This window comes from Zeus faber (genome assembly GCF_960531495.2).
Source record: "Zeus faber genome assembly, chromosome: 19".
NCBI lineage: Eukaryota > Metazoa > Chordata > Actinopteri > Zeiformes > Zeidae > Zeus > Zeus faber.
Genome location: NC_137206.1, coordinates 6,626,067 through 6,698,155, shown reverse-complemented (window position 1 = coordinate 6,698,155; position 72,089 = coordinate 6,626,067). Strand labels below are relative to the sequence as shown.

Below are 72,089 nucleotides of genomic sequence, written 5' to 3'. Positions count from 1 at the left end.
GGCAGAGAGCAATTTACCTAATCTTGTCGTCTGTTGTTTTCACGGATATTAAATGTGCTAATATTTGAGCACAGCACAGAGCAAAGCTTGGCGTTCCTTTCTCCGCCGTAGAGGGTGTTTTACCGCGTTTTTTCCTTATTTGCATCATACGTGCTCGTCTGAATGAAGGGTGTCTCTGCTGCAGGTGCACCGAGCCCTGATGCTGGTAGCAGTGGCCCTCACTGGCGTGGCCTTCATCCTGCCTTTCCTTTACAGAGGAGGATGGAGCAAAGTGAGTACTGGATTCTGGAAAACGTTTACTTTAAGCTTATCAGGTTTTGTGATGTTTTAAGCCAACTGATTTCAAAAGCACGTCCTGTTATGAGCAAATCGGCTGCTCATTTGTTGATGGTGTGTCATTAGAGCACTTCATGCTTTACTAACTTCACTTCTAAATTTCGAAAATTCACTGGGACCCACAGAGAGCTTGGAAAGGTACGCAAAAGCATTTCTATATTTAGAATTAATATAGAAATGCTATGTTAAAATTATGCAATAACTATGGTAAATATATGTTTAGTAATCCATGGGGTGGTTTGGCGGACACAGATTAGGCCTAATTTTAGACTAAATCACACAATCTTAGACCTAATCTGGACTGTTGTTGCTGTTTTTGTCGCGGCTGTTTCGCTTGCTGTTGCTGTTTTTGCTGTTGTTGTTGTTGCTGCTGTTGTTGTTGTTTTCTGTTTCTGTTGTTGCTGTTTTGCTGTTGTTGTTGTTGCTGTTTTTGCTATTGTTTTTGTTGTTGTTGTTTCTGCTGCTGTTGTTTCAGGGGCATTCCTTTGAAATGACCAGCTGACAACTCTGTTCTTTTTTTGATTGTATTTCCTTGTAAAGCGCATCGTGTTGCCCTGGTATGAAATGCGCTTTATAAATTAAGTGTGACTTGACTCGACTAACTGAAATTGGCTTTCTCAGACATGGTTTAAAATGGTCTCAGACTTTCATAAGGCAAGGGCTCACATATATTTTGTGATGCACATCACATCATATGCAACATATATGAAGGGGTGGTGGTGGCAAACCGCTGGTCCGCGGCCCGGTGGACCAGTGGTTGACTCATTTACGCCACTGCTGCACTGCACCTGTTTTTACAAATTATCAGTTTAAGTGAAAGTTCTGTCAAAAAACTAGACTATGTATCCTTGCACCTTTTTAGTGGGTATACGGGAATCCTGGGGCTTTCTCAGTGGGGATACGGCATATGGTATACCTGCGTATCAGGTGGACTACACCACCTGTCCTTCACCTGTCCACTTGTCTGTACAACCTGTCCTTCATTACCGTCTCGGACTTCCTAGTCTGGAACTCTCATCTTTAACGGCTCTGAAAGGCACTTGGAAAATTCTGGATCATCTTAGTCTGGATCTAGATTAAACCCCGTCTGCGAAAACCGCCCTTATGGGTTTGAGTTTATTTATGAGATCTTCCATTGATTGTCTATGGGGGTCGGGGGTCGGCCCCCCTCTGCCATTGCGGATGCATTAGGTATGAAAAAGCAAGGTGTGTGTGTGTGCGCCCGTGTCCGTGCGTGTGCTCTTGCTTGCTGTGTGAGCTGCCTTATTAAAGTGTGCTTTTGTGACCGGTGAGATTACTGTACACGTGTTAACTCCCTTCTGTGTAGCTGGCAACTGGCCTCCCTCTGTCCCTATCCCCCCCAGTGTTCCTCCATCTCACACACACACACACACACACACACACACACACACACACACACACACACACACACACACACACACACACACGGTGTGTCACGGTCTCGTCCCTGTTGTCACATGCTGTCTGGGCCCTGGCTGCTGGCTCCCTCAGGGGTGCGAGTGACACAGTGTTTTGGCTGCACGGCGGCTGTTGAACCTGACTCAATAAGCGGGGTGGGCTGCATCTCAATGAAAAAAACCCCCCAAAAAAACAGGAAGTCAGGAGATAAAACAAAGAAGTTTTCCTTTAAAGCAGGGGTCTTCAACCTTTTTTAGACCAAGGACCCCTTGGCGGATAGACAAACAGGGGCAGGGACCCCCCTGGTTTTTATCATAACATTTTGTGTTGTATTTTCAGCCTTGACTCTGATAACATTTATAATGCTTCATTAACCTTTTTATATACTCAGTTATGATGCTTGTGATTTGTGTTTTTATTTTAGATTTTGATTTATTTACGTTTGTTGCTTATACAGTGAAATCCGCCTTTTCTTTTTTTTCTTTTTTTCACAAATAGAACAAAGGTTTCACAAATCTGACAAAGGCTTTGAAATGCTGTTTAGGCTATTTTATTATTATTCTAATCTAGTCCAGGTTTGACTCCTATAAGTACAGTAGTTTATCTAGACCTCGTCTTAAATTGCCTGGGTGTGAGGGGAAAAAAACTGTGAAATCCACCTTTTCCGTTTTCACAAAAAAACTAAAGTTTGCAGCAATGTGAAATGGATTTTACATGCTGTTTAATATCAATACAGTAGTAGAAACCATTTACCGTGTGTTTTTATTTAAGTTCAGCCGTGCACCTTTTATGCCTGAATATTCCAAGGTTTTGAACGTTACAAAAAGAAATCTGAGGTGTTTTGAACACACCCCAATGTCACCAGCTGTGAATCGGCTGCTGGTGCCAACTTCAGCATCGCTGTCAACTGATTGCTGAAATTGGAAAAAATGCTGCCGTTCTGGTGTTTATGGTTGGAGTTTATTCTCTCTCTCTCTCTCTCTCTCTCTCTCTCTCTCTCTCTCTCTCTCTCTCTCTCTCTCTCTCTCTCTCTCTCTCTCTCTCTCTCTCTCTCTCTCTCTCTCTCTCTCTCTCTCTCTCTCTCTCTCTCTCTCTCTCTCTCTCTCTCTCTCTCTCTCTCTCTCTCTCTCTCTCTCTTTCTCCCTGTACATTTTTTTTTTGTCTAAGATACATTACTTTCTTATTTTGGACAAAAATAATTTTGACAGAAACCTGCAGTACCTCCGGTGACCACCCAGGGGGTCGCAGACCCCCTGTTGAAGACCACTGCTTTAAAGGATAGGTTGGCTATTATTAAAACCAGGATTTAAAAAAAAAAAAAAAAATGGTGGTTCCCATCATTTGTAACTGTTCCTCAGCGTAACCTGTTCGCTGAACGCTTTATTGCTGGAAAACATACAACCCTGTCGCAGCTTCTCGCAGTGAGTTTCCTTTTCAAAAAGGAGATTAAACGTTATGTTTTTTGTTTTTTTTTTGCACACTACATTGAAGCACAGATAGAAGCTGCAGCAGAGCGGAAGGTTCTCAGAACAGCATTTTAAATGTGACCCGGGTGGAAAAATAGCAAAGCCGTTCTTTAGGGAAGTGCCAACAGCGCTTATTCTTGTCCCACTGCTTATAAAGACTCCTAGACTTGAGTGATCCTGCAGCACAGAAGAGCGATGGCGTCTGTTGCTTTTACAGAACGATACAGACAGGCCACCAGCAGTTTTTTGTTTTTTGGGTTTTTTTTAAGCTAAATGATTGATATAATAATGGATTCATCGCCGACGTGTTCGATATGGCTCACGAGTGTCGTCTTCCTCTCAATTCCTTCCGAAAGATAAACCCCATCACGTTTCCCCCCCATGCTTGTTGGACATAGATTTCTACAGTTTTTTTTAATGGATCTTGTTAGTCGTACTAGTAGTAGTAGTAGTAGTAGTAGTAGTAGTAATAATAGTTGTAACTACTAGCACTAGTAGTTAGTAGTACCCAATGGGTTTGTGGAGCTGCAGTACCTTCCAGCAGCCTCCAAGTGGAGTTCCTTCCCCATTGAAGAAAGAAACAGTCTGCAACACACCACACTACAACACATTGCTCCGTCACATCAAGCGAATTTACTCCATGACTTGAATGCAGGTGTGAAATAGGTTTTCCTTTGTGCTTATGTAAGACGAGTGAAAGAGAGGAAAGAAAAGTAACCTTGCTGCATTATTCAATGTTTAGCCATGATGCTCTGGTGGAGTCTCTCTCTCTCTCTCTCTCTCTCTCTCTCTCGCTCGCTCTCTCTCTCTCTCTCGCCCCCCGTCCCTGTCAGATCTCGCTCTCGACCGTGATTATTCACGAACCTCCCGCTGAGTCGCCTCCTGTTGGGACGGCACCTTCTCGAACCCCCCCCCACCCCCCACCCCCCTTTTTTTTTTTTTTTTCAATTACATTTTTTTGATGTAATCGCTCCTCATGCGATAAGGCAGCGCGCGGGAAAGAAAGCTGGATGGAGCCCAAAGAATGCGCTCACGTGATGTGTTTTCCGTTAAAGCGCTGTCCCTGCAGCCTTTTCCTCCCTTCTGCCGTTTCTCAAATTCCCGCCGTCCATTCGCTGCCCGCGGCGGCCGTGGTTTATAATCGTCAAACATCCCGACTTGATTCTGTTCTATATTATAGCATTTTGACGCCCGTGGAAAAATCACAAACGACACGAATGCGTATCCGCTGCTGCCTGTGCCGCAGCTCGACTTCTTGAAATCAGTCGGATTGGAACTGCCCCCCACTGCTTTCAATGCACAATCGCGACACAATATCAGGATTGTGTGCCGTTGATATCAACAATCGGCGTTATTGTTGTCCTTGATGCCAAGAAAAGCGTTTTTGATGTCAACAATACACATTGTTGACATCATAATCGCTCATCCTGCATTCAAGGACGCCATTTCCTGATATCAAGATTTGAAATGTGGTTATCAACTTTAAGAGTGTGTGTGTGTGTGTGTGTGTGTGTGTGTGTGTGTGTGTGTGTGTGTGTGTGTGTGTGTGTGTGTGTGTGTGTGTGTGTGTGTGTGTGTGTGTGTGTGTGTGTGTTTTTATATCAGTGTACATACACATTACAATGTACAACCACTTCAATCAGAATTGCAACTAGTTTTGGAAAAAAAAAAGAATGAACGCTCGAACGGCTTGCCATAATAAAGAGTCCTAGTCATTCCTGTATTCATCCTCTCCTAAATCATGGGTTGTTTGTTTTGTTTTTCTGTGCCGTTAGCGCGCAGGCTACCACCCGTACATCGGCTGCACCGTCATGGCTCTCTCCGTCATTCAGCCCGTCATGGCGGCGCTCAGACCGGCGGCGGCCTCCTCCAGGTGAGACCCGGAGAATTGTCAGGCTCCGTATCAGCCGCCGCCTCCCACCAGCGGGGTTTCTCTTTCTCTCCGCTTGTTTGGCCCCCGTGGGGCCAATGGGGGAGAAACTCCACCACTGTCGTACAGAGTCTTAATTTCTCATCGCTGATGCAGGAGGAACCTCTTCAACTGGGCCCATCGAGGAACAGGCGCCGCTTTGCAGATACTCGCCGGTGAGGAACTGAATATTAACGCGAGCTGGCGGTCGGGTTTTCTGCGCGGCTGTGATGTGGAAAGGAATTTATGATGCAGTCTATATAAAGATGAACGTCATTATGAGTCCCGACAGCTACTCACTCAAAATCCCTTCTTCAGACTGTAGTCGTTGGCACGTTGAATTGCGGAAAACGGTCTTGGTATTAGATCGTATCCTCTATTTTTTTTTTTTTTAACAAAACTCTTAAAACCTGTTACTACATACTTTAAGGCTTAGGTTAAGTGACTGACTGTTTTAAAAGATAACTGCAGAGAAAAACCGTGTGTGTGTGTGTGTGTGTGTGTGTGTGTGTGTGTGTGTGTGTGTGTGTGTGTGTGTGTGTGTGTGTGTGTGTGTGTGTGTGTGTGTGTGTGTGTGTGTGTGTGTGTGTGTGTGTGTGTGTGTGTGTGTGTGTGCTGACTATACCATGGATCGATGGTGAAAGATAATAGGGAATTATGGCTGGTCCTGCATCGAATGTGCCTGTCTCTCGTTGAAATTCTCTCCACATCTATTTCCCAACCTCTCTGTCGTCTCTGTGCTCATCTCCTGTCTTCTCTTCTCCTCTGGCCCCTTCCATCGCCACCTCCACGCCCACCCCCAGTGGTGTGTGTTTTCCTGGGGTTCCAGCAGCACGCCCTGCTGCTACCCGGTCCCTGGTGCCCGGGGCTTCTGAGTGCCTGGCTGCTGTGGGTCCTGCTGACAGACCTGGCGCTCCTGGTGCTCCCACACGTGCTCAGGACCAGAGGTAAACGGGGTCTTGGGGCTTCAATAGAGAAGGGCTCTGGCTTCGATTGTCACAATGAATTTGATGGCTGCGCTCAGTCTTTGAAATAAAGGACCAAAAGCTTGTTTCTGCAGCAACATTTCAAGCTGTCGTCGCCGTGTGCTCTTGTTAACCCTCGCCCTCAAAACACTACATACACTATATACACTATATATACACCAGCCACGCCCCCTTACCGTGAAGTAACACGGGTCCTCGCTTATCGACCAATTCACTTAACGACCTGGTTGTTGGAACGGTACTCGGTCGTTAAGTGACCAGTAACTATAATGTAATTTGTTGCTGATATATGATATGCAATTACCAACCACACCCATTAAGGTTAGGTGTTAGGGTTGCGTTAGGGTTAGTAGGGTTAGGGGGTTAGGGGTAGTAGGGTTAGGGAGTTAGGGGTAGGGTTAAGGGGTTTAGGGGTAGGTTTAGGGGGTTAAAGATAGTAGGGTTAGGGGTAGAGTTAGGTGGTTAGAGGTAGGGTTAGGGGGTTAGAGTTAGTAGGGGTAGGGTTAGGTGGATGGAGCTAGTAGGGTTAGGGGTAGGGTTACGGGGTTAGAGTTAGTAGGGTTAGGGGGTTAGAGTTAGTAGGGTTAGGGGGTTAGAGTTAGTAGGGTTAGGGGGTTAGAGTTAGTAGGGGTAGGGTTAGGGGGTTAGAGTTAGTAGGGGTAGGGTTAGGGGGTTAGAGTTAGTAGGGGTAGGGTTAGGGGGTTAGGGGTGGGGTTAGGGGGTTAGATGTAGTAGGGTTAGGGTTCCCATTTATGGGAGAAATTTAGGGGAAATGGAAGTGAAATAGGCTTGAGGGGGCCTCCAAGAATAAAGCATAATCCCATCGAACAATCTGGAGCCGGCACTTATTTTTGTTGAGTGTTAGGGTTCGGTTTAGGTCAGGCCACCACAAAACCACTTTTCTCTACGGAGGCCTCTTTTAGTTCCTTTGTGCCCAGAGTAAACAAACGTCACAGAGGCAATTATTGATTTGTGTTTCAATTAGCGGTGAGTGTTTTTTTTCCTTTTGCTTCAAGCAAGAAAATCCATTTCTCATCCACCGTTCATATGACTTAAAAACAAAATCTGTGTGTGTGTGTGTGTGTGTGTGTGTGTGTGGGTGGGTGGGTGGGTGGGTGGGGCCGGTTCTGTGGTTGTGGTGGACAAAATTGAATACTGAACATCTTGGAAAGGTCAGGCTTTTTAATCATAGACTTCACGTGAACACCATGTTGAACTTTTCCGGGATAGAACTAATGCAGCACGTTCTTCTGTCGCTAACGTTCTCACAGATGTGATCTGTTTCGGTGTGGTTGGTGTGTCTTTTTTGATTTTGTCCTGTAGATGTCTCCCTTATTTTCCTGAGTGTTTTCCTTGTTTTTCCCTCTCCTTGTTTCACCTGTTTTTGGGTATTTAAGTCTGCACTTTGGATTTCTCTGTGTCTGTTTGTCGTGTCACTTGTTGCTGTCAGTTTGTTCATCACCCTGCCAGCGTCGATTTGCTCACAAGTGTGGAGTTTGATCCAATTCCAGGGCTGCCTGTCCTTCTGTCCTGATCCCTCCCCCTTTGGAATTGAATCCAAGAACTTTTTGTGAACATTTGTTCTCGCATAACCGCTGATTACGGCACACTTAGTGGAGATATGCGAGGGGAAAGCTGCATCCTCGTTAAATTTACACTCAACTAAAAGATTACGTTAACAAACGTCTTCCTTAGGAAAGGACTGCAACGTGGACAAGGAAACCACCCCGTTCGTCCAGCCGGAGCGTTGCAGGCAGGCAGAGGTGAGCCATCAAGACATTAATACACCTGATTACTACTGTACAATGTGATTATTAATCCTTCTCTCTCTCTTCTCCCTCCTCCCCATGTCTCATAGGGTTCCAAATTCAAGCAGATTGCAATGGTGGTGTTCCAAATCGGGAATGTGGGATTCCTGGGTGCCCTGCTAAACACTATAACAAATGTATAATGTAGTTTTGTACTCCTAAAAGTCATTCTAAGATTTAAATGCTGAATTATTATGTATATATAACTATTGTATATTTGGCGATATTTCTGCTCATTCAAATTTGGCTGGGGTGTGACAAACTCGGAACACCTATTTATTGTTGCTTCACAGGGACTTTTAAAGGCTTCCATCAATTTTTGGTTGATGGAAAAATGCGAATAAATATACCTGAAAACCAATCAATCCGCGTGGATTAATTGAAACTCCGCCAGAAATAAACAGATGAATATCCTACGTTATTTACTTGCCGTGTGTGCCATGAACATAAAATCAATCAATAAAAATGGACATCATTCAGCATCTAGCGTCATTACGCAATAAGACTTCTTTTGCAATAAGACTAATAATCACCCGAACCCAATTTTTCGCAGAAAGTAGTTGAAGAATACTAAGGGGTGGAAAGAATGAAAACAGACAACGGGGGAGTTTATCGGACGAGGTATTAAACCAATCATTACCACAATGTTGTCCAATTCATCGAGTTCCGTCTTTGAAGCCACTACGACCTCTTGAGTTTCCAAAAACATTTTGTCGTACAGGGACGTTCTTGTGTAGCCGGGAAGTGCACCAAAGTGATAAAAGTAGGCGGAGTTATGCTTTATGCATAAACGTTTTTTTATTGTTGCATGGATGTCATGAACACTTGCATGATGGATACAAAGAATACAAAATGCCAATATTAATGTCCTAAAAAGCCTCAAAGCCTCTCAAATGCCAGATTATCACACTATTTTTTTTTTAACAAGACTCTAGTCATCTATAAGCCGTACCATAACAATGAAGCATGTACGAAATGCGGTGAGAGGACAAGAACAAGGGCATTAGAATAGCAGGGCGGTGAGAGGTTGTTTCAATGGAGCCCAAACCTTTAGACCGTGGCTAGAAAAACACACCCGTCGCTATCTTCTATTCTTTAAATTCTTTATGATTTGCCAGCTGAAAAAGTGTGACATTTAAAGGGAACCATCAATGCGTTAGATAAAAATATTTTCAGTGCTTTTTAAATTAAACAACAAATTTTCCCTTCACATTAAAAAGTCAAAACCACCAAAGCCAATTTATACATTTTTGCAGGAGTTTTTAAAATGCCATTAAGTAAGTGTTTATTTGATTACTGTGAAACTCGGCCATCTCTGTTTGACCTTGAAATCGAGGACTGTGATAACGTTCCGGACCTCGAACCTTTTATTCTACATCTGCAGCGTTGAACACTCCCTTCAGTGTTCATCACAACCCAAAATACGCCATTGCATTAAGAAGTGAAAACCGTCACCAATATATTTATTATACAGAATCTTTTGATGAATTTTGATCACCATAATTCCATTCTGAAATCAAAATCTGGTTTCCTTGCACGTGACCTCCACCATCCAGTAATTCCCACAAATATCCAAATATACGTTCAACTTTTGGACCGGTAAGTTTTGACAGGTTGGTACGGTTTAATGCGTCTTTGTCCCTCTGTGTGTGAGTGCTTCAAAAAGCATTGTACATCTTTTAAAAATACACACTGGATTGTCCTACTGCACGTCAAAAACATAGAAAAAATGTTAATACTTAAAACAAAGGGCTATCCCCTTAAATTGCTGCTCTGTTGTCTATAATGTGCTCTATTTATGCTAATTGGGTTTGTCTTGAAACATCATTCTCAGCGAATAAAAGCACAGTGCAAAATTACAATAAATATACGTATAGCAACGTAGAATTTTCCTCATCAAGATATAACATCAAAATATCTTTTCTTTGTTTCAATCTAATATACATTTATAATGTCAAGAAAACGTTAGCGAACTGCGGACTCGACAATACATTCATTTAACATTCAGGCATCTCGGCAAACAAACAATTTGAACACATTTCTGCAGATAATTTCCACTGAACGCAAGCAAACGACCAAGCCTGGAATTGTAAGCGTCCTTTTCAGCTGCTGGCGGCCATCCTAGATTGTGCAGTTCTAGGTATAGGCATCTCTTACTGATCTTTGTGGCTTTGTCCGAAATGGAGCACGACCACAAACAGCGTGTCTTTGGACGTTTTTTCATCACAAAAGCAGGTTAGCCTGCAACATAAATTAAAAAATAAAAATAAAAAAAGCATTTGCCACGGCGCATCAAACTCTGAATGAACGGACAGAACTTTGAAAATCAACGGCTTGTCACTGCAAACTGCTTCTTCAGTCGTTCTTGGCAAACTCTCCCGCCTCCCAGCGAAGCGCCATGGCACTCTTGCGTCTTCCTCCGCTGTAGACCTCTGGGAACTGAGAGAAATAAGTTGCTTAATTTACCTGCAATTTCAAAGAACTTCCTCCTCCTCCGCCTCCTTCACCTCCTCCTCCACCCTTTCCATTTCCTCCACCTCCTCTCCCCGGTTTTTAGACTAAATGTGGAATTAAAGACAGGCAAGTCAGTCTTTAATTGAAAACAGTCATTTTTCAAGTTGTTTGGCAAACATTATTCCTGAGTAACTAGCTTTGTTAGACTTAAGACATGAATCCTTTTTGGATAATACATTATCGCACTCGCTGTTTGTGCTGCATTATAAACAGCCAACCTAATGATCTTTCATTGTTTCATCCACAAATATAAATGTTACAAAGGATTGTGTCTTCAATGGAAGGTTTCATTATGTAAATAGAATGTTATGTAAATAATTTTAGGTCTGCAAATCTGTGTGAGTGAACTCTCACCCTGTGGTCGCAGGATAAAACAGAGCGGTCCATCCTGTAAGCCGTTTTCATTGGTGACGATGGAGATGACTTGCACTTCTCAGGTACATCAACTAAATGAAAAAGATCAATGTTCAACATGACTTGGCACAATCCAAACACAGGTCACAACGTGTGAGGTGTGAGTGGTCAGACACCCGTCAACCCACCTGAGTGATTAAACGATAAGCTGTCCATGTGGTTTGACAACCTCCCGCCCGTGCTAAACCTGTCTTTGCCGTATAGATCGGCTCTCTCTTTCCTCAGCTCTTCCTCTCTCTGCTTCACCATCCTGATCTCTTCGTCCACCAGAGACATTGTGCTTCTCGAGCGTAGCTTGAAGAAGGGGTTGTTGAGGAACATCTTCTCCTGGGGCTGATCACAGGCCTTGTTGAGGGAGAACTCTGAGGCACTGCGAATAATCAGATTAGAGGTCTCTAGGATGATTAGGTTGGGGTTGCCTGTATGCTCTCTACCATGAGCCGACGCCCCATCTCTGCTATGTCTCGGGCTGGAGGGGAAATTGTCGCTGGGTTCGAGAATGATGACATTATTGGCAGCAACCTCGTGCTTCAGTGGCCCCTTGGTCGGTGAGGATGTAATGATGAACGAGGGAGTCAATGGGGTGCTGGTTGACCTGGGCAAACTCTGCAAAGTTGGGGTACAGTCTGCCGATTTTCCCATCCTGGAGAATCCCCTCTCCTTCCTGAACTTGTCCTCTCGCTCCGTGGTTGTGCGCATCTCCTTTTCAACCGGAGTATCCGGTTCATCATAAGGGCCAGACCTGTAGCTTAAATCGTCCAGGCCAGAATCCTCAGAACAGGGGCTGAACTGGGTGTGAGGGTAGTCTCCAACCAGGCTTAAATTCTCCAGTTCATGCTCTCGCTTTTGAGGTCTTTCAACGTTGCGCACTGGCGTATACATGAAACTGTGGCTGCCGTGGAAGCTGGGTGTCTTGGCTGTGGGGGACACAATCTGGTTCTTGCTTTGCTCCTCCATCTCAAGCCACTGTTTACGCGCCACCTGGAAGTCCACATGCTCAGTGCTGACATTCTCACTCTTGGTCTCCTGTATCACACAGAAGTCCTTTGGTAGCTTCTTGCCAGCTTCTAAGTTCAGGTGCAGGGAGTTCTGGTAGTGTTGGATGGTGTCGTTATGTCCTTTCCCATTTTCGTTCTCATCTTCTGAAATTTTGGACAAACAGGGAAGGGGTAAAGGGTTGTATGTAACCTCCTGGGGAGGGTCTGGAAAGGAGATATCATCTTCAGGTTGCTCTATCACTTCGTCCTCCAGTGGAACCTGAAGCGGCACTTGTTCAATGTTCATACTGTCGTCGTCCTCCATTGTGTCTCTAACGTTGACACATTTCTGCACAAAGAGTTCCTGAGCACTCAGTTGTAGGCTGTCCAAGTATGAGTCATCGTCCTCTCTGTTAATGGAGGAGGAGAAAATTGTCCGCCATTTCTCATCCGTGTCACTGTCTATAGCGGCCCCAATCTCGACTCTCAAGCACTCGTCCAGGTCATTGGGGTCCAGTTCGTGGCAAGATTCATTGGAAACGTCAGACATGACCTCTTCTCTGATGTACTGTTCCAGTATGCTCTCTTCTGTCTCTCCGATGGGAGGTTCAAATGGGATATTGTGTATCAAGGGGTCCTCTTCTGTGTCAGACCCCATGTTTCTATAGCCATCGCCCTCTGGATTTAACATGTCTTCGTCGGCGGCTGTTTCTGGCTCTGGCTCCAGCTCTGGCTCCAGCTCTGGCTCAAGCTCATGCTCTGGCTCAAGCTCCAGCTCAAGCTCCGGTTCAAGCTCCGGCTCAAGCTCCGGCTCAAGCTCCGGCTCAAGTTCAGGTTCTGGCTCAAGTTCAGGTTCTGGCTCAAGTTCAGGTTCTGGCTCAGGCTCAGGTTCAGGGTTCTGTTCCCTGGTGTCCTGTCTCTTACGATGGGCCTCATTCTCATAGACACTGTCCGCGCTAGAGAGTGTGTCGGAGACAGACGAAGCAGTGGATTCATTTCTGTTGAGCTCCTCATGCCCCAACTCTAATATCAAAGCTTCCTTTGGGTCTCCGTAGGTACCATCATTACAGAGACCATTGGTCATGTCGTCAATCTCCTCAGTTCTTACTGCAGAGGGTAGCAGGTCAGCTACATCTTCAGGCGTTTCCCCAGGGGTAGTAGGCATGTCTGTCTGTTGGCAAACTTGCCCTTGTTCATTATTAGCACTTGAGTTGGCCCCATGTTCAATTGAGTCATCCCGACCAAGTTCCACATTGCAGTCGTCCGTAGTCACAGCAGCCTCTGATTGTTCAAAGGTGGTTTCCATGGTGAGTGTGTCTGCAAAGGTGAACAATCCGTTCACACTTTTATTCTCTGGGCTACTGCAACCTTCAGTCAGTTCTTTTCCATCAGCCTTTGTCTCTCGGGCATTAGCTTTCTGGAGAAAAAAACAGAAAGGAGGGGGTATATTCAACTGGCAGAAAGGGAGAGAGGGAGTTGTTATCTCGCACTGAGGCGGAATACATTATCACAAAGATGGTGAATTCTGTGGAGACAATTCAATAACTCTTTCAGGCCCAAACCCTCACCTTGTCTTAAGCATTCGTCATACCCCAGTTTTTTCACCAATCGAATCTCCTTCCTATTATGCCCTCTTATTTCCTAACTCACAAGTAGAACCAAATTTTCACCTTAGCCTGGCAGTCTGACGCATTGAGGCATTTAATCCAGTATACTGTATTTAAGGAATGTTGATACAGTGTCTTCAGTCAAGAAACCGCAATGGCAATTATTCGTTCTAGAGCATGTTAGAAATATTCAATCCATGTGGCTGCATCACGTACATGACTTGTTCATGTTTCTTTTGTAAAATATGAAAGTTAAAAAAGACAGGAAAAAACATAATCACTATAACCATCCTCCTCGTCATCATTTGCATCAGCACTGAAATGGTAATGAGAAATTGGGGTGTGGTAAATAACACCATGCAATTGTAACACAGTGGCAATCAGTGATGAACTAAAGATGAAAGACAGTAGTCGCCCAGGCGCAAAGAGGAACAAGCATGAAGAAATGGTTTGAAGTCATGGGGAGTCGACGATCCAGCTTGGCTAAATCACACCTTTAAGGGTATTGTTTTCAATTAAATCGCATCAAGCAAAAAACAATACACTCAAATCCTTCAGGTTTGGCATGGGGGGGGGGTGGCATCTTGACAATATCAGCCCTTTACTTCTGCTGTGCAAAAGTGAGTTGAGCACAGAGGGGAAGAAGGCACGTAGAACACACCGCTGAATCCAGTGGCCGTGGCTCTTATGTAAGGCTGCGGGGGCGGGGGGGGAGTGGGGGGTCTGCCGCCCACACATCGTGTTGGATTGTCCCTGCAGATGATTTGCTGTGCCTCCTTCTCTGTGCATGGGCACACGCACGCCTGTGCACACGTATACACACAAACTCCTTAGAACATTTTAACACACTCTATGGGTGGGTGAGGAAATTGTGGGTGGATGGGTGGGTGGAAACTCAAGGACACGCGTGCGCGCGCACACACACACACACACACACACACACACACACACAAAGGTAAACAGTCTGTTATCCACAACCCCTAGATTTCTGTCTTTACTTCCAACAGTGCCACATCTCAAAGAGAAGAGGAATGAATGAGAAGATAAAAGCTGGATAAGATCTGTGCCGTGACTTTGATGTGTTTACAGACACACACCCTGATTATTATCAGTATAATGGACAATTTTTTAGTTAATTACTGTTTCTCTTTCTGTCACTGTTGATCGATAGGGTTTATCCAAACAAAAGTACCTGGTGGTAAGTTTCATGTTTCATGTTTCCTTCAACGCAGAAAGGCACAGCTCAAATGATTAACATTAGCCATTTTTCTTGAGGTATATTAGTATTGGTGGTGTTGCCTCAACCCTATGTTCCCTCAAGCAACCAGTACAGCCATACATTCGACATGAGGCCATGAGGGATCACTTTGTTACATTGATTTATATACAGCAATATGTGCACATTTAAAGAACGGGGTAGTCCCTCACTCATTCACTGAGTCAATATTTTCACTGATATAGGGAATACAATAATAGAAACATGGCTGAGGGAACACAGGGTTGAGTGAACATAGGGTCGAGGGAAAATAGGACTGTGGGGAAAATTGGACCCAGAAGGCTGAGGGAATAGGGAGCCCAAAATTTACATTTAATTTAAATGGAAATATTTTAAGTGACTAAAAAGTCTTCCGAACCTTAAACGCACATTATTTTAAATTTGTTCTGGAATTGTCATATAAAATGTGCCTGTGTTGTGGTTGTACACCACTTGAATGGTCTGGTTGGATCTGGATTGCTGACTGACGCTGAGGTCATGCCAGTGTGTCTGCCAAGTGTCAGGTCAGTGGCCATGTTGCAGCTTAACCGGGGCTTGTGGGCTCTTTTCAATCCAAAGCTCCCAGTATTAAACAGGGTGGCAGTGCTCATCTACTTCCATCTGAGTTCCTAATCCTTTTGCATTCCTCTGTTTTGAATGGTGTCCATAGGCAAATTCCTCTTTGCGCGCTTGCTTCTGCTCAATGTGGCTTCCAGTCTAAAAAGTGTCACCAGTGGCGGCAATTTTCTTTGACTGTGATGGCTGCGTTGAAAGCATCGGAGTGGCTCTTCAATTGATACAATCCTGTTTATCGTGAATCGTCCCAATAATATGAATGACTCTGTGTCAACAGACTGCAGTTCTACCTCAGCTGTCTCTTGGCATTGACTTGACCATGTGAAGAGACCCCCACATTCTGTCCTAAAGTGGCATTGCTATTTATTTCTCTCCTCTTATGTTCAATGTTCATGTCATTTTAAATGATACTGTAAGTCCAAACTCAAACTCTCCGAGACAGAGTCAAAGGCTGAGTCAATGCCGCATCAAGTCTGAGACAGGGCGGCTCCTTCAAAATGTTGATCCAACTCTTCCAAGATCTACCTGGACTTCTCCTCCACTGACCTCTGTGCCTCATAAGGATCTTCAGCCCCCTCCACCTTTCGCTATGTTTGTTTCCTCTAAACCAGCCAACCTTGCAATTGTTTGTGGCAGGTAACCTCCTGTATTCTTTTCAATTTTGAGCTTCTTAGGCCTCGTCCACACCTATGTGGATATTTTTTATCTTATTACATTTTTTTTTACAATTACAGTTTTCACCTTCCGTCCAAACCAGAACGGCGTTTCGGGTCACTAAAAACAAAGCTTTTGGAAAAACTTCCAGGGTGGAGATGTTTTCAAAACCCTCCTTTCTCCATATTCCCGCGGAACGGTGAAATGGAGGCTTGGCCAGACAATGACGTCATGACCTCGACTGTTACACATGTGCAATTGTTGTTTCACACATTGAGCATGAGGCAGATACCTACTGTACATCGATGGCGGACTACCGGTGTGTATATGTATAGCTAGTACTGTTACGTTTAATGTAGAGTGACCTCATTTTTAACCCCCCCACCCAAGTATACCCACGTTCATGCATGTGCACATGTGATAGCTGTCAACCCGAGTTCAAAGTACGCCATGCTGTGTTTCTGTATTCGCCGCTCAAGAAGAGGCCCATCAATGTGCTCCTAATGTTCTTCTGTTGTGTTTGACATCAAGTTTGACCCCCCCTGCCCACTGGCCTGGCCTGCTTGAGTGTTTTCAACCGTTTTTGCTTCTGTTCTGTCTCTTGGACGGAAATATTTTCAATAACAGCACAGGAATGGACAGGAATTTATTTTTTTAAACGGAGGGGACAAAAATATGTTTTTAAAAATACCCATATACATGTGGATGAGACCTTAATGTTTTTCTATTATCAAAATAATTTTTAGTATATTCAAGTAGTGCTTAATAAAACTGACACACTTCTCCTGAAAACTGCGCTTTGCCAAAAAACACAAAGCTGGCATACCCACTAAGTGTGAAATGAAACCATCTCCAAGCTACTTCTGACATCTGATTTATAAACCACATCTGAAATTTCCTCTTTGGAGAAAACAGCCCATGATTGTGCTTCTGCTGATGTCCCTTGTTTTCGTTGAATGCGTTGCTGATGACAACGTTGACGCACAAGCAATTCAACTGTCACTGACAAAGGTACTTGGTGTGAGACACTTTTGATAAAAGTGGCTGCTAAGTGATTCAAAGTTAATGTTACATCTTTCCCGTCTTGTATAATCACCGGTGCATTTGCCAGCTCGGCTTTGATTGCTCCAGGGGGGAAAAACAGAGGGTTCAAAGTTAGGGTAAGCAGCAGTCTCATATCCCATAATTCAACAGCCTTCAAGGACTCCCCATGGTATAACTCATCTGCTGCACGCACAAGCAGTCCATGCGGTTACGCATGGAGGGGGCGATCGGGGCGTAATCTGCACTCAATCTGGTCGCAATCTGGTCTCTTCTGATAATAATGAAAATAGACGAATATCTTAATCTTATTGACAGTTAGAAACAATCAGAAAATCTATCCTATCAATTTCTCCAATATCATTAACAGTACCGGTAAAGTCAGAGCTTATCCATACTATGGTCTTTAATAATTTGGCCCTGGGGCCTGTTTAATACCATGTCTCGCGGTACTCAACCCTAGGAGAAAAACGCGTGTTAAAGGGTTGGACACTCAATATAAATTTTTTCACAAAAATAATTTTGACTTTAAATTATATGGGGGATCCCCCTGCAATAGCTCCGCCGACCCCCGGCAGAAACCACTGCTGTAGAGCAAACCACCTATGTCCAACCAGCTCAAAGTGCATATGTCGCTAGTCGGCCAGTACTGCTGTCTATATTCCTTAATATTGAACCAGCGGTCCCATTGAGATCCAGGATGTCTTTTTATCAGGGAAGCCGAACCAAGACAGCTTTAAAAGTGCTACCGGCGTAGGTACCAGATGTGCTCGGCCTGGCAGATCGGCTCGCCCTCGCAAGTTAGAAGGTGAAACAAACTCTTTGGCACGATGAGAGTGAGGCTGACGTGCGCCGGCTGACGTGCTGGTGCACCACTGGCCCGTCTCGTCCGCGCCGTGGAGGAGGCGGAGCGGCCGCGTTTTGTGTGAGCATTATTACCGGACGTTTTGACCAGCGAGTTTATAATTTATTGGGGTTTTTTTTGTTTTTGTTTTTTTTATAAATTTTACCTGGAAAGAAAAGCCGTAATTATCGGGGCCAAGCATCAAAGTTCCATAGCGTTGCTTAGAGGACACACGAGAAATGTAACACGAGAAGGCGATTAGTTGATCAACCTAAATACAAATCACAAAGCAGTGGTTCTTCCAGTTGACAATGGATGTAAGGCAGAGAGACACAAGGGCAATTTAGAGATAACAGTATCTTATGAGTGAGCCACCCGGGTTAGTCTTTAGTCGATATGTTTAGATACTAGATACTAGTAAAGTAATACTTCAACTACTTTTATTAATAAGCAAAATATATTAGCCACATTTTACCCAGCTCTAGCAAACACTGATTAAAGTTTGTCCATCTGTGTTCCTTCCAAGGTCAGAAGAAATCCACGAGCAGCAATTATATTTTATAGGAATATAATAAGTATTGCATATTCCCTATGCATATTTCACCTCTAGCACTTTAAAATACTGTAATGGTCCGTGGACCGGTGGTTGGGGGCCCGAGTTCAGAGGCAGTAGAATATGGCCTCGTGCCTAAAGCGGAAATCTGGCCAGACTCATAATCCTTGATTTGGAAGGTCTCTCCTTATTTAGCCAAGCCTGTGTGGATTTTTTGTTTTTGGAAGTATCAGCTAGGACTTGGACCAGGTGCCCCCAGTAAGCACTTTGCTTACTGGGGGACACATGGAGACAAAAACTGAACAAAGCGAACAATGCTGCTTCAAACATGTACTAGAGCTACAATGATAAGACCTAGAAAACCTCTTTCCTCCCCAGCAACAGTAGGTTTCACAGTATATGACACAGCAAGTACATGGAAGAGGATATCGATGTTTACAGTACACAGCTGACCAAGGAGTTTTAAGCCAAGAGCCTCCAATTTGCTGAGAATGTTATGTAACTAAGCCATATTTACTGGCAGCCTGCAGCCCAGCGTCCAGACAGAAGTCAGAGGAATCATATCCAAAACAGCTGCCTACAGATAGAATGACGCCCAACGCAAAAGCATCTACGGGTGTCTGACTAACAGAGGAAAGGGCGAGCGTGAAGCCCAGACCGCGTTGGAACCTGCGTCGAGCAAGCAGAGCGGCGTACGTATCGGGGGGGGAAACGTGGTTTTGAAGAGAGGGTGAAAATGACCACGGGGCCCGCCCCGGACGACCGCGCCCGTCCCCGCACGATGGAGCCGTCGATGCGTCTGAAATGACTGAATACGTTGTGAGAAAGTCACCCCAAAACACACTTACCACAAGTGTGCCGCCTCTAAGTGCACTGAAGGAGCCCCGTGCGCCCCAAGAGGGGGCCGGGGGGGTGAGGCGTTACCTAGCAGCCCTCCACCCTCGCACCCCCCCGCCCCTCTCCGGCGCGCTCGTGATGATCGGGGTGAGGTGATGATGGGTCGGGGGCCACGTCGGAGAAGACTAAGCGATTGTTTTTTGTTTTTTTCCAATCCGTCCAATTCTCAGCCCTTGAGAATTGGACTCGGATACCATGTTTTATCCCACAGCGCTTAAAAAAATAAATTGCGTGAATCGCTCAAGGGGAAAAAAAAACAAAAACTTGTTGCGGCTAAATGAACAGAGGAGATGGCCGTCGAATGGGTCTTTTTTCAAAAATGAAAGCTGAAGAGACACGCCATGACCCCCGCATCCTCACACCACCGAATGAGCACGCACCGCGAGCATGGTGTGAGTGCAGATCCCACACTGGAGCCCTCTCTCTACTGATGTGGCAGGTCGTCATCCTCAGCTGCAGGAGGAGAAAAGTCAACTTCCTACTTCCCCCTGCGGTGATCAGTAACGACTCCTTTCACCGTCATTTAACGCGGCAGGTGACAAGAAACTCAGGCCTTCACACAGCGAGACACCTACTGCTGTTTCCTTGCGCTGTCGTCTCTTTATCGGTTGTTTGTGTGTTTGTGTGTTGACGTGTCTGTGACGGTGATGTAAGGCTCCCATTTAAGATGTCTCAAAGTTATATCAAGCCATTTCATCTTTTTTTTTTTTTGACTTTTATCTTGGGAAAACATTGAAATAACACGTCGCATGTTGCATCATTTATTTATTCTGCATTGATCTAGCAGTTCAGTGGTTCCGGCTGTAGATGGCCATGTATTTTCTATTGAAATCCCCCCCCCCCCTTTTTTTTTTTAATACAGATATACACTTGAGTCCGGTGAAGAAAGGTCAACCTTTATGAGAAAATCCAAAATAATTAATTTAACTAAAATTCTTTATCCAATAGAGCAGGGATTTTCAACCTTCTCAGCCCAATTGGTGGATAGAGAAACAGAGCAGGGAACCCTTAGATTTTATTTGTCTAGTTTGTGTTGCATTTTAAGCCCGGCCTGTGTGTATAATGCCTTATTAACCTATTTATATACTCAGTTGTGACGTTTACGGTTTCTGTGTGTTTTTATATTAGACTTAGATTTATTTCTGTTAGTTTAGTTCTGTTGGTAGTGGAAAAGATACAGTGAAATCCATCTTTTCTTTTTCATAAATACAATAAAGTTTTCACAAATCTGAAATAGGGTTTGAAATTATGTTTCGATTTTTCATTATGATCTAGCCCAGTTTTGACTAGTATAAGTACAGTTGGATTTTTTTTTTTTTTTTTTTTTTTTTTAATCTAAGCCACTTTAGGGACCTTGAGGTTTTTGAACGCACCATAACGACAGACGCAGATGTATGAGTCGCAAAGGTTGGAGTTTACCTCATAAAATACATTTAAAAGACATTTTTTTTAATGCAGTTTTTCCACTTTTCACTTAAAAAAAATTGACATAAAAAAATTTGGCATTAAAAAAAAAACAACAAAAAAAGATCAAATCTGTGTTCGGTGCAACAACATCCACGCTCCATGGAGACTTGGGAGAAGCCTTAACGAATAGATCCCAATACTGATCATAATAATAACAGTAATGTCATTAACCAGGCAAAGCCAGGGATGCATCGTAAAAAGAGAGGATATTAAAATGCATGTGACTGCTGGAGAAGTGATGGGTGGTTAATATCCTATTTCTCCCACAATCATCCGACCACGCGTGAGGCTCATCGCATGCGGTCACACGTTGTAATTCATGAAAATCCACATTAACCTGCTTCACATACACAAACCTCAACAAATGAACTGACCGGTTTCAGATCACACCCAAAACGTCCGACTCGAATGCGCTGGAATCGGAGCGTCCGCCGCCGAGGAAAAACAACAACAAAGCAAAACAAAAAAGAAGGTAAACGCACCGGCACCGGCACCGGCACCGGCGAGTCTGTTGTCATGCGGGGGGATCGAAGTCCCCTCCCCGTTGAGAAAGTACGACCGCAGCGCACGGAGCCCTCCATCTCCTCCATTACCACATGTTGTGGATCTTCCAGGTGACACTACACCTCCTACTGCACGTTCTAACAGCCAGGACGGAACGAAACATGCACCGCAACAGCCTGCGGGACATTGCAGCAAATCATGCAGAACATCCGCACAAGTATATATCACAAGTATATATCAAAAGTATATATCACAAGTATATATCACAAGTATATATCACAAGTATATATCTGAAGTATATCTGTTTGTGTGTCTAGAAATTAGTATATACTTTTTTTTCCTCTCTATATATCATATTCATGAACATCCGTGATCACATTTATTTTTTCCATTTACTGTATAAATCTCTCTTTTTTTTTTTTTCTATACATTTCACACACACACACGCACACACACACACACACACACACACACACACACACACACACACACACACACACACACACACACACACACACACACACACACACACACACGCGGACCGGCGCAGATTCCAGACAACGCTCTTAATTCATAATGCCGTCGTGTCTACTGCTCCTCCGCACAGCGACGTCTTTGCAAAAGTTTGCCGCTGCGGATGCGTGCGGCGCGGGTGTGCGCGGAGCGGAACCTACCGGACCTGCGCGACGGCTGATGCGGGAGCGACGCTGCCGCTCAGTGTGTGACTGCGCGCCGCGCACCACACTGCGTCACCGCTGACGGCTGCTGCGTGTGATCGGACGTGAGGGGGCTGGGTTGGACTGGGTGGTGGTGGCTGAGGTATGAGGGGAGGGACGGAGGGAGGGATGGAGGGAGGTAAGGAGGGAGGGATGGAGGGAGGTAAGGAGGGAGGTAAGGAGGGAGGGACAGAGGGAGGGAAGGAGGGAGGTAAGGATGGAGGGATGGAGGGAGGTAAGGAGGGAGGGATGGAGGGGGGTAAGGATGGAGGGACGGGGGAGGTTAGGATGGAGGGATGGAGGGGGGTAAGATGGAGGTAAGGAGGGAGGGACAGAGGGAGGGAAGGAGGGAGGTAAGGATGGAGGGATGGGAGGGAGGTAAGGATGGAGGGATGGAGGGAGGTAAGGATGGAGGGATGGAGGGAGGTAAGGAGGGAGGGGACAGGGGAGGAGGTAAGGAGGAGGATAGAGGGAGGGATGGAGGGGGGTAAGATGGAGGGACGGGGGAGGTAAGGATGGAGGAGGTAAGGATGGAGGGATGGAGGGAGGTAAGGATGGAGGGAGGTAAGGATGGAGGGATGGAGGGAGGTAAGGAGGGAGGGATGGAGGGGGGTAAGGATGGAGGGACGGGGGAGGTTAGGATGGAGGGATGGAGGGGGGTAAGGATGGAGGGATGGAGGGAGGTAAGAATGGAGGGATGGAGGGAGGTAAGGAGGGAGGGACAGGGGGAGGTAAGGAGGGAGGGATAGAGGGAGGGATGGAGGGGGTAAGGAGGGAGGGACGGGGGAGGTAAGGATGGAGGGAGGTAAGGATGGAGGGAGGGAGGGACAGGGGGAGGTAAGGATGGAGGGATGGAGGGAGGTAAGGATGGAGGATGGAGGGAGGTAAGGAGGGAGGGACAGGGGGAGGTAAGGAGGGAGGGATAGAGGGAGGGATGGAGGGGGGTAAGGAGGGAGGGACGGGGAGGTAAGGATGGAGAGAGGTAAGGATGGAGGGATGGAGGGAGGTAAGGATGGAGGGAGGGAGGGACAGGGGGAGGTAAGGATGGAGGTAAGGAGAGAGGGATGGAGGGAGGTAAGGATGGAGGGATGGAGGGAGGTAAGGATGGAGGTAAGGAGGGAGGGATGGAGGGAGGGATGGAGGGAGGTAAGGATGGAGGGAGGGAGAGATGGAGGGAGTTAAGGATGGAGGGAGGGACAGAGGGAGGTAAGGATGGAGGGATGGAGGGAGGTAAGGAGGGAGGGATGGAGGGAGGTAAGAATGGAGGGATGGAGGGAGGTAAGGAGGGAGGGATGGAGGGAGGGATGGAGGGAGGTAAGAATGGAGGGATGGATGGGGGTAAGGAGGGAGGGACGGAGGGAGGGATGGAGGGAGGTAAGGATGGAGGGATGGAGGGAGGGATGGAGGGAGGGAAGGAGGGAGGGAAGGATGGAGGGATGGAGGGAGGGAAGGAGGGAGGGAAGGATGAAGGGATGGAGGGGTGTATTACGAGGAACCAATAGCAGCGCTTTTTTTCTGATACATACAATATGCGGCACACCAAATACACCCCTCCCTCCCTCCCTCCCTCCCTCCCTCCCTCCCTCCATCCCTCCATCCCTCCCTCCCTCCATCCCTCCATCCCTCCCTCCCTCCATCCATCCCTCCCTCCCTCCCTCCCTCCATCCCTCCCTCCATCCCTCCCTCCATCCCTCCCTCCCCTCCCTCCCTCCACATCTCTCTTGATTATGAATATTTTTTTCTATTCCAACATTATGTGGATTCTCACAGGATGAAACCATGACTGAGCGTCATCGTTTGATGCGCGTGGTGATGAAATGTTAAATGACTCTTTATTTTTCTGAGACTCGGTTCTTGACGAGTCACTCGGTGAAAAGAGTGGTTTTGATTTTCCAACTCTTGGATTGTTTTGTCATCCCGTTGCTGTGGCACGCCGGCGGGCGAGGGATGAACGAAGAGTGTTTGGCTCTAAGTGGTGAAGGGAGTTCCCCCAAGAGTCATCACATTCGGTCACAGTGATTTTGTTTGGCAGAGCGCAAAGTGTAGTGATGGGAATATGGCTCTTTGAAGGTAACCGGATGTTGTGGTTCCATTCGCTCTTTGTTTGTGTCTGGGGGAGCGGGGATAGAGTCATAGAGTGCTGCAGGGATGTGTGGTGTGGGGATGGTGTGGTTTGAGCAGCCACACCTGTCCCGGGTCTAGGTAATTGGGGCCTAGGATCAGGGTGGCTGCATACCTGTTGCTCGTTGGTTGGTCTAACGGGCAACAGGTAAAACCCCCATCCCCACACTCACTCAGGAGAGGAGTCCTTGTCATTACATGTGTCCATCTGCTCCGGGGCTTATTGTATCAAGCCCCCTTTCCACAATAACGAGTGTTTTCTCAACCCCATCGTCTGTGCCTCGGTGCCGCAGGGCCCTGAAACTGCCGCAGGATGATGTATTTTTGTAGGCCCACCCGGAAGTTAGTATCACCCTGGTTCCTTCGACAAAAAGCCAATGGGATTCATCCATTGGATTTTGGATCATTGAAGGAGAAAAGCTCTGTGGCAAACAAAAGTTAATCATATCTGTACACGTTTTGTCCAGCAAGATAATCTTCACAAATGAACACCACCTATGATTTTTGAAAGCGTAAATGCAATCAGCAGAAGTAAAAAGCTAACATTAGGCTATAAACCAGCTACACCACTGTCACATGACTTCAAGTTAAGGCTTTATTGAGGCTGAAGGCCCAGACACTCACTCTACATGCCCCTGATCCTTGACAATCATTTTCAGTTTCAACTGCATCCATTTCGCAGCTCACTGCTCTTTTTGTCCAGGAATCGTTGAGACTCGGTGAATGCCTGACTGCAGTTACCCAGCCACGAGCTAAACAAACAAAAGTCAAATTTGGTCAAGTGACTCCCGGAAGAGTCATTTCAGAGATTTGTTCGCTACAAACGAATCGTTTGCGAGTCTTGCCTCACTAAATGTACATACGCTACAGCGGTGGTCAATGTTGATGTCTGGGGACCCCCAGGGGCCCTTCACAGTGTTTCAAAGTAATTTTTTTTCAACTTCTAATTTATTTCAACTACACTGTTATTTCATTTTCAAGATGTTGCCATTAGAGAAGGCACAGTAATGACTGTTTTGATCATAGTTTCCCCAACATTTTGTGAAACAGGTTCCATGGCCTCACGCTTATAGATTTGATGGTTCCTGTCAGGCAGAGAATCACTGCACGACAGTGTGTATTTTCTTTCTAATATCAGCTGCTTTGCAACAGCATTCATTTCTGCACACACACACACACACACACACACACACACACACACACACACACACACACACACACCCATACAAACACACACAAAGACAAGCAACAACGCCCACGTTTCGTCGTTTTGTGTCGACATTTATTTAAACATACTGTACATTTCATCACTCTTTACATGTGCCAATGCGTCGCTGTAGACTGTTAGTTTTATTTAGTATTTTATTTTAAACATAATTAAGATAGATTAAATATTACAGTATCATCCTATTTATTATGAAGGCACTAATACATAATATGGAGTCAAATGTGTGAAATGAAATGATTTAATATCAATACTATCAGCAATACAGAATAAAAAACTATTATTTATTTGTTGAACTGAAAAGCCAATCTGATTTCAAATTATGAAACAAAATTCAAAACAATTTTTTTGATGGCACACGTCCTTTGCATTCCTGTACGAGAGAAATCCAGAGAGAAATTGACAGCAGCATCGGTAACTAATATGCCTCTCTGCTCCACGCCCTTAAAAGATTTGAATCATATCAGGAAAACATATCAGGCAGGAGGGACATGAAAGTACACTATGACGGACTCCCAAACGAGAACTATGTGAGCTGAAGGCTGCCGGGTTTTTTTTATTTCACCCAAATTTCATCTTGCTAAATGGAAATTGTTGTTATGTAACCGCATCTCTGAAGCATTATGTCTGAGATGATTTCTCGGCCCCCTCCTCCGTACTCTGTCCTTAAAACGACAGAGAGCGAGAGCGAGAGAGAGACCCAAGGACAAGCACTTTAATGATTTACAGGGACATAGTGTACTTAATTCTGTTTCCCTTTCTGTTTCTCTCACTCTCTCTCTCTCATACATACATATATAGATCTTGTCATTCTCCCTGATTTATGTAACCTATGAATGGCAAAGAAGGGCGTTTTCATGCATACGTACATGGATTATACATGAGTGTAAATGAGGGCTTTGTATTATTTGTATTTCTACTTGTGGTGTTATGCCACTTCCTCAGTTTTGGTCCCATGGTGAGACAATGGACTGTGATTTTGAAAATGGATACAACACAGCAATCCAGTTAGTCTTAGTCTTTAGTTTATTATTGTTTCGTTCTTTTATCAGTTAGTGATTAAAATCCATACCCTAACATACAATGGTGTTCGGCCATGTAAGATGCTAACAGATTTCCAGTGACTCTAAATCTTTCTTTGATGGAGGGATTTGTTTAATTACATCTGATAGCTGCAGTATAGCAAAGGCACAGAGGGGATAAGCATGCTGCATCATGAAGTCATGGGAGTGTGACGATGTAATTATGCAAGATATTTGCCAGTATGTGGCAGAAAAGCCAACAGCTAGTGATGCTGATTGACCAAGCAAAAATGGTGAGCTACATTTCAAACTTAGGACAAAATGATCAGGAAAAAGGAAAATCAAAAAGCAAATGCCACATAGAAGGCATAGGATGTAACCTGTCAGTATTACGTTTCTAAGTAGCAAGTATGGGTGAGAAGTCACAAAATTGAACTTTGATCTATTAACCAAACATACCCAAAGGTCTGGATGGGACAATCTAGTGAGTGAGGAAGAAAGAAAGAATGGATGGATGGATAGATGGATGGATATAGAGCCCCTTCATCTTCTCCAGGTCAATGCCACCCGCTGCTGTCCATCTAGGCAAGGACTGCGTTTCCCGGGCTTGTGGATGAACGTTGGCTTCAGCGGCAGCAGCAGATCGTCACAATTTGTGTAGGTGTCGTTGATGAGGTCTGCACCCCCAGACACTTTGGCCATGGCCACTTTGGGACGGAAGACCTTGCTCCTGTATCCCTCGGGATGGTACGAAAGCAGACCGTCCACATCATCATCAGCGCCGCCGCTTTTCTCCTCTTCACCATCGCTGTTGCCAATAATTATCAGTTCAGCCTGGATGTCCTCCTCTTCCTCTTCGTCCTCTGCCTTCTTGTAACCCATGAAAATCATGGTGACCGGCTCAGTCTCAACGTCCTCCGGGAGGGCGTTGACAAAGTTGAGCGACTCCTCGCTCTCCGGGTAGAATGGTGAACGTCTGCAGAATTCTGTTGCATCCTCTATCAGTGGGACAGGAGTGGGGCAGTCTCCAGACTTGCGGCTTCTTGATGAAGGACTGGGGCCTTCATCACACCTGTAGACCGACTGAATGGGTGTCGGTATCCCCTCGGACCTGGCTTTGACTGAGACCAGCTCTGCTGCTTTGTTACAAGTTCTTTCCTCGTGGCCATTGGTGAGCCCGGGTGGAATTTTGCCAACAACGCAAGCTGACAAAGACGCAGGAAGTGGCGGTTGGTCAGTGAGTGCCTGCCTTAGAACGTGGAACCTTTGGCCTCTGTCCTTTAGCATTTGGGGAGGACTGGGGCTCTGTGTTTTACTTGGACTTCTAAATCCTTGGAGGTCACTGAGGAGCTGGCTTTCCTCTCCGGGGGTTTGAGCTTCATTTTGGGAAAGGAAAGGGAAGGGGCTCGGGCTGGAGGTAGGGGTCTGCCTAGGTGTCTTATTGGGGGTCTTCGGTGTTGAAGGCCTACTGTTCCCATCGTAGGGTGTAGAGTACACCGGTTGGTGGTACTGAACATCGCTGGGCACCTTTTTGTCTGTTGCTTGACGTAGGAGCTCATCTACCTCTAACGGCGTCAATTCCCCAACTGCTCCCTTAGGCACTTTGCCTGCATCCTGGTGTAGTGCGTACACAGACTTCCGGCCGTCATCGTAGACTTTCACGCCCCTCTCCTTGGCAGTTTCCGGGGTGATCGTGGCTGTGGCCACCACCTGACTCTCGCCTGTGCGGGTGTCGTGCTCCACACTGATCTCCATGGCAAATGTAGCTGACCAGAGAGTGAAGAAGAAAGAAAAGAAACTGATGAATGTCTTAAGACAATAGTTTATAAATAATATTTTAGTGAAACATAGCATTACTGATTCAAAAAGAGATAAATCACGAATTACTTTATACTGTTGGCCATGTGCGTGTCCTCTGCATTTTACCCGTCTTAACTATTAGGATCAATGGGTGTCACAGACCCGGGATCTCCATTTTAAGGCCAGTGGTTTGGTTGAGGGCAATGGCCACAGTATAACTGTGTGTGCATTCCTTTTTGGTGTTGGCGGAAACAACTGGAGGAATCCCAAAGGAACACAATGAGAGCATGCAAACTCTGCACAGAGGCCCTGGTTGGGTTTCAAACCAGGCTACAATCGCAAAGATATAATGATAAGTCTGTCCAAAATGCAACTGCGGTGGAGTTCCCTGAGCAGAAGCTTCTCTCCTCCTGACTGAAAAACAAATTGCTTTACAATTTCCATGGTGCTTTTAAAAACAGGCAAAATGGGAACAAGAGGCTCTTCAGTCATACTGGGCAGTCGCAGGCAGCAGGGGCAGCAATGCTTTGAGAATACAAAATGATTTGTCTTTGTAATGGTTGAGCTGAGACGGAATGCAAAAAAAAGAAAAATGTGGAGGAAAGTAGCTCTCCTTCTCCTTCTCTATAGATTGAAATGAATACAAAATCAGATTGTATACTGTAATTCTTACACGTTTCCGCATCAATCACAATCAAATCCAAATCATAGACGTTGTTTATGAATTTAAATGGCGACGTGGTAGATAATGTAGCTGTTATACCCTTCTTGGGTTCACCGCCACCAGTCTGTCGTTTTGGAGTCTTAGTCCATTGCGTTGGGAGGACACAAGGTGGTGAATCAGGGACTGGTGAGGGAACATGACGCTTCAGATCTGAGAAGACAAAAAATTGTACCCGTCAGATGAAGCGGATATTATAATATTCACCAAACATAACAAAATAAATGAAAAAACCATCAACTGCAATCATGCACTTTATTGAATGTTATAATGTTAAAGGTATAAATTAAAAATATGGTAGTGAAAAAGTCTTTACCTTTTCGGAACTCATCATTTAGCTCCTGTGTGTGAAGATACAGAAGCTTAACATCAGCTCGGTCAGAAAAAGGGCTCTCCAGAGCCACATCGGCGGCATAGCATATCACACTCTGATAGCGTTAGTGTTATCAATGCTATCAATCTGGTTCTTTTGATGCATCTTCTCTTTGCAAAGGTCTCAGGGCTTTTCCCAGCATTCCATGTTACCTGCCATACCATGCCAAGCTCAAACATTAGTTGTTGGTGAAGCACGGGATATGTTGTTGTTAGAAAAGTAGACAAAATGTTCCTCAGGAAATTTGCAGAGGGATGAGGCAGAGTGTTAGGCAGCAAAGTAGCTTCCGCTCATCACGCCATCCATCCTAGTTATTAGCTGACACACGCAACTCAATCACTCTATTGGTTGTAACTCACAATACACAGGTGGAACACTATTTGGTTCATATATCATATAAAATGTTTTTGTTTTTTACGTCTCTTCAGAGCAGGGCTTTAAGTATCTAATTACAATAAAGTTATCAATGTTTACTCCTTTTCCTTCAAAACACCTCACTACTCTTGTTGACCATTATGTCATTATGCTCAGAAATCGAAGTGGTGTGGGGATGGTGTGGTGAGAAGCCACACCTGACCTGGATCTAGGTGATTGGGGTCAGTGTGGCTGCATACCTGTTGCTCGTTGGTTGGTCTAACGAGCGGCAGGTAAAACCCCCATCCTCACACACACTCAGGGTAGGCGCCCTGTCATGACACATGTCTATCTACTCCTGGCTAATTCAAACTGGCCAACTCTCTACAATAAACTGTTTTTTACAACAGCCCGTCTTCTGGGTCTCTGTGCCGGAGGTCCCTAAAACGCCAATTGGGTGGCGCGTGGTAGGAAAACTGCCACAATCGACATAAAACACAATAAGTTGACATAATACCAATACAATTGACAAGCAAGTTAACCTAGAATAGGTTAACTTGCTTGTCAACTTGCTTATTTATTGTATTTGAACTTAAGTGTTTTTCGGTGTTTTAAAAGTAACTAAAGCAGTTTTAGAGTATGTTTTACACATTCTTAGCAAATGTTAAAATTAACGTCAGGTGGAACGTCATCATTAACAGTGAAAAACAAATGCACATAATTATCTCTATTCACATATACAAAGGTACAGGAGGCCTCGAATGAAACTTGGCAGTATGCTTTTACATTCTTCATTGAGTTCAAAACTACGACACATAGCGAATGTACTAGAAATATTCAATACTTTTGTCCACCTCTGCCGACATGCCAACAATAACACCATCCAATCAGATCATCCAAACAAGCACAAAAAGGCACAAACAGCAATCTCCTCAAAACGAACACCGCAGGCGGAATTCTAAGGTGTCCTGAAATGGCGGTGTGGGCGGGTGGTGGGGTACCTTGATAATGTCTTCTGCAGACCTCTCCACCTCTTTCAAGCGTTTGAGGGTGACCTCCTCGTTGGCGGAGATGCTCAGCTCCAGCGTCTCCAAATCCTGGATCTCCTTCTCCATTCTGCGGAGCGAGCAGCGCTTGTTAGCCGTTAGCCAGCAAAGAAGTGATCTGATGTTCTCAGAAGGACACTCGGTTTCAACTTGCGCCCAGATTCAGACGCGAAAGTTGATACCCATTTCATAGATTGCTGCGCCGTGCGGGTGGATCGCTGTGGCAGTTTCTCCTGCCACATGCCCCCAGTAGCCTTTTCAGGGCCCTCCGACACAGACATAGGTGATGACACAGGTGATGAAAACACACCAGGTTTATTGTCGAGGGTGGGCAAGGTGGAAGAAGCTCAGAGCAGATGGAAACATGTCGTGAAAAGGGCTCCTCTCCTGTGTGTGTGGGGGAATGGGGTTTTAACCTGTTGCACGTTGATTACTGTAACAAGCAACAGGCGAACAGCCACCCTGATCCCGGGCAAAATACCTGGCCCAAGACAGGTGTGGCTGTTCAAGCCACACCATCTCCACACCACACTAATCAAAAGTAAATCAGAAGGCAGAAGCATTTAAAACATCGAAGATCGGTTTTTAATGTTTTTTATCTTTCTTGTATCAGTTAGATAACTCAACCTTTCAGATATATATCTCTCTGTCACAGGAGCTAGGCGAGCTGATTCCCCCTGCGGCCTTTCATTGAGCAAACACAGTTACTACGCAAGCTGTTGCTTTAGTGTGTATACCATACGCACAGGGATGCAATTGGCATTGATCTTTTTTCATTTGAATCTGGGTAAGATAGACAAAAAGCCTCAATAATTCAATGATACAATTATTGACAATGAAATTGTATTATTATTAATTGATAATACAATTTAATTAATATTATTATTATTAATACTACTTTAAATAATAATAATAATAATAATAATAATAATAATAATAATAATAATAATAATAAAATATATTTTTGATGCTTTGATACAGAAAAGGTAAAAGGTTTTACTTTGAGTAATGTAGTCATTTAGGCTCATCGGGAACATGAGCCTTTCAGTTAATTTATTTGTTTTCCTGTCATTTATTCATTTTGCTTTTGAACATATCAATGCGCAAGAAACTATTATGACATCTGATATGTTGTTGAGCTGCTGTGTATTTATTTTGAAAATTATATTTAATATGTTTGATGAACCGAGCGGGACTGAGCTTTGAACCATGCGGGGGTAAAAAACACCTTAACATGTTAAAAAAACCTTAACATAAAAAAACAGGAAAAATCTGCAGACATCAACGAGAAAATAGGCCCTGTCTCATGTATCGCTAGGATGCGATGAGCTTTAAGGTATCTTCCCTCCCATTTTGCCAGGACTTACGGGGAGATTTATTTTTTCTTTGTATGTCATTCATAGCCGGGGGTCGGGGCTTTACTGCCAATCCCATTCTCCGTGCTGATGGGTCGCGGTGGCCAGAGCGGGGGATCTCTCCACAGATCGCCTGCGGGCCTTGTCTTTTATCTGTTAGGCTTTTTTTTTTTTTTCCCGGATGGATGGATCAGCAGACTCCCTAAGTTCTCTCCCCGGAGGAGGCAGGGGGGCTTCTCAGCACTTAGAGGTTGGCAGGGCACCGACATGGACTCTGGTTACTGCATTTCAAATTCCTTTCAGCGCTAATACACTCGTCAACACAAGATGGGAGTCCACTGGCTTGACCTGAATGCCCAGGTTGCAGCTTGGGAGGCAGCACTTCCTTGTTCCAGAGAGCAGCGTAATTAAAATGTTCTTTTGATAACTGATGCTGCTCAGAGCTTGTCCAACACCAATTGTATTCATTATTATTCGAAATACAGAGTTAAACGTCATATACTGATCGAAAAAAATCAGTTTTGAAGCACCACTGTGTAAAGCCAATTTAAACTGAATCCGAAAACGCATCTGACGGTGGTGTTTGCTGCACTAGTGGGCGTCGGCTGACATGTGCCGAGGTTTCAGATCAAGCAGACTTTCCTGTCCGAAACGGCCATAACGTTGCATTTCTTCTTGTCATTTTCTTTTTTCTGTTTTTCCAAAACTTGCCTTTGCAATTTTCACTGAATGCAAGGTACAAAACGGCTCTTATACAGTGTTTGAAACCAGCTCCAAAAACTTACATCGTTTATGTATTTTTTTTCTCAATCATCACAAATTCAATTCTTCAGATTTATTAAATTCTTCAGATTTATTATCCACAGTTGTTAATAACTGTGGATATTGCAACATCCACCGTTAATTATATATACAGTATATATATATATTCCTAGGTTTCTGCTGGTTAGCATTTGCTTGGCAACGGTAGCTTCCAGTCGCGGTGTCGGTCTGAAACTTTTCACAAGGGCCGAAAAATGAAGGCTTTACATTCTCTAGCTGTTCACACAAGTGAGTAAACAACCATACATCTATCAATTGCAATACGTCAATTTCTTCCCTTTTACTAAACACTGAAATGAAGTGTTCCATATGCAGAAAGGGTAACAGATAAAACAAAATTTGATTGAAGAAATTAGTTACGTTCGGAGGGTGACAATTACCATGCAGTAATTGTACGATGACAATACAATGACCTATTTTTTTATGAATATGATTTGATCTCTTTCATCTCTCTGTCAGTTTTTTTACCTGCTAGGTAACAGTATTAAGAGAGGGTGAGTTCGGGTTAAGCTAATATACATACATATATACATAGATATCATATACATACATTATATACATATATAATATATGTATATATCTTTGTATAGATATTATATACCTACATATATACACTTTATATGTATATAATGTATGTAAATTACCCTAACCCGAACTGGGTTAATCCCGACACACACACTCACACACACATATATACACAATATATATATATATATATATATATATATATATATATACAGTCTGTAAGTGTGTGTGTGTGTTTGTGTGTGTGTGCCCAGACAGAAGAGGTCTGGCCAAGCAGCCTGGTTACATAACGCGACAGGGGGATAAGTGTCTGGGGATGGGCAACTGACACACAGAGCTCCCTCCACAGGGAGTTAAGTAGGTGAAAGTTATGGCGTAAGCTCCCTCTCTGATCCTAATCCCGCTAACACTTTGCACCCCTGACCTCCACTGGAAATGGCTGACTTGGAAAAAGAGAGAGAGAGAGAGAGAGAGGTTGGCGTTTTCCTATATTTGTCCTTCATAGCAAATATGCAGCCCTGGGCCCTAACCTTACAGTGTCTCTGAAACGTGGTTTGCAGACAGGCTCATGACCTCAGTCTTTTGCCGCGCGCGTTTTTGGGGCCCTGCCGGAGTCAACAACGGCTAATCCACAAGGGGGCACCAAAATCACTAATTTCGTAGGAGGAATTTTGTATATTCTCAACGATGCAGTGGAGACGCAGTGTCATACAACTGGGTGTACACCCAAGTTATTTCCACTGCCGTTTCGGTGCATGTTTCTGGGTTAGTTATTCAGTTGTGTAGTTTGTTGAGTAGTACAGGTACTACTCAGTTAAGGACCTTCCTGTTTAAACACCGTTCGGACGTACGACCAGCTCTCTGACCAGTCTGTATTGTACACTGTGTGCAATACCACAGCGTCTCAGCGTCAAGCCGCTCATCACGCATCACCCTTCATACACTATATATACTATATATACTTTATATACTATATACACTGTATACATCTCATCTCATCACCGTTCTCAGTCTCAGTCTCGTTCCCACAGTCTGTCAGTATTCACTACACGCAATCGCCACACCCTCTTACCGTGAAATAACGCTATATACACTATATATACTATATACACTTTATATACCAGCCACGCCCCCTTTCTGTGAAATAACACGGGTCCTCGCTTATCGACCAATCCGCTTAACCACCTGGTCCTAGGAACGGAACTCGGTCGTTAAGTGAGGAGTACCTGTAGTTGTATTTAGCGCCTCTATGGGAAAAGCGAGGAATTACACGCACACGTTTGCTTCGTGAGAAGGTGAGAAACTGCCCTTTCCTTGCTCTTTGTGTTATTCTTGTGTAGGGTATGTAACAGGCCTTTATTATAAAATAAAGTAAACAGAACTGTCTTCGCTGGGATGCAATGCCTTGACCTGCTATTGCCAAAATAGAATCTGATTGGCTTACAGGACAGCTACATTGGAACAAAATGGAATGTGACTGGCACGAGACACCAGGCAATCTTATTGGCCGAGAGCACTGGGCAGCATGCAATAACGTGGCAATTACATCACCATTAGGGCAAGGACAGCTATTTTGTGAGAATACGAACGGCTCCAATTTCCATAAATGGAAGTCGTAGATTTGCGACGGTATATTTATTTTGTCCATGAACAAAACATATATACGCACACACACACAAACACAACAACACATCCATTAAGGTACCAGTAATTAAAACTACCATTAGTCTATTGCTGTGATTGGCAAGGGTGTGCAAAGTTGTATTACATGTTTGTATTCTTCTTTCTATTTGAATAAATCCGCTTGCCTGGCAATACATTATGGTTTTGTACTTAATTATTCCACAGCACTAAAAGCAAAGGGGGGTGGGGTGTACCTGTCTATGTTGCTCTGCAGCTGGACACTCTGCTGCTGTTCGTTTTGGGCCTGGAGCCGCATGGCTTCATGCTCCTCCTCCGTCTGCTGGCTGAGGCCGTCCATCAACCACTGCTCCCTGAGCGCCTTCTTCTGTTGATCGCACATTTCAACACCGCACGACATTCACGGTGATTTTGGGAATACAATCGGACCAGATGGTTGTCAGCACAGAAATCATTGCAGCATCATGTGTGATGTCTCGGAGAGAAAGTGTTGGAGAAATTCTCCTGCCTGGTGGGTGAGGTTAATCTGCACGCTACAGCAACACAAAACAACTGAGAGTATTAAAGATATTTATTCTGCAGAATAAAGAGGAAGATACGGTCATGCTTCAAAGCGGTGTTCTGCTCAGTCTGCCCCTACTACTGACGAAGAGGGCTTCATACCGAAGAGAGGTTGTGTACCATTGGTCAGGTGTCATTTACAAGACTGTGCCCCTCAATCATACCCCCGGGTGTTACCCTCAAACAATGATTTACCAGTCAAACTCCGGTCACAGACTATGCCATAAAACAAACACACAATGCTCTTTCAAGCCCCCTGGGGTTATCCTTATCTCCAAACAAGGTTGAGTGAGGACGGAATGTGATCTGGTTTATCAATACTACAATTGACATTGTTTAGAAAGAACTCTTCATATAAACTCTGACAGACTCATTAAAACCCAGAGGCAATGTGTTTTTAAAGCTAGGTAACATACAAAGGCTATTGACCTGTATAAAACATGTAAAACATCATGCAAAGAATTGATCATGTGCATTTTTCTCTCACAAAAGTTAATTTATTTATTCCCTGTCACTGAATAGTTCTGTCACGATTTTGTGACAACTATATGCTCTTCCTGGTTTTTCCATGTTTGGTTATAGTTATTCTGTTCCTTGCCCCCCTCCCTCTCTCTCTCTCTCTCTCTCTCTGTCTCTCTCTGGTTCTGCATTCCTGCCGCTGCACAGCTGACACCCAGCGGCGCAAGTACCGACGGTGCAGCCAGTGAACATTTCACTGGACTGGACATTTCACTGTATACAGTATACGTATGAAAGTATGTATATGTATGTGACGAATAAACCTCTTAAATCTTGAACCAGTGAAGCTGCTGCTGCTCGGGGCCCACGCCGCGGTGGGGCACCCTCGCTGCCCCCCCATGTCACGCCACTGCTGACGCCCGTCCTAGCCAGCCCTCTTCACCTTACTCATTAAGCCCCGGTTATACTTTGGCGCAGGCGGGTCTCGGCGCCACGTGCCGCCTGCGCAGGGAGCACAGAGCGTTTATGGTCGGCACATTCGCCGTGGCAGTACTCTCAGAAACCACGGGTGGCAGTAGAGAGAAAGTACCGTGTGCGGCAGGAAGAAGTAAACAAAGACGAGCGCGGGACAGCAAACATGGCTGCACCCGGGGCGCCGGAGCTTGTTTTTGCCCTGGACGAATTGCTGTTCATGGTGGTTGAACCAACAAAAGAGCCCGAAAAAGAGCTGGTCGGTCCGCCCGTTCCATGAAGAGACAGGAGACGGAGGTTGAAGTTGTGTCCTGATCAGAGGAGCTTACTGAACTATAGAATGGAGTCACAATGTGTAATTATCCCACCCCCCCATTGCAAGATTTTCTAAAAAGAAACAAATACCAGTAAAAATGTTCCCTTTTATTTGTAAACCGAACTCAACAACAACTCTGTTAATTTACCAAAATTCACCAAACCAGAGTGAGTTGTTTGCGTAGACTATTTTGTCTCTGCGTCAAAAAGTAATTGGTAGACTTCTAATTTCTTATCTGAATTGCGCTGCGGATCAATTTTGGCCAACGTATCATAAATAAAACAACAAAACTCTGATCTCCCATAGCCTCCAATAGATTTCCAGGGAAAGCCCCTTGGCTTCCCCCACCAAGTCACAAAATCTCGGAGGTGTGAGACCTTGCGGCGCAACCTCATGCAGGTCCCCCAGCGCTCCAGAGTCTCCGCTGCCCAGCGCTCCAGAGTCACCGCTGCCTAGTGTTGCAGAGTCTCTGCCGCCCAGGTGCTCCTGAGTCTCCGCCTCCCGTTTCCACCGAGCCTGTCACTCCAGTCACCCTTGCCGAGGGTCAACCCTTTCCTGTTCCACAGCCGTCAGCCATCCCGGCCTGAGGCTCAGCCCGTTCCTGTCCCAGAGCCATCGGCTGCCACAGCCGAGTCTCAGCCCGTTCCCTACTCAGAGCCGTCGGCTGCCGCTGCTGAGGCTCAGTCCGTTCCTGGTCCAGAGCCATCGGCTGCCACAGCCGAGTCTCAGCCCGTTCCCTACTCAGAGCCGTCGGCTGCCGCTGCTGAGGCTCAGTCCGTTCCTGTCCCAGAGCCATCGGCTGCCACAGCCGAGTCTCAGCCCGTTCCCTACTCAGAGCCGTCGGCTGCCGCTGCTGAGGCTCAGTCCGTTCCTGGTCCAGAGCCGTTGGTCGCCCTTGCCGATGTCCAGACTGTACCTGTCTGTTGTCACTACAGCATCATGTTTGTCTCCAGCCCCTGAACTGACGCTATATGATTTTGAAATTCAAGAGTATGTTGGGGGGTTTGCCCCATGGGATGCAACTTCTGCGGTGCAAGTAAAAAAAAACTGCCAAACTGTTTAATTGATGAAATTTACAGGCTACCAAAACTTCACTGGAGAGAACACAAATGTAAACTCCTAAACCATCAGTCTGGTGCAAAATGGGTTCTTGCTGTGACAGAAAATTACCTTTATGTACTGGAATTTTAACTTCTCTTCCTCAATCTGTCTCCTCTTCTTGGCAATGTCCTCCTGAACTCTTCGTTTGTCCTGTGGGAACAAATATTCAATATTTATATATATATATATATAAACAGATGGTTTATAATTGGGCCATGGAAGATAGTCCTCCAGTCATCATTTCATATCAAGTCTTCAGCCTTAACCTAACAGCTGCATGTCAACATAGTGATCAATCTGTACGGTTCCAAGCTCTTAAAGCTTGTCAGCCCAGGATGGCCAATGGCAGGCTTGTTTTAGAGTGAATCGGCCTTTGCGACCTCACTCACCGTACCCGTTAGCGGGGACATTATATTCATGTGTGAGTGCACATGCTAGTGTTCCCTATAACTATTAAATGGTTTCCATAACTTCCTGACCATAAATAAACGCCAAACCGCAGGCACCGTAGGACAAGCTTATTAAATAATAATTTCAAAAATATCTGATCTCTCCTGTTTTACTGATTTTACTTTCAAAAAACGTGCAAACCCTTTGCGGCATGTGGACTGTTATTATCAATTGAATATCGACGCAGCATTGTTGTACACCGAAATAGATCCAGATCCTCTAATCCTCAGTCAAAGGGGACGTCCGCGGTGACGTCTGCGGGTATTTTTATCCTCATTTACTCTCTTTACAGTCCCAGTCTTCATCTACGACAAGGCTCACGCTATCTGCAACGGAAGTGGCATCACTTTCCACAGAGAGGAAAGTCAGGTACTTTGCTAATGTGGAAAATAAAAAAATAAAAAAACATGTCGTGGCGGCAGGGAAATACAGAAATCACACTGTGCCCGTATTCTGTGAAAAGGCAAGAGGTGATCTCAACATCGGCTGCGGCCCGATCTCTCAGATCTGCACACTGGGGGCCGAAGTCACAAAAGGACTGCGTGGCTTGCGCAGCACCCGCAAAGGGTGAAATGCATCCCTAACCACGCTGCCACGCCAGTAGCGTCTCGGTGCGCGGTGCTACATCCAATTCACAAATACCAGCGCTAATAGCCACATGCAGTTAAAGTGACATTGAGGTTGCGGGGGGGGCGTTATGCGCGGGCCGACCACACATTTATAAGGCGCGTCACGCACAGGCTTCCCAGTGATCTGTGAGTAATATTTTGACGTTATTATTCTAATTTGTATTACTGTCACAGCATCCAATGGTAGCGATGTCTCGATCAGGTAGAAGTCTGTGACGGTTTTCAAAACGCACTCTAAATGCAGCTTCTTGAAACTTTGGATAATTTATTGGACAAAAAAGCCATTACAAATATTGGCAAAAAGGTAATAAGATAATCTCTAGCAAACTCAAAATATATAAGAAAAAAAACAACTAAAAGTTACAGGGAATAGTGATAAAGTGGTCAAAATTAGCTTTGAGCCACAGATGGCTTTGAACCTCATTGGACCATGGACAGCTCCGCAGCAGCGCTGCACCCGAACAGCCGAAACATTCGGCCCTTACTGAAAAAAATGAACTTTGTGGTAGAGTGAAATATTTTTAATTAAACATGTAATACTAAGGTTCACTGAAAACTGGCATTTCTTCAGTCGAAATTTTAATATATACACAATTTAATCAAAAATCTAAATCTGGGGGGGCAGAGCAAGATGACAAAGGAAACGGCAGGAAAGAGAGAGAGAGGGATCAGGAAGAGAGGGGAGAAGAGGAGAGAAGAGGAGAGAAGAGGAGAGAAGAGGAGAGAAGAGGGGAGAAAGAGGGAGAAGAGGGAAAGAGGGGTAGGAGCCCAGTTTCTTAGATTTGTAAGACGTTGTGAGAGGACATTACCGTGATGGCCTGGAGCCTCTCCTTCAGCAGGTCGGCTTCCTCCATGCTGACCCTGCGGTCCAGGGGGGAGGTGGTGGTGGTGGAACGGGGGGAGAGAGAGAGAGAGAGAGAGAGAGATGAGAAATTTAGAAGACAAAAAAAGACATGGAGAGAGGGCGACGGACCTAGAAAAAGAAAATGACCTTTCTTCCTCAAGTTCTCTCCAAATATAAACCGGGGGTTTCGGTTAGCCAGCATTAATTCCCACGTATTAGCAGCACCATGGCAACCAGTGATAAACAAAGCAGATTCTCACCACCACTGGGCCAACACAGGGACCACTCCAAGGGAAAGTCGGTTGAGCCAAGTTCCGTTTAAGAGCTTGAAAGACATTTAGAGGGGGTTGAGGCTGATCTGTCTTGAGATTAAAAAAGATTCTTAAATTGTGCTGCAAAACCCAAGCATACGTTTATAAATCCATTTAAAATGCCAATAAATGTTTCTGATGTAATATCTTGAGCGTTGTGCCTCATGACTATTCCTCACCAACCACCGTTAACTACGATGTCAATGCAACAGGCCAATTCAGCACCCCATAAAAATCTGTTCCGTGTGGCCGGTCGGCAACTACAACTCCCACGTACCATCTCACTCTGTCGTTCCATCATTTATAAGTGAAATAAAATTTTCTAAGTGCAATGTTGACAGCTCCTGGTAACCAACAAACAAAGTTATGTTGCTTTTTAGGAGGGTCCAGGAGAGGTCGGGAACAACGGTCGTGGTCAACCCTTGAGAAAGAATGAAAAAAAGACACGCCCTTGAAAGCAACCGGACCGGATCGGATTCGGGAATGCCTAGACATCCTTAAACATCGTCTCAACTTTCCCCATGCCCTACTGTCCTGAAAAATACTGCCAGGCAACACGAGACACCACTTGTGCCTTGCCAGACAAATAATCACTTGGCAACACAAGTCCCCGTTCGAAGGCCGATGTGCACTTATGCTGGACACTATGGGTCCGTCAATGGAGGTGCTCCGTGCTGGAGCCTTGGCAAAATGTCTCACTTGGCGGCCAAACGTAAAGTTTTAACTACTGTATGAGTTGACAGCCGATCGTCGACAGGAAACTAATATCATGATTTAATTAATCGATGGAGCCCTTCGATCTCTCCAGAGACTGTCCAGGAGACATGGTTTTGGTGCTGGCTTAGTGTTTAATCAAAAACACATGTTACCCCAAATTGTACCCTTCTTGTACCAGATACAACTATGCTATACTATACTATACCCACACTTACATTAAAAAGGAATATTTTTGGTTCTACATGCAACAACAAATTGAACAACTTCTACGAGGGCTGAAGAGAGTTTTCGATTTGGTCGTGGAGTCTTGGTGCTGTCCAAGCCGTGCGTCCTGATTGAGAGCACTTTAAAAAAGGTCGTCATCAACTGGGCCAAAGTTGCAACTACAGTGGTACTTTGAATTTACCAGTTTAATTCATTCCATGACAGAGCTCCTAATTCAATCTGCTCGTATAGCAAATCAGTTTTCCCCATTGAAATTCATTGAAATGCCATTAATCCGTTCCAGCCCCCAAAAAACCACCCCAATTTTTTTTTGTTACGTGTTTTTAAATAAGAAAAATGTATTTATAAATAACAAATGTTGTATAAAAACATAATAAAACATAATAAAAGAGAATGTAAGGAAATAAACTGGTTTTATGAAGTGTATTTACCTTGGAGATCAGACAACTTGGACTAACGGAAGATGCTGGCGAAGGTGGAGGGTGGAGGAGATAGGCGGAGGAGGTTGGAGGGGTTCGTTTCGTTTCGTGCTTTTTCGATCGCTTTCGTTTGTTGCTGCACGTTATTGCTGAACTCAATTGCTACAATTTATTTATTTTCACTTCTTTCGCTTAACTTAAAAAAATTCGCCAATTCCATCACACGCACACCTCGCTCATGTTTTTCTATGATTTCATGCTTTAATTCAATCGACATCATGACCCACGGTTAGAAAAAAAAAAAAGTCAAAATAACTGCACAAAAAGCACAAAACGCGAGCACAAAACACAAAAGAGATGCTTCCACGGTCAGGTCACCAAGTGAAGGAGTGAGACGCGGGGTGACGGCCGGATTCGCTCGCCACATTATTGCTGGCAAATCAATACAAAAAAAATCTACGGAACGACGGCTCGTCGCCCGGAAAACCCGTATGTTAGTGCGCTGGTAAACCAAGGCACCACTGCATTTGACCTTGCAATCTCAAGCCTCCGAGTAGATGTTAGAGCGTTCAAGTGCAACGGCAGGGGCAGCGCCGACGCCCGGTTGGCTGTCAACGCTCCCTCTCCCAAGCTGCAACCTGGAAGACACGTAATCACACCGGAGCGCCACCGCTCAATCCATTTCACTGCACTGATCAGCGGACTCGCTTCCGGTTGTGACGCAAAGTCTTTCCCTGCAGCTCAACCTGGGTTGAACTTTGAGGGGTACAACGGTGCCGTGGACCAAAGCGGCTCTGGCTTTGCTGACCTTCGGAAGAAGCAGTCCACCGGAGAGTCGATTTCAGTCAATTCCGCGCCGCCAAATTAAATGTGGATGCCAAACCACTCAGAGACTGTCGTTTGCACCGAGTCAGGAGTGAAATAGCCTCATTGTGTTTCCTGAGTTTGCGTTTTGCTGTTCGTATCTCGCCAGCCAGCGGAGAAAGTCCAGGAAAGACAAGCAAAGAAACGCTGCGAGTGGGCGGACGTCAAAGACAAGATGCTGGAAAGAGAGAAAGATCCATATCTCTACCTTGTTGCACCGCGTCGGGGACAAAGACACCGAGGGTGATGCAGGATACAGTTTTAGATGCACTGTATTCAGAGTTGTTTGCAGGAGAGGGAGGGTGAGAGATGAGGGTGCGAAGCAGAAGAAACGAGAGGGTAGGCGGAGGTGGGAGAGGAGACGAGAGGCGGAGGAGGAGGGTGATGAGAGCGTGACTCAGTCAGATGCAGGCGCATGGAGACCGAGAGAGAGAGCCGGGGGGGGGGGGGGGGGGGGGGCGAGGGAGTCCAGTAAAGGTCATTTGTGTGCCTATGTGTGCGTGACCTTTCGGATGGATGGCGTATCCGTTTGGCAGTCGAGCTCGAAGGAACCGTCCCTAACGCTTTGAACATGGCGTCGATAATCTGCGTCGTTTTTTTTTGTTTTTTTTAAACCTCACCGGTGAACAGGATGGAGGATCAAAACGGGGCGACCGCAGAGATGACCACTTCCAGCAGAAGCCGGACACTCTTCCGAGAGGTCGATGACCAACCTCTCCGTGTTTGTCGTTTGTCTTTTTAAAAATCCCAGTCAGCGTGAGATAGCGAGACGTGATCTTTGAGGTGGGCTGGACGTCATTTGAAAATGAAGACATGAATAAGCAACCAAACAAGGCTGTCCGTTGAATGCTGTATCCACGGTGTTCTCAAGATGAAATCAACTACTTTGGGGTCATGGTTTGGGAGTCCGTCCCTCGGGACACAAACTCTTCGAAACAGATCGTTAAACGGTCTCCTGTCGGAAGCTGATTGGTGAGTCACGGCGTAGTCCCTGTACATCGGACAGTCATGGCGGATACCTGGCTCTATTTAAAAATGGCGACTCCCACCCCTTGCACCGCAAATTCCGGCTCGCGTGGGTCTTTCTGGTCGGAAGTTTAGACTCCCCAGGTGCCGAGCCAAGCGGGACAAAAATAGCTTCGTTCCTGCAGCCATTACTCAGTAGCTACTCTTGTTGAACCCTTGTTAAACGCCGCTGGACAATTTATTTTATCTATTCCAGCGGCTCTTAACTTTGTCTATTTTATTTATAAGCCCGGGTTGAGCATTTTCTCATGTTGTCTATTGCCTACTTGGTGCTTAAAATGTCCGGTGTGTGTGTGTTGAAGTTGAGGGAAGGGGTCATGTATGTATGTACTGCATGTGTCGTGTGTGTGGGTGGGGGCACGTCTGACCGACTGGCCATCCAAGGGCCATTGACCTCCATCAACACATACACACACACACACACACACACACACACACACACACACACACACACACGGACACATAAACACACACATGACCCACTTCCTTCCAGGGTGGTGGGTCAGTTCAAATCTCTCAGTAACAAACAATGTCAAGCTAAAATAAAACTTTGACCACCCCCTTGACTTTGCCAGTGGACCAAAAATGGAAGCGCGACACGATAGCATGTCCTTCCACAGATTGCTCTGACTCGACTCGGTATTATGGGCCCTGCGAACGAGCTCGGTGACGTTCAACATGGCGCCGTCAAGGTAAGCCAAGTCAAATTAGTCAAATTTCTGCCCTGCTAGACCCGCCCCAGTCAACTGTCAGTTCTGTTGTTGTGAAGTGGAAACGTCGAGGAGCCACACCGGTGATCACGGACCGTCAGGCCACGCCAGCTCGCTGAACGGGGGCCGCCCGGTGACGATGTGTGATGCGCGTAAAAATGGTCTCGCCGCCAGGTCCCAAACTGCCTCTGGAAGCAACGTCAGCACAAGGACCGTTCCTCACGAGCTTCATGAACTATGTTTCTATGGCTGAGCAGCTGCAAACAAGCCTGAGATCACCATGTGCAATGCCAAGCTTCGGCGATAGTGGTGTATAGAGTGTAAGTATGACCGCCACTGCTCTCTGGAGAAGTGGAGATGCATTCTCTGCAGTGATAAATCACGTTTCACCAAATGATAGTCCGACGGACGAATGGGGGTTTGGCGGATGCCAGGGGAACGCCACCTGCCTGAATGCATAGTGGCAGCTGGTAAATTCTGCAGGTGGAGGAATACTGGTCTGGGATTGTTTTTCACGGTTTGGGCTTGGCCCCTTAATTACACTACGGTGAAGGGAAACAGTTTGGTGAGGACACCTTTTCTGTTTGACAAAATGTTTTCCATCACAAAAATAAAGAAAGGGTTAACTGACTCTGGTGTGGAGAGGAGATTCACTGGCCTGAACGGAGCCCGCACCTGAAACCCCATTGAACACCTTGGGGATGGATTGGGATGCTGAGCCAGGCCCCATCACCCAACACCCTGCCCCAACCTCACTGATGCTCTCGTTTCAGAATGGGAGGAAATCCCTGCAGCCATGTTCCAGAATGTGGTGGAGAGCCGTCCCATAAGGGTGGAGGCTGCAAAGCGGGAACCATCCTCATATGAATGCCTATGGTTTTGAAATTTAATGTTCACCGAGCACATGGGTGTGATGTTCCGGTGTCCACATATGTTTGACCATGCAGTGTAAGTATAAATGTAATACACTTCATGATTAGGCCAAGTTCAAGTGATTTTGAGGGTTAAATACTATATATATGTATATACTGTATATATGTGTGTATTTGAGTAGAAATATAGGTAAGAAGTTTCATAGACATATTGAGCACTCTGGGGGTTGAACAAGCAACACCAGAAAACAGTAATAGATTTATTACAACCTGTCAAAACCATATCAGTGCTGTGCTAAAACAAAGCAGTGAAACAATGAACTTGTGCTAATTTCAGAGCAGTATTCAGTGTTAACTTTCTCTCTCTCCCACCCTCTCACTCTCTCCCATCTTGGAAGAGTGAGACAAAGTGCCCCATTGGACCAAAAGCCCATTTGTCCGACAGCCTGCTTCTGGCCGGTGGCAAATGCCTTGCACTGGTCTGCAGCCCGGTGGTTGGGAACCGCTGCTCTACGGAGCCTGACATGGAGCGCATGTCAGGCTCCGCTTCAGTGGAGCGGTCAGGGTCGGGGTTAGAGAGAGTTGTGGGTTTCGGAGCAATGGGCCTTCGGAGCAGTGGCATGGCACCGACTACGGGTGTCATCGCATGGCATGGTCCATTCCTCCTGCAGCCTTGCACTGAGCTAACACAGTTAGCATGCAGCCCATATCTATCTTGGTACACACTAAGATTGTATCCCTGTAAGAATACATTACAGAATTGTACAAAAAAAAAAAATCAATTTTTTTAGCATTTCGTAAATAATATAATTTAATATAATAATGCATATTTTGTGAAAATATATGTTTATACTTTGTGTTATTTGTCAATACATATGAAGAGTAAACTAATTTATACGCCTAGTGAGATCAGTGTTTAAAAAAACCTAAATAATGAAAAACCTTGAATTCAAATAGATTAGTTCTCCATACAATGAAAATACATTTATGCTGCTTAAGGGGTGACATATTGCAGGCCCAAAGCTCGGAATATGACTCTTGTATAAGCATTACCGTTGCTTGCAGTGCTATCTGGATATATGCATTTTTTTATGGGGGGCCCTTGTCGAGATGTCACAGCAAGTAAGCACAGATGTGGCTCATACCATTAATGTTGGAATACCTAAATGTTCAATTTCAATTCCAGTGTAGCAATGTATGTATATGTTACAAGCATTGTCTATACTGGTGCAGCGTCATACATAGATGTTGCGAATTACACGTGGGTTTAGAGTGTGCTGAGAAGGGTCCATTATTTGCCAAATATCTGTCGAGAGTAAAATTTATCTCTGTGGTCAACACCACAGGAAACAGCTATTTACAGTGTGCCCAGTATGCCTCATCTGCCTATTATTCTGTCCATCCATCCATCCATCCATCCATCCATCCATCCATCCAACTATTCATCCATCCATCAGCCCAAACACACATACACAAATACAGAAGTGCACACACACATACATACATACATACATGCATTGCATTAATTCATACATTCATACATACGATATTCCAGGATGACCTAATCTCACTGAATTGACCTTTTACCCCTTTTATTCCCAAAACATTTGAACATTGTACTCCTAGGGATTTAAACCTGGGTGACTCTGGCCAGCCTGACAAATACATACATACCTAATTATAAACATACATACATACATATAAACATACATACATACATATATACATACATACAGACAAATGTTTCTATTTGAAACAACATAGCTCACGTTGAATGCCTCGGCACAAAGCAGTTAGCTTTGTGCCGAGCTCAGAGTTCACAGGCGAGTAACCTGATCTCCGGCGACTTAAAACCAGGCACCTTTATTTGCGCTGCACCCGCGTTAACATCTCTCTGCTTCCTGATCCAAGGAAATGTCACTTGTCTCACCCCAACTCTTACCCTCTCACTTACTTGCATGATGTGCAGCTTGCACGTACAGTACAGAGATCTAATATATTATATCTTGTCCTTCTAGGTTTACATTATTTGTTTATATCAAACACTGATCTCACAACAGTTTCAGCACGTAATTACACACAGCGATGACATCAGAGATCATTTGTGTGTATCAGATAAAATAATTAACTAAGTTTTTACATGTTTCAGAATACACTCATTAATGCCACTTTTCATATACATGCATTGTCCAAAAGTATATATACATATATATAGTATATATAAGTATATATATTTATAATTTTGTGTTATTACTTTTTACATTTTAAATAGATATCGGAATATATGATTGAAAATGAGTTCACGTACTGTCATTATATTTTGTCGGATATTCATAATATTCATATAATATTCATATTTAATGGCAATGCATTGGCATGGTTTGCAAAATATAGGTGTCCATCCATATGTTCTAATGAATATTACATCACATTCTTCAATATGTCAATATACTGGACGTTAACCCATGATGCAAGCCAGAATCTTTCCGTTCCATCCAAAGTCTGTGTTTTAAAGTACATTTTATTATGCGAAAACAACTATTCTATTATCTCTATTTGGCTGTACGGCATGCTTCAACCGTGCGTGAAGAGAAACCCTCGACATTCGAAGCTTGGGTTTTTCCAAAGAGACGTTCTTGGTTGATGCACGCAGAACCCGCGAAAGGTTTTACTCTGAGCTGTTCCTCTACACTGCGGGGGAGGATTAAGTGCGTCTGCAAACTGATGGAATGAATCATGTGAGAGTCCATTACGAACACAAAAGGTGTTTTTGTGTGTGTGTGTGTGTGTGTGTGTGTGTGTGTGTGTGTGTGTACGTGTCTGTGCCTGTCTGTGTGTGTGTGTGTGTGTGTGTGTGTGTGTGTGTGTAAGCGCACGTGTAATAGCACTCGCATCATTCAAAACACCTCCACGCTAAAACACCTGCCCACGCTCGTGCACATGTACAATCAAGTCTCTCACCCACACATCACAAAGCCCTTCAGCTGACTCAAAATCAAATCAAAGCTTCGCAGCAAACACGCAACGCTGACGCTGGAAAAAACAAACAAGCAAAAAAAACGGACACATTCTGTGCGCCTCCTGTGGACTGAGTCCCACTGAGCTGAGACAGGAAGCGATCAAAGCGATCAATTGTTTTTTTCATTATTTGATTGTGTTTCTTTGTAAAGCGCATTGTGTTGCCCCCGGTATGAAATGCGCTTTAAAAATAAAGTGGGACATGACTTGACTTGACTAAATTATTAAAAAGCAACTCCAGTATTTCTCACATTTTTGAGGGAAATAATGCTCCCTGCTGCAATACATCAATTCCACGATTGGAAATGAAAACAATTAGCCTTTCCCGTTTTTGATAAAAATACATTTTTGGCACAGCAAAGCGTCTAGCCCCCTGAAACTGAACTTCGACTGATAATCCTCGCTGGCACGCCCACTCACTGTGAAATAAAACAATTTCTTTACACTCATTGCGCCTCTTTTTCACCGAGTGATTACAGCCTTCTGGTGACAAGGCTATTGAAATTCTGTGGAGTATGTGATCCCCAATATCAGTGTATAATTATATTTGCAAGCAGCAGAAGAATAAGGCATTAGTGAAGGAAACAGAGACAGACTAGCTGCCCCAAAAGACAAATGAAATTTGTAAATATCTGCCACACAGCCAGGCAGGTCACCCGCATCTTACCTACAGTGCTTCCAACTGGTTGCGATTACACATGGCTTATAGAATATGTATAGATTTTGTGCACGGTTTATGTAACTGCCGAACCTATCACAGTGCTGCAATTTGGAGGAGGGAAAAACCCAAAGGAGTGGGCAGGCTTGTGCCTATAGAGACACAACATTTCACGCACTAAAAACATAAAAACAAATAAACCATCAAATAATGTACGTCTTCCACACAGCGGGAACTTCTCCGGATCACTCTTTTTGACAAGGACAACCAATTTTCAACCAAATTTGCCTCTATTACTCGTCGGAGTGGCATGTCTACATCAACAATACTTACAATGGCGACAACACTGTCGCCAGGTGTAGCAGCCTACTTCCATCCTACAGGGAGCCTACAGGGCGCGCAGGACAATCGACCTGTTTATCATACACCTGTCTATCATATTTAAAAGTGGCATGATGCCAGTAGCTGAGTATCACAGAGGATGTTACATGTGACTTTTATAATGTTTCAGTGTCTAAAGTTTTTCTTGTATGGGCGCAGAAGAAATGTAATGATCGGGTAGGGAGCCCACTTTCACAAAGGAGAACACGTTGCAGGATTCAGTTGAGCCAAGAACAGAAGTTTTAAGGGAAATGTGGACGCCTTAGTCTATCCTCGAACGGGGGAATAAATAAGTGGATGGACGAAGCATTTCAAAACCCGACTGCATGAAATAAAACTGGACAGATCTAGAGCCAGACACTGCATCAGGGGGATGCACAGTAAGACTCCTGTGAGCATACAGTGGTTAGAGGTATTTGTGTTACCATTGTTCAATATTGGCAACAGAACAGCAACAGTCACTGGAGGTTTCACATTTTGGAAAGCAATAACGACTTCTCAAGATATCTGCACAGAAGAAAATATAAATGTTGTTGTGTTTAGTGTTTGAGTCTAATAATTGACCACACATCATACATGTGTGGTCAAGGTGGATCAATCTAAGGGGTGATGGTTGATGGTGGTCTATTTAAATTTTTTCAAGACTTTTCCCCATTTTTTGACAAAATGCACACTACCAGACTGTATTCCTGGTCCCAAAGGTTAGCTGGAATAAACAAGCTCAGCCAGTAGGACCGAGAGGGAAACTTACAACCGAGAAAATCTTTCTGTAAATTGTTTTCATGGGCAGCAATGTAATTAATCAGAGTGTGCTCCCATCACTGGTCACAAACTCTTGTATTTGGTCTCCGACGACTCGGGGACTCTTACAAGTATCAGGTTGGTTTGTAATGAGGTGTACGGTTACGTCTTGGCTCCTATAGTGTGAGCAAGAATCACAAGATGTGTCATGCCTTGTGATCACCCGTCCTTGATAAATCCGAGTCTATGCACTACTGGGGTGGGGAAAAGTATTGAATTGTGTAATGCTGTCCTTTGCTAAGTCCTTTAGAAGAAGTCTTTTAAGAGCCTTTTGGTGTGTACCCCCATTTGCTTCCTCTGAACATACTTCTGTTTATTTTCAAATCCTTGTCAAACTCTGTGACTGCTGAAGATACTTCTCCTTATGTAAGGCTTTGCTGATGACAACTGTGACGTACACAGTGGTTTGACTACCCCTGATTAATGTTCTTTGCAGCTACTAAACAATGTCAAAAGTGGGAGAATTTATCATTCACAAATGGTATGCAGGCCAGTGCAAAATACCCCAAAAGTCATTGGATTAGGAAATAAGAAAATTTGAAAAGGTTGACACAAGGAAGAAATACTTGAGAGTTGGGGAAGGGATGGTGCTGAGCTGACTGCTGAAGGGCATGCAGGCTGGTTACCGTGCCCCCTACTCCCACCTGTTGCACACAACCGAGTTCTGTTCTCGGGCCCTGATCCTGCCCCTGCTGAAAATAGAGCCGTTGCCTGCCTCACAGCTGGACACTTCCTCCTTACACCCAACCTTTGAGTGTTGTCTACACCCATAATATCTGTGTGTGTGTATGTGTGTGTGTGTGTGTGTGTCTGTCTGTGTGTAGGCTAGTTTGATTTGAAGGCTTGCGGCAGGTGGCATAGAGGTGCTGAGAGAATGAGGTGGGGTACAAAGCCAACTAACACCTGTTTGTAATAATGTTTCTCGCTTATGCTGCCTCCATGTCCAGAAGAAAAAATAATGGCAGCAATATAGCAGTCAGTGTGCTGCCTGTGGGTGGGAGGGATTTGTGATGATACCCCTTGGGCATTTTGGATAATACTTATGTGAGTTTATATTTAGAACTAGTTCACTAGTGTTAGTCTGACTTACAGGATATTGACCACAGGGATATAGCTCCTATTGGCTGCTTCACTGCAGTGTGGAGTGCGTACGTACATCCCCGCATGTGCTACATTTTTCTAAATCCCCAAACAACAACAACAACAACAACAACAACAACAAGCGCTTTAGCTACTACATGTGTACAATTGAAAACTTTGAGACGGATCAAGATGCATTGATATGGGTCAAGGCAGACCTTCTTGGCTCATTGTCACGCCACTGTTTTATACAGGACGCCGCTCACATTGAATGAAGCCCTGTCGACCCACTGCAGAGGTGAGGGCACTTAGGACTCATCCGTCCCTCTCCCTCCCCTCAAAGTTGGGATTGCCAAGACTTTCGACTCGCAGTTGCGACTGCTGGGTTTTGGGTTTATGATATATGGCAGATCTATGCAGGCGGTTGACAGCCACTGTGACCTGACCCCCGTGCCTCCCTGTGTGTCTGGCTATTCAGCAGCAGTCTGTCTCACTCCTAATCCCTGTCCCTCCCTCCTTAATCTGATCTCTGATGGATTAGCGACCGGCAAGCTCACCGGCGACGTCTTCACTTTCCAACAACATAGGCCCGCAAACAGGGACACATTCGAAATAAAAATGTCGTGAAGAGCAAGGCAGATTCTTTCACTATGAAAATTGTTGTCAGATTATCCTTAACACTGTCGTATAGAGGTTAACTTAATTCCAACCTCTTAGATTTGATGTTCAATTAATAATCACATGATTTCTCCTGAGTCACTCTACCTGTCACACCGCAGATTATGTTGTCATACAGTGCTAGCGCTGTATTAACAATTTCAAGGGACTTTCTTTGCTATCTGCTATCATATTCTGAATAATTATCTGTAATTAGCGATCTGAGATCCCAATCTATCTCAACTGGCATTCAACCATCAATCCAATAGCTGCTACTTTACAACCAACAGTAAAGTAGAGAAAGGATTTTTCCCACCGTAGATATATTATACAGTGTGTGTACATTTACAGCGTGCTGAATGTGATATGAATCATACATCAAAAGGAAGATTCAATATGATTGACAAATGTTCAAGTCTTGGCCTCTTCATGATCATCATTCACCATACCGTCCCCTTATCAATTCCCTATAGAGTACAGGTAGAGTAGAGGGAGGTAGTGTAGACGCCCATGTCCCTCTCTTATGGAGGATCAACCGATATCACTTTTCTTGGAGCAAATCTCTTAGTTCCCAGGACAGGAATTTGATGTTCATCTCTGACATCATCGTGGATTTCCTCATCATTATATCGACATAAAACTCATCATGGAGATGCAGGATGTCTTGCCTTTGAGAGGCCGGAAGGTGTACTATCCTAATTTCACAGGAGGGAGGCCGGGGAGAAGTGGGAAGAAAAGGGTGCTCTTTTGGCAGCCCAGAGCCACAACTTGTGTATGTGAGCCCGTTCACTTCAAGTGTGACACAAGCCCACGAGGAAAGGGATACATAAATAAATGAAAAACAACTCTCTTTCTGTGGACTGTCGGACATTAGCGTTTTTTTATATCAACGTTTTATCGGCTTATTTTACAGCAAAAATCGAAATAAAATGCAGTACGTGTGTGTGTGATTGTGTGATCTGTGATAGTGTCTGTTACCTCTCGATAGACTCACCACCATTAGAGATGATTGACCCAAGAACCCTGTTGCTTATTAAAACCCCTTAAAAAACACCCACAAACAACTTAGATGTATCTATGAATGTGAGGAGCTACACTGAAGTAAATTATTGTGTCTGCCGAGGTGATAAAAAAGAAAATAGAAAATAGAAAAAAGAAAATAGAAAGAAAAGTAGAGACTCTGCATATGCAAAACGGCCAATGATGAACCCGCGAAAAATAGAAATGAATACAGTATAAACGAAATATTTCATTAAAATTTTTATATTGAGATGGGCAACATCAATTTAAACAATTGATCAAAATAGCACCTACAATATCTATAATAATAATGGACAGCAGAAACAATTAGACTCAAACACACTCTTTGGTATGTAACGCCGACTGTGGTTTCACAAATAACGAGGGGAAAGTAGTTTTCAAATGAACGGTGGACTGGCCGAAATTATAGTTTGTATGGATATTACAAAGTATTATTTTGGCCAGGCGACCGTTTGGACACAACCCCTGCAGCCTCAAGCTTGTTCAATGGCAACAGCACAGATTAGGTGTAATTCAAGGGTAAAGAAAGCCCATTAGCCTCAAATAGACGCTCGACAGAGTTTCCAAGAGGACTAGCGGCGTATAGAACTGAAGATACAGCAGAATGACAGCAACAAAAAATAAATGAAGACATAAAACGTGAAAAGTGAAGGGAAAAAGAGACCTACTCACTGGTTTGCGTGACACCTCAAGGAGCTGATCACCAGGCGTCCGTCGTCGGTGTGTGTGTGTGTGTGTGTGTGTGTGTGTGTGTGTGTGTGTGTGTGTGTGTGTGTGTGTGTGTGTGTGTGTGTGTGTGTGTGTGTGTGTGCGAGTGGAGCTCAGTCTAGTGTGTGCTGCGTGGTCGAATCCAACATTGCCGAGTGGAGCAGGTATGGACTGAGAGAGACTTAGCTGTGGTACTGGCTCCCTGCCCCCCCTCCCTCCCACTCTCTCTCTCTCTCTCTCTCTCTCTCTCTCTCCCACTCTCACTCCCTCTCTGTCAGGGAGATGTAAATCCATGTGCCAGGCATAACTGCCAAACAATGGCCCCAAACACCCCCCCCACACACACACACACACACACACACACACACACATACACATACACATACGCACAAACACACACACACACACACACATACACATACACATACGCACAAACACACACACACACACACACACACTGTACAGTGGACACATTCCCCTCAAACACACCAGCGATTATCAATATGTACAATACACAGTGTACAATGTGTACAATAATAATATCGGTAGACTTTCACTTTCCATCCACTTTGAATGTCCGTGTGTGTGTGTGTGTGTGTGTGTGTGTGTGTGTGTGTGTGTGTGTGTGTGTGTGTGTGTTGTCAGCTGTCCCTGGCAGTGACGGATGTGAACAGACATCAACGCTGACATACAATTAGCATGTAACTCGGCTCCGTATTTAGCTTCAAAGAGTCTCGACAAAGCCACGGTGCAAGGACCTGCCTGTCATCCAACCCTTTTCCCAGTGACTAAACTATTTGCCTCAGCCATGAATCCGTGGCTGTTGCTATTTTACTTTTTCTTTTTTCTCGGGAGAGGTTAAATTTTGGGCTGCTCTTTTTCCAATCCTTTTCAAACATTGACCGACAGTAACACAGACGTGTTTGCCGTGAGGGTTTGCCAGGTGTGTCGTGAAAATGTCTCAAATTCCGCCAAATTCAAAATACAATATCTATTGTGTTGCAAGATCAAAATTGCAAGGCTGCGCAGATTTATCTGATTCCTCAGTTTCAGCCCAAATAGCCCCTCTGTGTTCATCAGAACAAGTGCAAGTTTCACACTTGAAAAGTGAAAACTATTAGTTTCCCTTATTAATAAGCACAGTTCTAACAGACAACTCAGCACGCAAAGCAGGCAGCAACCAGGCAGCAAAGCAGGTAGGGCAGGAGGGAGTAGCTGGTTATATTGGCCGACCCATAAGGGCGAGGAAGCGTGTGGCGCCGTCGTGTTGTCCGACAAAACTAGCTCCGCAAGCTATGCCTCATTTATGCATTGTATACACAGAAGAGTGATAATGTGATAGTGGTGTGCCATGGGATTATGTTATTGTTAAAAGTATGCTATGAACAAAGGTTGGGAAACACTGGCATAGACCACATTTTCAGCCAGTTTTCTTTGAGTTCAGTGAGGCCGGCTCTGCGAGGCTAGAAACAGGTTTGTGAGTCCCCAAACTGCCCTAACCAGTGACTCCTCTGTTTCGTTGGTCCCAATAAACCTCAATGCGCATGTCCCATGGGAGGTAAACGGTGTGTTTTTTTCAGTATTTCCAGATCAAATCCCAATAACAGATTTTCTCCAAGGGCAAGCAAGATCCGTTGTTCCTCCAGAAGAGGGGGACATGGGTGTTGTCTAAAATCTACATCTATTCTACTCTACAGGGAACGGATGAGGGAATCCACCATTTTCTTGGACATTTTATGTTGAGATGTCATATTTTATCACATGTGACGTCAGTTAAACGCGGTTAAGCTGGATCGCTTGGTGACGGTTTAGCCGTAAGGTAATGACTTCAGGAGACGACAGCGAACATCATCATCGTGTATAATCGTATCGTCGTCCCTATCCTGGTCCAACTCCATCGCTGTTTAACTCCACTCTCCAGCGCTCCACTGTCCAGCTAGGCATGTACTCCCGTTTCTATGGCAACTATTCTCTCCGAGTAGAATGTCTCATCTTCTCCAGTCTAAAGATAGTGCTAATACACGAGTGTAAACCACTCCCACCCAAAAAAGAATAACGAAACCTTGGGCTGTCCAAACCACTCTCATCATTTTCCGTGAAGATAGACAGGACAATATAAGAGAGACAAAGAGAGCATAAGAGAAAGAACAGGAGTGTGACTCATAGAGAGAATAAATACAGATGTGGACATTTTTTCAATCATTTCTCTGGTGTTCTGATAAATTTTTCAATTTTTTCAAATCCTTCACCCCAAATTGCCAATTTAGTCCATGTGGCAGACCAATGGGCGTGATTATGCCGCAGCTGCAGATGGCAGCATGGCTCCCTTTTCCCGTGGCCGCCAAACTGCCTCGACCCGGCCGAATCGGCGCCCGCGCAACACTGTTAGGTGTCACCGTTACTCTTACTGTTTGTCTGTCTTGCAGGGGCAATTGGCGCACAGGCTCGTTACCAGGAGCCAGATTGGAACGCCATTCCTCCTGCACCCAAAATCACTATTCTTTATTGTTCTTACTTGTTGCCAGAGAGCCTTTTTTATTTGAATTTATAATAAAAAAAACTGTCGCCATGTTGACAAACCACGCCAAGAAAGACTCCTTCTCCCTCCCTAAAGCCCTACCTGTGGGCAGAGACTTCCACAAGTGGCACCTGAACAGGGACTCGGGAGGGGCGGGGCCCTGGAGCCGATCCACTTGCTACGGAGGTGCCTCGTGGACCCGGAGGAGGAGTGGGACTTCCTCCATTGGCAGCTGGAGCATGTCCTCGCCAGTGTGAAGTCCCGGGAGCACGCCACAACTGTGCGCTGGCCCGTCTCCGCCAACCAGGAGCCAGCCGGAGGACCAGACGCACGCCCAACCTCAGGACCCACGCAGGATTCACCGGGTCCCCAGCACATCCCGATGCCCCAGATGAGAATGTCCAGGAGCCCGCTGCGTCCGACCCCAGGACCAATGCAGGATTCCGGATCCCCAGCCCGTCCCAGCACTCCGGAAGGGAATGGCCGGGGCTCCGCCCCACCCACGGGCGTCACCCCTTTTCTTTCCAGCATTAACCCCCTCCCGCCGACCGGGGGGAGGGCGAATGTCTACCAGCCGGGTCCTGTGGCGCCATGGACGCTGTCTCCTCTTCCTGTGCTGTACCCTCTCTACCAAGAACTGGTAAGGCTACAACAGGGTAGACTTCAGGTTTTGCTGGACTCGATAATTCAGCAACGCCTGGTTCAACCTTCTTTGCTTCTTTGTGGAAGCGTCATGGGGAGAAATTTGTTGTGTACATGGGGATATTCATAGGTATCCGATGGTCCGTCTCGAAATTCGTTACAAGGGGAAAAAGCATCAGGTACAAGTTGCAGTTAGTTCCCGCCTGTCGCACACGCACTTTTTCGGCGTGGATTGGCCAGGGTTTGAGGAGAGAGGCGGGGGTGTGCATTCACAGTCAGTAGTTAGATGTGAGTGTTGTGTGGCACGTGGTGATCAGGAGGGGTCGTCGGTGGGCACGATGGTTGCGGGGGCAACGGAATTCCAAGTGGGATCTTTCCCGGTCCCCTTGACCTTCCATATGGACGATTTTCTGCTGGAGCAGTCGCGGGATGACACCCTACGCAGGCCATTTGAGGGGGTAGTTAAAATCTATGGCGTATTGATGCACTGAAACGCCGCTCTCACTCCCTCATATCTTTCGGTGATTGGAGACAGGTTATATTGAGTGAGCTGTGACACTCTGACAGGAGAGGAGATAACCCAGCTGTTGGTGCTGAAGAGCTGCAGGGAAATGTTCTTCCAGGCGGCTCACCCTCACCCGATGGCCGGTCACCTCGGCCCAGATAAAATATGACAGCGGATAATGGCACGCTTCTATTGGCCGGGCATTTGGGCAGATCGGCGTAAATGGTGCGCTGCATGTTCTGAGTGCCATTTAGTCAACTGTCCGGCTAAGCCGGACAGTTGACTAAATGGCGAGGGCTGGAGAGGGCTGTTGAGGCCCCTCTCGCCTAGTCGAGGTCCCGTTCAAAAGATTCGTATCGACCTCATCGTGCCGTTAGACAGCAGTGACCGCAGGTATCATTTTGTGTAAGTCCTAGTTCATTATGCAACCTGATACCTCGAGGTGGTGCCATTGCACAGTATTATGGCCAAAAGTGTGATGCAGGCACTGTTTCAGGTCACACCTGAGTCGGGATTCCAAAGGAAATCCTGACCTACCAGGGCACTACCTTTATGTCATGTACACTTCGGGAACTTTTTGAGTTACTTGGCGCCCACCAAATTTAGACCAGCGTTTGCCATTCCCAGACTAACAGTCTGATGGAGCGCTTTAATAAATTGCTGAAAAACATGATTTGAAAGTTCTTCACGATGATATCCATATTTAGGGAAGTGGCTGAACCCACTGTAGTTTGCCTTGCCGGAGGTTCCTCAGGCCTCCCCGGGATTTTCTCCCTTTGAACTCCTCTTGTGCAGTAGACCCCGGGGGGTGCTTGACCTAATTAAAGAAAACTGGGAGTAAAGTCCTAGCACCAGAAAGAACGAGATACAGTGTGTTCTGGACCTGAGAGCAAAGTTACATGCACTGGCTCGACTGTTATCATGGGAGAATTTTCTCCAGGCTCAGGAGCGTCAGTGCCTCTCATACGACAGGGGAGCTCGGCTGAGACAATTGTGCCCTACAAAGGGTGCTCTAGATCTGGTCCACTGGTTAGCGAAGGTTACCAGCAGGCTCTCTCACCATGTTGGCACACCACAGCCAGAAAGAGTCCGTCTCCCTCCCTAAACCTCTACATGTGGGCAGAGACTTCCACAGTCCAATATGAAGGTCTGGGGACGGCTTCCTCTGGGGAATAAAAGAGGCGGGCCAGACAATCTGGCTGTGAAGAAACTCTCAATATACCGTTGCTAAAGGTACAACAAGTCAAGCTTAAAGAAATTCAAATCGCTCACTTGTAGAAAATCGGATTGGATTAAGAAAATGGTTTATTGACCAGCGGAGGCGGTTCTATAGGTGCTCACTGCGGTTCTGATATATTAAAGTCTACATAGTAACCTGTGCCAAATCAAAATTGATCCTGAAAGATTTTTTCAGGTGTGGAGGGCTGTTTCAGTCCTTTTTCATCTGTTGGAAAATTGTATGAATTGTCAAGACTGATGGTTTGCGAAGATTGAACAGACAAGTAGGCTTTTCTTCAGATTTGGTGTTACTTTTTGTATTTTGTGATTTCCATACAACACAAGGCCAGAGTAAAAGTCTCTTGTCTCTTGTCTTTTGTTTTTCAACATTTTCACCCTCCCCAGCTCAGCGTTGGCGAGCGTTACCTGCGCACGACACCTCAAAAAGCACTATTGTACCTGATTTCTGATTTCTGTATTTCTTTCTGGACGCTCATCTGTGCTAGCATTCTAAACTGATTATGCCGAAATAACACATGAACTCATATTTATACATGTTATTCAGTCCACACACTCTAGAGCTGTCATTGGCAGGTGACAGAATAATTTCACACTGTGCTTGGTTCAGGGTGAGCCAGGAAATCAACTGTGGACTGAAGACTGAATTACAGCCGTGATGCAATCGATAATTCACACGGTCTGATCGAGTGTAAATATTCAGTCTTGAAAACATACAATGCAAAGGAACTTTAATGGAAAGGGGGGTGGAGATGTGAAGGGTGACATTACATTTGACGCTCCAAATTTGAAGGACATAATATTGGTACGTATTGTCATGAACAACTGAACAAATTTTACACAATGAGCCTATAAACAACATTTGCACGTTTTCACTTACAGAGTTCCATTCCCAATGGCAACCTTTTTCGGGCAACAATAGTTAATTGCTCCGCTTCATTTACTTTTCCCCAAACTCGACCACAACGTCCAACAGGCCGATGCAATTAGCCTTGGAACATCTCCAGAACATTCTACATGTTCAAGTAGTTTAACCATCTAAGTGCCATGTTCTCCATGACTCTATTACACTCTGTGTGCGCTTGGGGATGAGCCTATTAATGCATTTTATTCCCTTCCGTATGGTATGGCCTCACTCCCTTTTTTCCACAAAATCAAATGCATCAACAAATCCATGATGTAAAGAGTCAGTAAAAGTAGGAGGTTGATAAACGTAGAGAAAAACAAACAAATCCTGTCACTCTCAACGACTCGCCACATTCCTCGCTGCCACGCTAATGAATGGGGGACACGCACCGGCATCTGCAGCCGCCCAAATCATGAGCCTTCTGTCTGCTTCTTTCTGGAGCGGCCCTTCGTATAGCACATCCAGGGCCTCGCGCCCACTCACATTCTGTCATGTGGAGTGACGAGGTGGTGGGGTGGCGTTGGGATGGGGTGGGGTGGGGTGACGTGGCGGCTGTCAGGCCTCAGACGACAGCTTCAAACCAGAACTCACCAAGTTCCGGTTCTAATTGATAGGTTTGCTGTTTTTCGACCCAAGCCTTATTAAAATGTTGGTTCCCATCACTCACACTGTTCATAGCATAGCCTCGCGCCAAATGTTTTACTGTTGAGAAACTTACCACTCTGCTTCAGTTTCTCACTGTGCCTAAATGTGCTTCAACAAAACAAATGTTTAATCTTTTTTGGGAATTGGAAAATCACATTATAGTCATAAGTGTCTTTTATTTTGAATAACCGATTGTGATCGCAATATCACATTTTACATTTAACTACTTGTTGCAATAGCAAAAAGCAAAAAACAGTAGGTTGCCAGAAGGAGCAACTTCCTGTTTTTAGTCTTTACATTTGCGTGGACATAGCAAAAGGAGCCAATTTGCAGATGTGAAAGAAAAGTCAACCTGCAACATAAAAATGGAGTTGCCATGTCATTTTCGTACCGGAGATTTAAAAAGTTTTGAAGGCCTAAACCGTTTTTTCCCCATTGGACTACGTTTAATCACAGCGAGAAGCTGCGGCAGAGTGATACGTGTCCGTACGGTAAAGCGTTCACCCAGGGCTGCGCTGTGAGCAGTCAAACATTATTGGAATCAACATTTCAAGAAGGCCTGGGTTAAAAAAAAATGCCCAACCCATCCTTTGATAATGAGAGCACGATACGAACCGTGACACTAACGCGATTGATGGCTCTTTGGATTAAGCCACTGGAGTGACAAACATTTCTGATGGGTGGGATGTGCTCCTTAACGCCTGCATGAGGAGAATGTCTGACAGATAGACGGGAGGGCCCCGGACGCCGCCGCGAGGCCCGAGAGCGATGCCTCACCCGCCCCTATTCCGGGGCGTTTTCGGCTTCCCGCTGACGTGGGCCCTCGAGGCTAGCCGCTGAGCAGATCTGACCGAAATAACTCGGGTGTAATGCTGTTTCGCTTTGTGTGCCACGTGTCGCTCGCACCACTGTGGCAGGACGAGGCGGCTGGGTCAGCATTCCATCACTTACAAGGCTCGACACGCAAGCAGGTGCATGGGGCTGGCACCGGGACACACACACACACACACACACACACACACACACACACACACACACACACACACACACACACACACACACACACACACACACACACACACACACACACACACACACACACACCTTTCCCCAAAACGTTCTCACTCAAGCCATACGAAGGTTGCAGTGATAAGAGTGTGAAAAGTGGACTTTCTCGGGTTGAAATGATGATGTATTACGTTTGTCTTTTACGTTTTTAGTTTTTTTTTATACAATTAGGAGATTCGATGGCACCTTTCTGGTGGGGATGATGAGATTTTGCACAGCAAGGCATAGCAACACATCAGACATGAAACCACAGCCTCTGTTTCATATTCCCTGAGGCCGCGCTCGGTCGGCCTGAGACAAATAGAGATTTCAGAGAGATTTGAGGCGTCACACATGGCCCAACGAAGGGCAGTTTTGGTCAAAACGTAGATAAAGCCACGATAATGAAGACTTTCTCATTCCCGCTTTTTTTGTGAAATACAATGTGGAATTACATATGGCACTGATCTCAAAGTTAGCTCTATCGGTGTATGTATGGAGAAATATAATTCAGGACATATAGCGGTACGTGGCAGAATATACCAATTATTACTGCTTTTCGTACATTGTAATGTATAATGATATATAGTATACCCCCCCTCCAAAATTGTAATTGTAAATGTAATTTGAAATTATACAGTAGGTCATGTCAATGTCAACAAAGAAGCAGGCTCTGTGGACAACTGAAAACATACACGTTTACCTTGGGATTTCACTGGTATTAACGGGTTCTTCTTGCCACTTCGTTTTTTTTTTCATTTTTTTATTTCATTTAATTAAAAAAAAAAAATTCTCCTCGAATGTACTCTTCATTCACCTTAACTCATTAATTACTTTCTGTAAATTATTAATTCCCAAATATCTGTAAAGCACTTTGAGCTGCAAATCTTGTGCGAAAGGTGCTATACAAATACACTTTATTACTATTATTACTATTACTATTATTATTACTATTATTATAATTATAATTATCATTATATTTTTATTATTATTTGATATTGGGGAAATTGGATATGTCCGGAATGTATCGACATATTGAAACTTTCCCCCTGCAGGGCCATGAATCCAATTGAATGTAATGAAACACAGGGGGGTGAATAGCAGATGGATAGAGAGGGAGAGAAAGAGAGTGAGAGAGGATGGAAAGGGGGGGGGGGGGGGGGCGGCAGATGGGCGGTCTGTCCCGCGGCCTGTCGGCTCACCTCGTCATCTGGCGCGAGGGACGGACAGCTGAGGACACCGCTGACAGCCGGCACGGGAAGAGCTCAGAGCTCGGCATGTTCCATTCCGTTCGGACAACGACAATATCAATAACAATAACAATAACAATAACAACGAAGCACTGCGATTTATTAATTCATAGGTTGGGGACAGGGGGCGACTAGAGACCCTTGACCACCATTGAGGTGGTCGAACGGTGTGATGTTTGGCCGTTTAATGGTCGACGACTTGAGTCGTCCAATTTATCAACTTATTGTTCTCTAAACAGCGTTAAACGTTACTTTGAAACGTGCCACCTGCCTAAACACTGTTGCAGACCAAGTACAGTGGAACCTCGCGGAGCTCGTTTTACGATATGCTCGTTTTACAAATTAATTTTCCCCATTGAAATTAATTGAAATATAATGAATCCGTTCCAAGTCCCAAAAACCACCCAAAAATCATTTTTTTTTATGGGTTTTAAAACAGAAAAGATGTAGTTACACTGCACGCGTTCCCTTTTCATGTTAATCAAGCAAAGAACGCACAAAACTAAAAGAAAAACACACCAAACCGGGATGCTTCCACAAGGAGATATCCGCGTGAACCGAGCGAGCGGTGGGCCTCGCTGGTCGGGAGAGCGCGTGCGAGCCGAGCGGTCGCTCTATGAACCTCGCTCCTAATGTGGATTTCCACTCGTAAAACAAGACAAAAAGTCCACAGCCCCGGCTCGTAGAACAAATTACTCGTTAACTGGTTCACTCCTAATGCCAGGTTCCACTGTACATCCCTTCATGGCAACGGTATCCCCTGATGGCAGCGGCCTCTTTCAGCAGGATAAAGCTTCCTGCCGCGCTGCAAAAATTGTTCAGGAATAGTTTGAGGAAGATGACAAAGAGATCAAGGTGTTGACTTGGCCTCCAAATTCCCCAGATCTCAATCCGATGGAGCAGATGCTCCATCCATGGGGGACCGACAGGATATTAGGCAGGTGGTTTTAATGTTGTGCCTGGTTGGTGTGTGTGTATATATATATATATATATACATATATATCCTCCGGATAATCCCCTCTTTTTTTTGTGGGGGGGACTTTTTAGAACCGTATGGATCCTTTGGGATTTTGGGAGGTAATGAATCTAGTGTCGCAGGCTGCAATTAAAGCAAGAGCCTTTCTCTGTTGTAGCCACCAGATATGAATTCCTTGCAGCCTAACGGGTGCATGCATGGCACAATTCCCACATTCCCACCCACGTGCTCATTTCACAAGCGGCAATAAAATGGACAAATGTGTGGCCCACACACAGAGCACACAAAGACACACACACACACACACACACACAAAGAGTGCACACACTGTCCTGCCCTGGCATTTAAGTGCCGCCCGTTTTTCTGGACTTTTGGTTTCACGTTACTTGCCCTGGTCATCAGAGCCGCCGTCCGTCCCTAAGAACCTGATCAAAGCAAACTGGGCAAGAAAAATAAAAATGTTTTAATTGCCTCAGAGCAGCCGAGTTGTGTTAGATAGAGAAAGGTCTTAAGTCAGCACCGGTCCGTGAAATTGACGTGTACAACTATGATCAATTGCAAAAGCAAACGTTGGGGAACATATGATATCACAAACAACAAGTATTATTCATTCTATTACTTTTTTGTGTCATTATGCTGAGGTTTTACCTGCCATCTGCTGCAGGCATTAGTGGCTAGTGTTGGGTCGTTCATGAACGATCCGATTCATTTGAACGGCTCTTTTGGAGGAACGAAGGGAACCGGGTCTCTCTGGGTGATGAGACGTTCTTTTTTTTTTTTTTGTCAAATATCACAGTTGTTTTTTTTTTCCATGTTGCACTCTCCTGCCACTGGCAAATGTTTCCCCAAGAGATGGCCTGTGCTCCTCCCTCGCCAGGAGGTCCCCTGGCTGAAGAGGAGCGTAGCCACTGCCACCTAAACCACTGGTTAAGTGGCGCGATGACGTGATCCCTGCCAAGCTGAGCGATCCTGCTCCGATGACCATTCTTGCTAAATCCTGGAGCGGGGGTTCCCCACCTTTTTTTTGCTTCAGCACCCCGATCTTAGGTCTGAAAATTTCCGTGACCCCAACCATTTAAAATATTGACGTTTATCAGCCATTGGATACTTTCCTGATGATGGATGTTGATTTAAATGAAGAGTTGCATATGACAGAACATTTTCGTCAATGAGAAAAACCCAATACATTGGTACCGGTGTTCATTTGAACATCGCGATTAATCAAATGTTATTGGTGAAATTTTTTAACTTACTCAAATTTGACCCTAAAGAAATATTGTTTCTATTTAAAAATCTGTGCATTGCGCACAGAGAAGGAGGGGTGCAGGAGCGTAGCGAGGGCAGTTATGTGAAGCCAGGGTGCTTCCTGGCTGTCATGGGATTTCTGACCCGTTTTTGGAGGCAAGTGGCAACATGGTGGATGAGGAGAACATCGATAGCCAGTGGAGCCAAGCCCCTCTCATCAACCACAGCCAAGCCCCGCTCCCCACCCAGAGACAGCCCCCCTCCTGACCCAGAGTCAGATCCCTAGGTGTCTGGGTTTAAACAATGGCACGTCTCACCAGATTTCCCGGCTTCTCTGTCTCTAAGCCAATCACGACGCACATAAGAAAAACAGCCTTTTATTTACAACTTTTTCAAAGTTTGCTGATGAAAAACTTGCCTGACTGCGCCATTCATGGATTATTACAACATGTGGCATCTGCTACCATGTCACGACGGCGTGACATACATAAGGTGAGGCATATAACTGTTTCGACTGCTCGAGGGGACGCTTTTTAGAAGCGTTTCAAAATGTTTGCCAATCATGTTGGAGTTCAAGGTTTCAGTGAATGAAAGTTTACATCTTCAATTTTGTTATGTTGGAAGTCAGATTTTGATATCAAATTTTACGCTTATTTTTAATATTCTCTATATGAATGTTCTGCAAATGGGGTTGCCAAAGCCAAATGGCTAATTAACATAATGCTGAATGGGCCAATCACTGCTTTGTTCTTGTGTTTTGAGGGAACGTTGAATGTATTTTTGTTTTGGAAAAAGCTTTTATTTAACAGTAAGAATGTACATGTTTTATAAAAGTGAAATTATTTTATTTTATTTAGAATCACCGACCTCAACAGACTTCATCACGTCATCAACTTCTTCAACGGGCGTATCGTTGGTCTCCTCCGGTGGTTCTTGAAAATATTCAGTTTCATCGTCACGTTCAGGTTGAAATCCGCTGATTGAAATGTCCTCCAAGTCCGGAGTAATGTCAGATTCAGCGTCGCTGTCGGAGAACTGGCTATCATCGGGGAAAATTAAGTCCAGTACGCGCTGCTTCAACTGACTTGGAACTATCGCACTGGTCAGATTAAGGTCCGTGATATGATTTAGATCTTCCTCCACCCGCTTCTCCTAACCAACCGGAGTTTTCACAGACAAGTGAAACCGGATCCTCATCTTGTTTACGGACGTGACGGGCCCCCTCCACAACGTTGTCTCTATGTGTGTGTGTAAAACACGTACGATTTAAAGGTTGAACTCTATCAAAACGGTTTCACATTGTGACTTCACATCACATGGAATATGGAGGAATGATCTTCACCTGGACAGTCGCTTTAAAGGAAACGATCGATGGGCTTTGTTCAGCGCTGTTCAGCGTCTCGGTAAGTGAACTGCGTTTCCCCATCTAACGGGAATATTTAACTCCACGGTTTAACATTTTTCTACTATTTATAAATCAAACTCGGTTTTGAAAAAAACGTTGAGAGATAAAAAAAAAAACTAAAAAAAACCCCCACAAAGGAACGCGAATCTGGAAAAATCACATTTTCCTTCAAGAAAGGTTTTTTCAACTAATTTGGCTGCTCCTAGCCATTTAAGAAATGCTTGAGACGGCAGCTTTTGCTGTGGTGGGTGACATATATAGTGGAAGATTCTGCGTAGACAGCCAAACTCTCTTTACTGGTCGGGGTAGAGGAACCTGCCACCGATGGCGGTTGGCCTGGTGCTGATACTTGGCAGTGGTGCGCTGCAGCGCTGCTCGAACTCTCCTCCATGTTTGAGTGGAGGAGGGAAGTGGCTGATGAAGGCTTGGACAGATGAAACCTCGCTCTCCACCTCCTGCTTGGGGAACAGTGGAGGTTGAAATCCAAACTGGCACTTGAGCAGGGAGAGGCCAGTTGATGAGTTTTGACGGGTGTTCAGCCCAAGCTATGTGTTGGCTTCAGGATGCAAGGTTGCTAGACGTGACAAACCTTAAAATGGCCTCATTGCCTTGATTTATGCGCTTAGTCTGGCCGTTAGATTGAGGAGGGAATCCCGATGACAGGCTGATAAAGGCCCCAAGGAGAGAGCAGAAGGCCTTCCAGAACTGGGAGGTGAACTGGGGACCAAGTTTGGACACGATGTCCGAGGGGATAGCATGCAGCCGAAATACATGGTCAACCATGAGTTGGGCTGTTTCACGTGCTGAGGGGAACTTGGGCAGTGGGATGAAGTTGGGGACCTTGGAAAATCAGTCCACCACCATGATGGCTGTGGAACCTTGGGACAATGGCAGACGGTGACAAAGTCCAACGAGATGTGTGACAAGGGACAGTAAGGCACAGGAAGTGGATGCAGGAGACCATATGGCCGTTTACTGTGAGGCCTTGTTTAGAACTTAGTGCTGCCTATTTGCTAAAGAACCTAAGAGTGGGGGTTTTCTCCATGACAACATCCCTCTTCTTTTCTACCTCATTTACTGCCATAGCTATTACAAGAAGAGGCCACATGCCCAATCGCTGTTCCAATTTTCGCAGACTTAATTAATTCTGTTTTGTCGATACATGTTGTCTTCTGATGTTTCTATGTTTACGTCTTTCCATGTACACGTTTGCTTAGTTCGTTCTATGTTCATTTGTCTCACCTGCGGTGAGTCCCCTCTTGTTTATTAGTAATTCACATGCCTTAGTAATTTATTACTAATTACGCTTAGTTGTTTAAAGACCAGAACATGGTAAGATTGTCCTCCAAAGAAGGGGATTGGTGGGGGTTCTGTGGAACATAAAGCTGTGCTCTTGTCGTCCCACAGGTCGTCTACAGCAGTTGTTGATGAATAAATGAATAAAGAGTTGCATTGCAAAATAGCAAAGGCAGGATACAAACTTGAAAAACATTGACAGCAAAGGTACTCTGTAAACATGTGGTGTGGTGCAGACTGACTCTCAAAGTGAGGAAACTGAGAGCTTAAATACAAAATACACAGGTCAGTCAGTTTTGGTTTTAGAGTTGGAATTCCTTCTATCTATTACACCATATCCACAAACTGCTAGTGAAGGCCTCTCGATGTGTCGCTGTGGGGTTCTGCGACCACAGCTGGGAGGCGAAGCGGGCACATTTGAATACACTGCAGGCGGGGCATCGTTATATAAATATAACGAGACGAGCACACTCCAGCCATTGATTTGTCTCCTCTGTCTGAGTGCTACTTATGAAGAGGGGCTCCTTACAGAGCGAGAGAGAGAGAGAGAGAGAGAGAGAGAGAGAGAGAGAGAGAGAGAGAGAGACATTGCTTAAACTGACAAGCTGTTGCCATGGCAGCAGAGGAAAAGTGCCAAAGGACGATGATGAGATGTTGGAGGTTGTTACTCCTTCTCCGGATCCCAAAGCACTCGCGGAAATCGAAATGAGTGTCGTGATGGTTTCAGTCCCCAACAGCAGGCCATTTAAAGAAACACTATGTAACATGTTTTATCTTAAAATAACAGCTCCAAAATCATTTTGACGGTACACTGACTTATGGTCATATGGAGAAAGGCGCCTCTTTCATTCTGGTAAAATTTATAGAAAAAAAACCCCTATAAATTAGAAACTTGCCAGTCAAAATGTTCAGTAATAATGCTCACACAAAACATAGTCCATCAACCTCCTCGACGGCGCGGATGAGGCGGGCCAGTGGTGCGCCCCGCACCCACAGCTCAGCCGGCGTGGCTGGCCCCTCGCTTTCACTGAGCCACGAGGTTTGCTTCGGCCTCAGACTCCCGTGTGCGAGCTGATCTGCCGGGCCGAGCACACCAGGGACCTACACCGGGCCCCTGCGCCCCGAGAGAGGCTCTGGGGGAGCCGTGGTCTGTGCAAGGGGCACCGTAACTTAGGTGTACATTATATTTGCGTTAGTACTAGAATAGACTGTTAGTGAAACGTGACCGATAGGGTTAAAATTTGTCCGGCAAAATACATTTGTTTCGGGCACTGGTTTTACGACAGTCGTGTAACAGCCAAATCCCAGATATCAAAAGTTAGACAGTGCTGCTCTAAGACTTTGAACCCTCCCCAGCCCCCTCAAAGGTGCAACGAAGAACAATGTTTTGATAAATATAATGTCCTTAAATATAATGATGCTGACGGGGAGTGAATGGCTGAGGCTGTGACATCTTGTTCTTGTTCAACACCTTTTGACTTGTCCCAGACCCCCCCCCCCCCTCCCATCAAAGCTCTTTATGGCTTCCTATTTATTAAAAGATTCAACGTTAACATTCCACCAGTGTCAATGTCGTCCGTTCTGTTCACAGTGTTTTAGTAAGCTGCATTCATCCAGTCATCCAGTCAGCCTGTCCACTCTCCCTCTCTCCCTCTCTCTCTTTCTCTCGCTGTGTCTCTGCGGTTCACTGTGAGGGGTGTTTGAAAAAAAAACAATTAGGCGTGAGAGTGAGCACCACGTGAATTGGACTGTATCCCTGCCATTGTTTGAAAAAAAATGACAAAAATCTCCCGTCAGAGCCCAGCCTGATCACCCTGGCTCCAACTGTCGACGCGCCTGGCCGGGGCCTGGGCTGCGGCGAGGGATTGGAAAGGGGTGTGCGCACGCGTCTATTTGTTTTGCGTCTTGTTTGCCAGGTTCTGCAGTTTCCATCGCGCTTGTGTGTGTTCCTGTTTGCCCCCCTGAGCGTGCGCGTAAGTGTGTTTTGTACAGTATTTGCATGCAAGTTCTGAATTCCTGCCACTGATAATAATGACTGACCTCACCATCACAGCACTAACGGTTTAGCAGCAGATGTCAAGCATTCCTTTTGCTGTGTGTGTGTGTGTGTGTGTGTGTGTGTGTGTGTGTGTGTGTGTGTGTGTGTGTGTGTGTGTGTGTGTGTGTGTACTGCATTAGAAACATCACTTTTTTAATGTCTTTTAAATCACCGCATCATAAACAATTCATTTCTCTTTTTTTACCGAGTTCCAGAGACTGTGCAGGGCAGAGTATTACAAATAGAAAATATTAATGAATAAAAATAGAATAGAATAATAAAAATAGATATAAAAAAATTAGAAGTAGGAGTAATATTAAATAGAATAAAACATATACAGCATTTCAAATATACCAACAATCAACCACATGAACGATATACAGTATATGTGTATGTTTATGTACGTACCGCAATGTTTGCTGTGCATTGTTTTCGAACTGAGAAAATAAATACCAAGGAATACTGTACAGATATGTGAGATATACCAACAATCAGCAACAACAGAAACAATGTACATTGTGCAATGTTTGCTGTGCAATGTTTGTGAACTAGAATAATACAATATATAATACATATTGAGGAATATAAAATAGAATGTGTACAATTAATACAGTAGCAACAAAATGCAAAGATGAAAATAACACGATCAACACAAATCACAGCACACTCATCAAATCAATGAAGCAGATGTGTGCAAAGTGCTCTAATGCCAAGCAATAATCTCAACACTTGAATATAGCTGTTAGTATATGATGGGTACTATTTTCTCTTTCACTTATTTACTGCAGTCTTGGTCTGATTGACGTTGTCTGATCTTGTCTGACAGATTACCAAACAAAATCAAGGCAACCAGCAGATGGCGGCAAATGCCAACAGATCAAGTCAGTCTGATCATTATATTGCAACTAGAGAGAAGAAAAATGAATGACGTCATAGCCAGACGGCAGTCATCGTAGTACATCTTTGAACAGAACGATGCATTTTCTTTGTTTGTTTGTTTTTCAGCTGTTGAATGATTTGGAAACCGTCTTTCCTCATAAAAGCAATGGAAATTCAACGAAAAAATATATTGTGCATTTTTTTCTCTCTATCGAATTTCTGATCGAAAGACCTTTGGAAGAATTGGACATATTACACCAACCGGCCACAACATTAAAAGCACTGACAGGTGAAGTGAATAACATCAATCATCTTGCTTCAATGGCACCGGTCAAGAGGTGGGATATATGAGGCAGCAAGTGAACAGTCAACTTCCAGGACTTTAAGGATCTGCTGCTACCGTCTTGGTGCCAGACACCACAGGACACCTTCAGAGGTCTTGTGGAGTCCAAGCCTCCACGGGTCACAGCTGTTTTGGCGGCTCGAGGGGGACGGACACAATATTAGTGGTTATTACTGGTGGTTTTAATGTTGTGGCTGATCGGTGTACACCCGCTGTCTAGATGAAATGACAGGTTTGGTTCCGACCAGTTGAGAATTGTATTTATTTATTTAATTTGATTTAACCCGGTTAGTCTCATTGAGATTAAAATCTATTTTGAAAGAGAGACCTGGCCAAGAAGATGTTACAGACAGTTACAACACTTGACATGAAGCAGAAGACACTGAAAACATTTTGGATTTCACATCATAGTCAATATGTGGTTTAAAAGTAAGGCAATAATCTATTAAAAAAACAAGATATTTATAAGTTGACACTCTGCTCCGTATCAATATGTGGGGCTCTCTACATTTTGTGAATACTATCAACTTAGTCTTTGTTGCATTTAAAATTTGTTTCGGCTCATGCAACTGGGTCTGTACAAAGGTAAAATCAGTCGGAAGGTATTTAAAAGCCTTATTTAACGATGCTGCACAATAATAAATAACAGCATCATTATTTGACACATTTTTGCCAATGATATTTATATAAATCATAAACAAAAGAGGTCCTAGGACCGAGCCCTGTGGAACCCCCTTCTGGACTGGTTTGGGCTACATAAAAAAGGTTACGCTCACCCTCTGGGCAGGCTGCTCCGGCAGTGGGTCATTGTGACAGTTCCGGCCGTCTCTGGGACTGTGGTCTGCCCTTTCCATCAGTGGCCGAGGTTCTGAGCTTGTGGGAGCATTTTATGGCTGTGCATGCGGGCGGGCTATGTGTGCTTCATGGGTGCAGGTTCATCTTGTGCTCGTCTTCCTGTTGACAGCAGGGATTAAAAATAAACACATGGGAAAGAGAAGTAGAAAAGGAGAGAAAGAGAAATTAAGAGGCAGAGGGAGACAGAAAGCACCTACTCACAGAGGGGTTTGTAGGGCAACAGCACCCAAAGTCTAGTCTCCAGGCCGCAACACGAGTCAAGTTAAGAATATAATCGAAAAAGATAATAACAGAGAGAGAGAGAGATGAAAAGTACAGCATGAGGATGTGGAAACATATTTTATAATTGATTATATGCCAATATTAAATCAATTTGATGCTTTGAAGCCACAACAATTGCATTGGCAATGAATATTAGGTTAGAAAATTAAATATTTGCCCGATTTAATGTGACCTCCGGTATGAACCACGCCCACTTCCGGTCTTCTATCCGGATACTGAGACAGATCATTTTGTTGGTTGAACAGATACAGACACAGCTAATAACGTCCCTGCACACCTCTACTGCCAAGAGATGCATCCACATCATGAGAGCGATCCCAGTCCAATCTACAGAGAGGGGAAACTCTTGAAACATCTCTCACTCTTAACATGTCACGTGGCATCACATGACAACTTGTTGGCCTTGGTTGCATGCACTGATTGAAACTCTCAGCTTGTCTGCAGTAATTTCAACATATTTTCTCTATGTTGACAAATTCAAGCCCATCCGTTGGCAAATCAGAGAGCATGAGCCCTGATGCCGTTGCCGGAGGGTCAGTTCAGTTCAGAAAATCAAAGAAAAGAAAAAAACTAGAATCAGCATTGGACAAGCTTTTACTTGATGGAGAAATGGAGAGATGTGAGGAAAGCAAAGCACCTCTGACTCAGCATTATTGATTTGTTTTGATCAGGCAACGACAGACTAGTTCTCATTCTAGTGGTTGGAAATGATGTTGTAAACAAAAAAAAACAAAACAACCCTTTTCTAATAC

The 72,089-nt window shown here is 44.9% G+C and overlaps 2 protein-coding genes across 3 annotated transcripts in view; one reads left to right on the top strand and one right to left on the bottom strand.

Moving 5' to 3' along the window:
* The window catches only part of frrs1b (ferric-chelate reductase 1b), a 15,714-nt gene extending 7,429 nt beyond the window's left edge, over positions 1 to 8,285 (top strand). Inside the window, exons 11-16 of the mRNA XM_080020580.1 lie at positions 185 to 271; positions 4,997 to 5,094; positions 5,248 to 5,306; positions 5,934 to 6,077; positions 7,812 to 7,879; positions 7,975 to 8,285. Of these exons, the coding sequence (XP_079876706.1) occupies positions 185 to 271; positions 4,997 to 5,094; positions 5,248 to 5,306; positions 5,934 to 6,077; positions 7,812 to 7,879; positions 7,975 to 8,067 (549 nt within the window). The 3' untranslated portion in view covers positions 8,068 to 8,285. The remainder of the gene's footprint in view (positions 1 to 184; positions 272 to 4,996; positions 5,095 to 5,247; positions 5,307 to 5,933; positions 6,078 to 7,811; positions 7,880 to 7,974) is intronic.
* A 17,035-nt stretch (positions 8,286 to 25,320) lies between these two features.
* Positions 25,321 to 53,417, bottom strand: palmdb (palmdelphin b). 2 transcript variants are annotated; one of them, XM_080020302.1, is made up of 8 exons: positions 53,228 to 53,417; positions 39,745 to 39,796; positions 37,926 to 38,006; positions 35,185 to 35,315; positions 30,561 to 30,675; positions 29,149 to 29,173; positions 28,875 to 28,985; positions 25,321 to 28,077 (listed from the first exon to the last, which is right to left on the bottom strand). In XM_080020302.1, exons 2-8 carry the CDS (start codon positions 39,787 to 39,789, stop codon positions 26,855 to 26,857), a joined length of 1,731 nt encoding a protein of 576 aa, XP_079876428.1. In that variant the 5' UTR covers positions 39,790 to 39,796; positions 53,228 to 53,417; the 3' UTR covers positions 25,321 to 26,854. The 2 variants fall into 2 exon arrangements, with proteins under 2 accessions (XP_079876428.1, XP_079876427.1); XM_080020301.1 differs by having other exon boundaries at positions 53,232 to 53,417.
* Positions 53,418 to 72,089: the final 18,672 nt, after the last annotated feature.

Excerpts from the sequence above, each read along its gene's own strand:
- palmdb (XM_080020302.1), bottom strand. The coding sequence starts at position 39,789 with ATGGAGGAAGCCGACCTGCTGAAGGAGAGGCTCCAGGCCATCACG. Across the intron at positions 29,174-30,560 it reads CTGCAGAAGACATTATCAAG|GAGCTAAATGATGAGTTCCG; the intron begins GTACCCCACCAC and ends CTTCACACACAG. Across the intron at positions 28,986-29,148 it reads AAATGATGAGTTCCGAAAAG|ATCTGAAGCGTCATGTTCCC; the intron begins GTAAAGACTTTT and ends TTGTCTTCTCAG.